General features: G+C 33.6%; 4 protein-coding genes and 1 long non-coding RNA gene across 8 annotated transcripts; 2 read left to right on the plus strand and 3 right to left on the minus strand.

Moving 5' to 3' along the window:
- Positions 1-11,863: 11,863 nt before the first annotated feature.
- Positions 11,864-15,390, plus strand: LOC114747033 (uncharacterized). Of its 2 annotated transcripts, none has more exons than XR_003740337.1 (3): positions 11,864-12,081; positions 12,169-12,310; positions 15,309-15,390. It is a non-coding gene; the product is annotated as an uncharacterized LOC114747033 (long non-coding RNA). The 2 variants fall into 2 exon arrangements; XR_003740339.1 differs by having other exon boundaries at positions 12,169-12,306; positions 15,309-15,372.
- On the minus strand, positions 15,164-15,905 carry LOC114747024 (putative receptor-like protein kinase At4g00960). The gene is made up of 2 exons (XM_028935313.1): positions 15,675-15,905; positions 15,164-15,515 (listed from the first exon to the last, which is right to left on the minus strand). The coding sequence occupies exons 1-2, from the start codon at positions 15,816-15,818 to the stop codon at positions 15,216-15,218; spliced, it is 444 nt and encodes a 147-aa protein (XP_028791146.1). The 5' UTR covers positions 15,819-15,905; the 3' UTR covers positions 15,164-15,215.
- A 4-nt stretch (positions 15,906-15,909) lies between these two features.
- Positions 15,910-19,456, minus strand: LOC114747010 (G-type lectin S-receptor-like serine/threonine-protein kinase RKS1). 2 transcript variants are annotated; one of them, XM_028935296.1, is made up of 5 exons: positions 18,099-19,456; positions 17,873-18,004; positions 16,775-16,953; positions 16,350-16,560; positions 15,910-16,153 (listed from the first exon to the last, which is right to left on the minus strand). In XM_028935296.1, exons 1-5 carry the CDS (start codon positions 19,423-19,425, stop codon positions 15,915-15,917), a joined length of 2,088 nt encoding a protein of 695 aa, XP_028791129.1. In that variant the 5' UTR covers positions 19,426-19,456; the 3' UTR covers positions 15,910-15,914. The 2 variants fall into 2 exon arrangements, with proteins under 2 accessions (XP_028791129.1, XP_028791137.1); XM_028935304.1 differs by lacking the exon at positions 17,873-18,004.
- Positions 19,457-31,460: 12,004 nt separating this feature from the next.
- LOC114746923 (G-type lectin S-receptor-like serine/threonine-protein kinase At1g11410) lies at positions 31,461-36,117 on the minus strand. The gene is made up of 7 exons (XM_028935201.1): positions 34,656-36,117; positions 34,440-34,568; positions 33,214-33,386; positions 32,893-33,103; positions 32,178-32,415; positions 31,943-32,093; positions 31,461-31,780 (listed from the first exon to the last, which is right to left on the minus strand). The coding sequence occupies exons 1-7, from the start codon at positions 35,944-35,946 to the stop codon at positions 31,481-31,483; spliced, it is 2,493 nt and encodes an 830-aa protein (XP_028791034.1). The 5' UTR covers positions 35,947-36,117; the 3' UTR covers positions 31,461-31,480.
- A 6,293-nt stretch (positions 36,118-42,410) lies between these two features.
- LOC114746899 (G-type lectin S-receptor-like serine/threonine-protein kinase At4g27290) lies at positions 42,411-46,518 on the plus strand. Of its 2 annotated transcripts, XM_028935183.1 has the most exons (7): positions 42,462-44,130; positions 44,251-44,370; positions 44,494-44,630; positions 45,048-45,258; positions 45,360-45,597; positions 45,694-45,844; positions 45,991-46,518. In XM_028935183.1, exons 1-7 carry the CDS (start codon positions 42,774-42,776, stop codon positions 46,297-46,299), a joined length of 2,523 nt encoding a protein of 840 aa, XP_028791016.1. In that variant the 5' UTR covers positions 42,462-42,773; the 3' UTR covers positions 46,300-46,518. The 2 variants fall into 2 exon arrangements, with proteins under 2 accessions (XP_028791012.1, XP_028791016.1); XM_028935179.1 differs by having other exon boundaries at positions 42,411-44,370.
- The last annotated feature ends 8,521 nt before the right edge of the window (positions 46,519-55,039 follow it).

Raw genomic sequence — 55,039 nt, forward strand, 5'->3', positions numbered from 1 at the left:
ATATGGTTGAAAGAGTAATACACGAAGTGGTATTGTACTTTACTGATGTTCTAATATTACTGTGTGGATCAACTTCTAATAATCTTTGAAGTTTCGACTAGGCTTAATCAATTTCATCAGCAACCTATTATAAGCTAAACGTGCATTCAATCATCTTATTTTTCAGGTACATTCAACACCCCGATCTTTTTTTTCTTGTGCATTTAACATCATGATATTATTTTTTTAGTTATATCTAGCATCTCAATCTTTAGGGTGTTAGATGGACCAAAAATGAGATTAGGATGCTGGGTGCACTAAAAAAAAAAAGATCAGAGTGCTAGATACACCATACAAAAGATTAAGATACTGAATGTATTTGGAAAATAAAATCAGGTTACTGAATGTCCCTTTGGCCCATAGAGAATCAAATAAAACGTAAAAAAAAGATGAACTTTTATTCAGGATTAAGGCGTAAAAGTTAAAGATCCATTAAGTATACCTTTTTTTTTTTTGGGTGCCAAAATCCATGAACTATGCCTTTGATTTCTCACTTGATAACAGGGTTTTTCTTGTCTAAATCCATTTCATTTGTCTTCCAAAAAGAAGACAGGACGCTGAAGTTTTACCTAGTCAAACCGTAGACTTTCTTTGACATCGATCTTAACAAGTCTATTAAAATTTATGGAGTCTTTATACCCAAACAAAAAAAAAAAAATTAACGGAGTCTTTCACCGCAGCATTTAGAACAGAAACAGTAAAATGATGAGCTTTTCCATTTAAGAAGCAAAATGAAGGGTTCAAAATTTTCATGCAGGAAATAAAGTTCCCCTTCACCATCATTCTCGCCAAGTATTTCTCTTTGATATCTTTGTAGTTTCCTACAGTTTTGAAAGCAAAGGATTCCATATGACTTTAACATAATCCACCATTAATAGCCGCGCATGCTAGTTTACTCAAGCCAGGCAATTCCAGTTTCAAATATCTGGTAATATGATTACTTCTCCCCCTATAAGATGTAAGAACAGGATTTGCATTAATCCTAAGTATAAAATCTTAATTTATTTTTGTCTTCCCAATTTATAACTTCTCTCCTAAACTCTTTCTAGTGATTTCACTTATTAAGGGGAATTTCATCTAGAGAGTAGTTTTCAATGTAAATAATTAAAATGGGTACCTTAGAAAAATCAACGCACATTTTTTTTGCAAATAACTAATTTAATTAATTTTTTTCATATCTGCAAATTAGTTATCTAACTTTCATATCATAGAGTATATATCCTGCAAATTCTCAGCCATATCAGAAATTAGATCCCAGATGATTAATTTTCTAGATACTTTGTCCATAATAATATTCGAAATTAAATGTATAATATAATAGTCCTCTATATTTTTTTTATTAATAATATATTTGTATTCATTTTGCTCCGTTCTTAGTGCTTCTTTTTTCCTTCAGCAAACAATGACATTGTCTCGTGTTGTTTTCCAATTTGAACTTGAGAGACCAGACGAGGCAGAAAAATTGAGCCTAATGGTGGGAGAATGTCGCTGAAATTTGGGCTATGAGCTGGGGGTGTTGTTGATTTGTATGAGATTTTGTAGTTAATTTAATTAGAAAGTCAGACTTTAGGTAAAATTTTATTGGACCCTAAATTATATTAACATATATTAATACAAGGAGCACATTTTATTAGATGAGATCTTTAATCTGTTTAAGAAATTCAAGGGAAAAAATTAATATTAAAGATTTTCTGACCAACTTAGTCCAAAATCAAGTTTGTTTTTGTTACTAGACAGAGGTCTCCTTCTATTGGAAGTGAAAGAGAATGGTAAGCAAAGAGAGAGACAATGAAAGAAAGAGAAGAAAGAGAAAGTGATATGTGTGGTTGAAGGATTCAGTTTATTAATGATGCTAGGTGCAATATTTATAAAATATACATGACAGCTAAGCGCTCTTTAACTTAAGACTTAGTTACGTACAACTGGCCAACTACTTTGACTATTCAACTAATACTCTAACATCCCCTTTCGATTTAACGTACATCTCCCACACAAATATTTCTTAAACATAAGAAAATCTCGACTAGATATAGCCTTAGTCAAACCATTAGCAATCTGACTAGATGAAGGCACTATAAAAAAATTGACTTTCAGCAGCGACAAAAAGTCACCGCTGAAAGTATAAAAGTCGCCGCTAAAAGTCTTCAAGTCACCACTAAAAAGTTGTTGTCGTGACGGCCGTGGCTGAAAACTTTCAGTGGCGACTAAAAAGGTCGCCGCTGAAAGTTACTTTCAGTGGCGACTTTTAGAAGCTCGTCGCTGAAATACACTTTCGGTGACGACATTCTTGCCGCCGCTAAAAGACTTTTCAACGGCAACAATTTGTCGCCGTCGAAAATGTCTTTCAGCGGGGACATTCTTGTCACCGCTGAAAGTAATGCCTAAGAAGAATTGGCTTTAGCAACGCCACATCATCACCGCCGGCTGCCACGTCATTGTCGCTGGCAGCCCCATCATCACCGTCAGCCGCTACATCATCACTAGCCACCTCCACGTCATTGCCACATCACTCCTCCCTGCCACGTCATCGTCTAAATATTTTCACCTTAAATGTGTCTTCTTCAAGGTTTGAACTCATGACCACCTCCTTTCATGTCCAATCTTCTCACCGTTGAACCAGATTGAATTTGTTTATTAATATTGTAAAATAAAATATATATTATTATATTACACTTTTAGCGGCGACATTATAAAGTCGCCACTGAAAGTCAGACCTTTAGCAGCGACACTGATAGTCGCCGCTGAAAGTCTACAGAATATTACCGCTGAAAGTCTACTTTTAGCGGCAACCACAGAATATTGCCGCTGAAAGTGAACCCAATAATTTTTAAAGGTATACTTTCAGTGGTGACAAAGAACTTTCAGCGGCGACAAAAAAAATTGCCGCTGAAAGTCCTCTTTCAGCGGCGACTTTTTTTGTCGCCGTCAAAATTCGTCGCCTAAAGTCTTTTTTTTTTTTGTAGTGAGGGATATGTAGAACTTTAATTTCTCCTCGAATTTCATGTGCACAAACAAAATGAAGATCAAGCTCTAAGTGTTTTGTCCGTGCATGAAGAATCAAATTAGCTATCATCATTACTGCACTCAGGTTATCACAGAAAATTTTAGGAACTTGAACAAGCTTAACTCGTAACTCCTTTGACAGTGACTTGATCCATAAAATCTCTACAACAATGCATGCCATGCTCCTATATTCAACTTCAATACTTGACCTTGACACTGTAGTCTGTTTTTTTAAAGACCAAGGGATAAGATTCTGACCAAAATAAAAACAATATCCAGAGGTGCTTTTCCTATCATCTCGATTAATGACCTAGTCTGCATCACAAAAAGCAACCAAGGAATGATGAGTAGAAGGACAAATGTTTAACCCATGTGTTATAATTCCTGCTAGATACCTTAGTATCCTTTTAATTGCCACCTAATGCTCTTGAAATGGTTCTTGCATGTACTGACATACTCAATTAACCGCAAAACTTATCTCAGGGCGAGTTGTTGGAATGGTTGAACACCCAAGAGGGGGGTGAATTGGGTGTTGATTAAAATTAAAAATCTTTTCGCAATGTAATGAAATTCATAAGAAATTCTGAGTATAAAAAACAATGAATCGAGATAAGCATAATCACAGTAGTAAAATGGTTTAGCTGGAAATATAAAGAGGTAAGGGAAGAGAAGATGCAAACAGTGATTTATCCTGGTTCGGTCCTCACTGACCTACGTCCAGTCCCCAGGCTCCCCCTGAGATTTTCAATCGACTATCTCCCTCAAGTTTAACACGGGTACTTGAGAACCACTACAATCACAAGTTTGATCCGGGCACTTGTGACGCCACTTACAATTCTTAGACTAATCAGTTTGTTCAGCAGCAACCTCACACCGAGGTAAATATCCCCCTGACTCACCGTAAGGATACAATCTAATAATGATAATGAAGATTGAATATTTCTTCTCTCAAAGAAGTGATAGACGACTCTTAAGCACGTTTGGGAAACTCTCCTCTCTATCTTACGAATACATAAGTTTTAATCTATGAAGTACAGAGACAGGGAGTTTTCTTTCGGAGCTCTAAATGAGAATACGTTGCTTCGGCATTTTAGCACTTGATGTTGTAAGCTCAGACTCTTCTCCTTTCTTGTTTTGAATGCTCTTCTATTTATAGATGATGTTGGGTAGTTGACCGTTGAGCTTTTTCTTCCCGTTTGGCTTGAAGAATATGACCGTTGAAACTAGCCGTTGGAAGCTTCTGACAAACGTCGATTCTTCACATCATAAATTCGTTTAGCTCTTTATCTGAAATAATCTTCCTCAGATCAAGTGATAAGTATATGATAATCATAGAAACAATAAGTTGGAAAACATGGAATCAATCATCAGATATTCAGAAAGTAAGATGAACTTACTTGATCGATGTCTTGATCGATAAAGCTTTGATCGATTACATTGTCGATTAATTACATGAAGAAAAGATATAGCAGATAGATGCAATTATCGAATAGATTATGGATCATATGATGATCGAATAAATGATCGATAAATGATGAAGCATGAATACAGTGACCCAAAAATGATTTATGCAAGAATAAACCTTTTCAAGTTACGTTTGCCTTCGTATACTTTTAATAGAGAGTTATGTGTAAAAGGAAGGCTGAGAAAAGCTTAAAGATAAAAAGATAAAAGATTTTGAAATCACCGTGAAATGCTGTTATGAAATAAACTTGTACAATGATCGAGCAAGTGATCGAAAACTTTTTGATCGATCATGCTATCGATAATCAAGGTGTTACAGAAACAGATATTAAAGCAAATAATGATCGAACACATTATCGATAAATGGATGATGGATAAAGTTATCGATAAACAATGAGTAACAATATATTCAGCGAAAAACACAGACTATGTGGATTAATCGAACAGGTGATCGATCAATGAATATTCGATCAAGTGATCGATAAAATGAAAAACAGAGATTTAATCATGTAAGGTAAAGAAACTGATTATCGATCACGTTATGTGAAAACAAGGTAAACATGAAGTGCGGTGATCGATCATATTATCGATAATAAGATTATCGATCCAGTGATCGAAGAATCATGGTTTAAAAGCGATGTGCTAATTATCGATCATGTGATCGATCAGGTGATCGATAAGCTACTAAAATAATTATCTGCATGCAGAGCTATGAAGCAATGTTCGATCATATTATCGATAAATGACTGATCAATAAGGTGATCGATAAATGGAGATTAAAGTAAAACATAGAATGAGTAGAACGTATTACCATTTATCTGTCTTCTCATCGATAATCTATTTATCGATCATGCTATCGATAAATGCCTATTTATCCATAACGTTAACTTTGTTTATCGATCAAGTGATCGATAAATACATCTATCCATAATGTTATCCGAAAACCATTTATCCAATAGGTTATAAAACCTCAATAATGCATATGAAGATAAGAGAGAAGAATTAAAGAGATAGTACCAGGAACTCGATAAAATGATCGAATATGTAGTTGCTTGATCAGGCTCGAGTAACATCTGATAATGGCTTTTCATTTCCTCATTTCTTCTAGTGCTTTTACTCAATAACATGTTTGAGTAGTATGTTGTTTGAGAGCTTAATCAATCAATGTAGAATTTCTGGTCTTTGCCTCAATAAATTCGAAGTCTGATTCAAGCAGAACGAAGGTCAACTTTGAGTGATCATAACTCTTCCAATTCAACTCCAAATTTTGCAAATGACCTATCCCCAGAAATCTATTTGAGTCTACTTTCTAGTGCAACAAGAATCACCCCAAAATTCATTGTGGTTGCAAAGTTATCTTCATCACAATGACTAAAGGTCGGAATAAAGGCGTTAATCCTTACTGCAATCTTTCGAGCAACATATCTCCCTCATATGAAACTCTTTGAAGGTGAATTTGGTGTCCATGAACCGTGTTCTGAGTCTAGTTTCATAGGAATCAAGTTTCACCTCAAACGGATTTGTGGTTTGAGAGATATTGAAGAAATACCGAACCTATGTCAGAGCTGAACGAAGAACAGAGCATAACAGAGGATGTATTTTATCGATAACTTGATCGATAAATGGATGATCGATCAAGTGATCGATAATTGCCCATGAAAATCACCTCTGAAGCTTATTTTTCATGTTTATATGAAGGGTGACTCAATATATGATGGTATAACTTCCCGGTTGTATATTTTAGCTTCCGACTGAGCCATCCAAACTTCTGATTGAGTATAGCAACGTTTAACATCAAATCTATGAACTTGAATCTTGATATTTTCATTTGATCTTGCAAGTTCTTCTTTTCTCAATCTCTCTTCTTCTTCTTCCTCTTGATCATTCTCCATAACTCAAAGTGTAACATAATATCTCCTTTCTTTTCTTGAGGAAACTACATAAGATAGTAAGTATGATAGTTAGTCAAAATATGAGATAAATAATTTATGTAAACTTTTTGCTCTATTATTTGACATCATCAAAACTAATCATATCTAACACGAGTGATAGTGGCATATTGTAAAGACCCTACAATCATCCTATAGCGAGAAGCATTATCCATAGGTACTGTACCTTGTTTAGTCATTATCAGACTTGAAGTCATTAATGTCTTTTCTCCACGTGCTGAGGAAAAACCAGCTTTCTTCAACACACTTTTGACTTACTTTGCTTGTGAAAGGAATCAAGAACCATTTGGGAGTCAATTCACCTTTATACTCAGAAAATAATTCAGCTTTCCCAGATCCTTGAGAGCAAACTTGGGATTAAGAGCAAAAACAAGCTCAGAAATTACAGTCTGAGATGTGCCTGTTAAAATAATATCATCCACATACACTAACACATATGTAACTTCATCTTGTCTTATACGAATAAAAAGAGATTGGTCAGATTTACTATTAATAAAGCCAAATAGATTTAGCACTGAGCCAAGCTTTTCAAACCATGCTCGAGGAGCCTGCTTAAGACCATAAAGAGCTTTGTTTAAGCAGCAAACCAAGGATTTGTTCTGATTCTCATAGCCTTGAGGCTGCACCATATAAACTTCCTCCTCAAGATTGCCATTGAGGAAAGCATTATTAACATCAATTTGACATAAGAGCCACCCTTTTGTTATAGAAATATACAGAGAGTATAACTCGAATGGTCATAGGTTTAACAACAGGACTAAAAGTCTCTTTGAAATCAAGACCTTCTCTTTGGTGAAAGCCTTTGGCCACTAGTTTGGCCTTATATTTCCAAGAGCTATCAGGCTATGTTTTCTCTTTGAATACCCACTTACAACCAATAGCTTGTTGATTAGGTAGGAGCTGAACTAAATGCCAAGTCTTATTTTGCATCAATGCCTCGTATTCATCATCCATAGCCTTCTTCCACTCAGGAAATTGAAGGGCAACAGTAATAGACTTAGGTTCATCATTTGAAGTGTCAACAATATAAGCTATAGGCTTGAAAATTTCATTCATACTTCGTGTGACCATTCTAGCAGAAGGAACAACCGGTGCTAATGGAGCTTTAGAAGATAAAGAAAAAGCTGATGAGATAGGACTCTCAGCAACAGAAGGTGTTGTTGAGATAGAACTCATAGTTGTAATTGGTATACTATCACCTGTAGAATTGATAGGAGTTGTAAAAGAAGACATATTAGTAGTATTGCACTGGTTAGGTGAGGTGGGTATGATAATAGATGGGTTAGCTGAAGGAAGAGAAATAGAAGAGGGAGGTGTTGTATTGATAGTGGTTGTATGATTGAGGAGCCTGACATGTGGGAATTCACTTTCATTAAACAACACATCATGTGAAACATAAGTCCTGTCATGAGGATCCCAGCACTTGTATTCTTTGTGAGAAGAACTTTAGCCAATAAAGACACATTCAACAAACTTGTATTCCATTTTGTTTTTATTGTAAGGTTTCGTATAGGGAAAACAAGAATGACCAAAAGTCCTTAAGTGCTGATAACTAGGTACATTCCCATATAACTTTTGAAAAGAAGAAATTCCATCAATTGATTTATTTGGCCATCGATTACTTAGATAAACAATGGTATGAAACACTTCAACGCACAGTGTAAAAGGCAATGAAGCATTGCGCAATAATGTAAGGCCCATCTTAGTAATTTTGCGATGCTTCCTCTCTACAACACCATTCTGCTCATGAGTATAAGGAAAGCTCAACCTATGTTCAATTCCATGCTCCTTGAGATATTTACCAATCTTGAGAAATTCAACGCCAGAATCAGATTGAACAGCTAGGATTTTAGAATTTAACTGCAGCTCAACCATGGCTTTAAAGCTCAAAAACACATAATAAGCTTCTAACTTTGCATGGAGTGGATAAAACCATGTGTACCGAGTACAAGCATCAGTGAAATGAATGTAGTACCGAAAACCATCGAGAGAGGTATGTGGTGATGGCCCCCATATGTCAGTGTGAATAAGTTGTTTAGTATATTATGTGTGTGAATAAGCAAAAGGCAATTTATGAGATTTTCCAAGACAATAAGAATTGCAAAAATCAAAAATAGATTTCTTATTATTTGAGACATTACAAAGTTGCATTATTTGAGAAATAACAGGTGAAGATGGATGATCTAGCTTGTTGTGCCAAATCCTAAAAGAGGAAACAACGAAAGAATTCACAAAAGCACATGAATTACAATGAATTTGAACAATGGAATCAGAAATAGAAGTAGACTTATCTTTATCGAGAGAGATAGTGATAAGAGCAGCTTGACATGATTTGTTTTGTCTAATGTTGTGGAGTGGTTGAAGGATTCCTTTGAGAGGATAGAGACCGGTTTAGGTGTAGGCTCGAAACATTTCATGATTAGTCTGGAGATCCTTGATAAGATAGACATTAGAAAGGAAAGTAATTAGAATGTTGTTATCAATACAGAGACGATAGATACTCAAAAGATTCTTCGTCATAGAAGGAACATGTAAAATATCTTTAAGGTGTAAAGTGGATTTGTGTTGTGAGCAATTAACAGTGGTGTGACCAGTGTAATGTACCAATAAGTCATATCTATCACCAACAAAAATAGAATTGTGTCTCTTTATACCTGATTTATCATGACTGGTTGCTCTTGAGTCTAGATACTAGTTTGGATCCACAATGGAATCAGTAGTTGCAATATTCGCACTCTGTGATTTCTTATTATTTTGCTCAAAGAGATTCAGGCATTAAAAATCTTCATCAAATCAGTACCAATAGTCAGAGGCAGTATGACCTCTTTTCTCACAAATCTGACAAAAAATAGAAGAAGAGGAAGCTTTGGAGAAGTTTGTTTGGTTAGCACGACCTCCATGAGAGCCACCATTATTCCTACCATGGCCACGACCACATCATCATCCACAAGAACGATCATTATGACCACGACCACTCTGAGCTTGAGCAATATTGGCACTTGGCACTTCAGCAGCTTTATGAGCTTTCTCAATTCGGGCCTCTTGAGACAGAATGAGAGCCTCAATTTGATCAACAGTATAGGGATCGGTATGAGTCGTAACAACAGTGACAAAAGAGTCATACTCTTTAGGTAGTCCTTTAAAGATTTGCTCAATATGATCCGCTTCAGAGAGCGGATGTCCAACAACAGCTAGAGCATCAACACCTCCTTTGAGTTTCAGGAGGTAAGCATTGGCCGATAGACCTTGTTTCTTGGTAGTCTTGAGTTGTGTTTTTAGTTGTCGAACCTTCGCCTTGGTTTGAGAAGCAAGTGTGTCTGAAGTTCCTCCTAGATCTGGAGAGAAGTCTCACATCCAACTATTCTTGTAAGGACACCTTCAGACATGAAGCACGACATCCATGACATTAGCAATTGATCTTGACGCTGCCAGTGAAGAAATTTAGGACTCATTTTGAATCATTCTCCATCATTGCCTGTGGCGAGATATTTGTTTGGTGGCTTAGCTTCCTTGTCAATGAATTTTTGAAGATCATGTCCTTGGATAGCAATGATGATTTTTTTTTCCAGAGGAGATAGTTATGCTCCTCTAGCTTCACCAAAACAAGATGAGTGAAGGTTACAATATCCTTCCTCTAAACAATAGTGGAATCACCAGATCTAGAAGTGTGCGAGGTCTTCTCCATGGATTCAGAATCATGATGCTTTGATGCCATGAAAGAGAATGGTAAGCAGACAGAGAAACAATGAGAGAAAGAGAAGAAAGAGAGAGTGATATGTGTGGCTGAATGATTCAGTTCATTAATGATGCTCTGGGTACAATATTTATAAAATATACATGACAGCTAAGCACTCTTTAACTTAATAGACTTAGTTACATACAGCTGGCTAACTACTTTGACTATTCAACTAATACTCTAACAAGAAGCACTGTTGAGAACACTTCTTCTAATAAGAACTCAAACATTGCGAGGAATTAAATCCTTCTGCTAAACTTAATTCCTGTTAGTAGTCCAAAATGAGGGTCTTTTTTAGTTGATAGGGAAGTGTATCTTTCTATGAGAGGTAATTCTATTTAAGGTATTGTCAGGTAATAAATGTGGCTATATAGAAGATTTGTTCACTCACATGGAAACTGTTCAACCTCAGGGCTTGAATATGTGGAGTCACGCTATTGGGCCTAAGTCAGCCCAATAACTTCTACGATGGCCAGATAGATTGGGCTTCACGTGTGGGCTGACATTTATGAGTCCCAGCCTCCCTCTTGTTCTTTGATGGACACTGCCTTTCCTGGTTCAGCCCATCCCCAATTCCCCATCTTGAAACTTTCCGGTTGCATTGAAGCAGAGAAGAATGGTTAATGATGAGGCCATTCATGAGGGGAAGATATTTAAATCTAATCGCTTATCTAACAATAGATTAATAGCATTCTTGCTCTCTCTTTATTACTGTCGAACTGATAATTTATTCATCATAAATCCTATGGCTTTGAGATAGTTTGAGGGGTCACATATAAGAGATTAGATCCTAGATGATCAATTTTCTACATACTTTGTCTATAATAATGCGTGGCCAAAACATAGCCATTGTCTTGTATTAATTCTTCTTCCTCTCGAAACGACAGCGCGAGATTATGAAGTGTTTCTCTGGATGTTTGTTCTTGTTTTGCAGTTGGTTAATTTCTCAGGGTGTTAAGACTTATTCAGGGGAGTGTTTGGCATTCTTACAAAACAATTAAAAAAAGTACTTTCACTTAAAACCGACATGATTATACATTTATTTTACATATTTATTTCGTATATTATAAAATTATTTTTTAAAAAAATCTAATCTTAACATCCTCGTATATTTGTTTGCATTTTTCTTTTGGCGTTGGACTTCTCTTTGCTTCCGCTCTCCATGTTCTTAGAAGTGGCTCACTTTGTGATGTTGCTGAACTACAAACTAATCTTATTTAGGAGGGGAGGTCGTATTATTTTACTTTCTTTTAATAAAATTTGTTTTGTACCAAAAAAAAAGAAGCTAGCCTGCAGTGTAAAGGCCCGTTTTTTTTTCAAATAATAATAATAATAATAAGAGGGAAAAAATTGAGAGAGAAAGCATAAATTCATTTGAGTTTTTTTTCAGGATCTTAGGACTTTTCTTTCTTCCCACTTCTATTCACTTTTTATCTCAACTATTAAGATTAAAATTTTAACAATTCAAATTTCATATTTCAAAAAATAATTTTATGAAATATTTTTTATTATTATTTTGAATTATCCCGACTAAAATTTAGTTATTTTATTTTTATTTTATTTATTTTTTAAAAAAAATTTAGTATTTTATTTATAATTTTATAAATATGAAATCTGTTAAAATTTTAATCTTGTGATTAGGACGTGAAGTGGATGAAAATGGTGGTGGAGGGGCAACTGGAGACACCCTTTCCCATTTTTTCCGTCGTGCCAGCGAGACCAGAGTTAAGAAGCTTCAGTCGTCGCTCGCCGTCCTTGTCGGTCCGTCGCAGGTGAGCATGTCGAGGCCTCTGCATGTTGCTGATGTATGCGGCCGAACCTGAGTTCCGTTCTGCGTCGTCAGCTTGTCTTCTTCTTCCTCTGATTCGATCGACGCTTCTGGGCGTATAGGTGTGTACTGAGCTTCGGTCTTTCTTCCTTTTCGTTTTTTGTCAATATAATCAAAGGGCGCGGGCCTGAATTCCTTCTTCTTTGCAGTTGCGACTTCATCTTCTTCTTCCTCTGCCTCTTACGCCGCTGCTGTGCCGAGGTCGTTGGAGTTTTCTTTTTCTTCTTTTCTGCGGCTGCGTTTGTCATCTTCTTCCTCCTTCCTGGCTACCGCAAGACGTTGTATGTGTGGGTAATATCGAACCGTTCTCCTGCATTGCTGTCACGTTGATTGGATTTATCTGTATATTCAAAACCTCTCATTCTGATTGTTTGCGGCGATTCTTGCGCGAGGGGCTAAGGTAATTTTCTTTCCCTTACAGCTGCGCATCTGGAATAAGATTGAAATTTGGGGTTTTATTTGGCTTTAGTATTGGGCAAGAAAGCTTGCTTGAATGGGCATTTTGCTGAAATCTTACATTGTTGCAAAAGAAGAGGACATGGGTTCTGTTTATTTATAAGTTAAATATTGTTAAAAGATTTAATTAAGGAGACTTTGTGATCTATATTAGACGTTTGAAGTTGTTTGGATAGTAATATGAGACAATATATTGATTGTTTTATGACTTGATTTAGAATGCACATAAGGTGTTTGTTAAAAAGTTTGGAAGGAAATTATAAACAAATGAGTAGTTAATTGTGAGTAGAGTTATATGGGTTAATTATAGTGTGTAAATTTATTTGATTTTCATGTTATAGCAAGCGGATTTCTTTCTTCACACCTCTAGACATTTATGGATTAAGATTCGTGGGTGGAGGTTAGTTGCATATGTTAGAAGAGAGTTGGACATATAAATTGGATTTTATTTTGTGTCGGTAAGAAAGTATTAATTTGAGGTAGTAAATGAAATAGCAGTAGAAGTTATGATTCTGTGCTTAGATGATTGCTTAACTCATTAATTAAAATCTTGTGATGAGATATTATGAATATCTCATAGAAAATTATAATGGAATAATAATGACTTTGTGTTGGTCATTAAGTTATGTACTGGGGGCTTAGTAGGCAAGTGAATAGCATCTCATAATAATTTTTACAAATGATATTTTTACTACTTGCTATACTTTTAATTAAACTACCAAATTTCTAAAACAATGCTTCATCAAGGCAAATTTGTTTGGAATTACATCATTTTTTCATTGATATTTAAATATATAATTAATAAGAATTTTATTTAATGTTATTTGTTCTTCATTTTATTTATATTGAACACTCGTGCATGGAAATTGGAGGAAACTTCTGAGATATGATTTGTAAGCTTTCATGCCGAAGTCTTGTAAAATGTTCTTTCATGAGCTTTTATTATGTGAAGTCCCCCCCCCCCCCCCGGGGCTGTGGTAATTTAATTCTACACATGCTTGAAAACGTTTTTTTTGAGAACTAAGTACAGAGCACTGGTTGCTAATATTAGTACTATTAGTCATTGACGTGCCATGATTAAAACATAGCTAGCTTGATAATCTTAGGCGCATCATTGATGCTTGATATTTGTGGGCACGTCATTTGTGCTTGTTATTTGTGGGCATTGTTCTTATGCTTGTTTTCATTGCTTCAAGTCATGCTTTAATTGGTTATATACCATGTGCTTGTCCAAGCTTGTTGTTTTGTTTTGTTTAAGTCCTTTTAAATAATGAGATTTTATATTATTCGTGAATTGAACTTTTATAGATAAGTTGTTTTATTATATATTTAATTTTGTTCATTTAATAGTCTTATATATAATTTCATTTTTGCTTATGATTGCATACTTTAGAAGTTGAAAATAATTGTTATGTTTTTATGTTATACGGAGGCATATATATTTAATCTATTTCTTTCAATATTTTTTTAATTTCTATAATAGGGATGTTAATCATTAGAAAATATTTATGGCCTTAAATAGTGTAGGTGACCTTATTCCTCCAACAGATTGGTGGGGCGATTCCTTGCTCATTTTGAACTAACATATAGTTAATGTAAGGTTAAACTTATGTACTCCTTCGGTCCTAAATATAAGACCCTTATACTAGTGTGTATAAGGGTAAGTATTTAGGACCGGAAGAGTATTTACTTTGGTAATTTAGGTGCTCCATATAGGTCATAGACTGGATCATCGCCTTATTTATGTGTTGGATGGTTGTTGATCTGGGGTGGAGCTCTTTTGAACTGAATTGTACTATCAAAACCTCTACAGGAAGGTTGCTAATTTTGTTCTGCATATATAATTGAGAGATTTATATATTACAGGCTTAAGGGATATGGGCTTCTTATATTTCAGGCTAGTCACTCCTAAATTTTCAAGACGTGGCATAGCAAGTTTCATTTACTTGTGGATTTTCCATAGAAAAACAATTGAACTTACAAATTTAAGTGAACATGCAAAGCCTAGTGGTTAATTGGGTTTGAGAGGACTTAACTCCTCTAAAGTTCACGAAGTTTGAGCAAATATGAGCCATTGATGAAATGAAGTTACATGATCATGCCATGCAATAAATATGGTCATGCTTTGCTTTAATGAGTCCAACGCTGTAAATTGTGGTGCCAAAGGCTTCCAATTTTCCCTCCAATTTATGTGCTGTATTATATGTTGTTCTCTAAAGCTGAGAGACTAACAGCAAACACTGCTTTAGCAAAATCTTCAACACAGAAAATGATTCAGCCGGATCAAAACCTTCTAGCTGATGTTAGGATGGTTAAGATCAATTCCATAACAAGAGAGTAGTATCACATTCACACATTAGGACTCAAATTTCCTTATCACCCATTAGTACGCAACCTGCTAGTGATGCCCATTTTCTTATCACCCACTAGGACTCAGTTCAATTCCTTAGAATATACTCTTTTTGATACTACATGTAGGAGCTAGTTAGGATATTTACTTAAAATATACAGAACACTTAGTCGCCACCATCGGCATAACTGGCAAACTCGAGAACCTACTGATTGCTGCCCATGACGGATAGTCGGAGATAAAGGAGGCATATTGACATTCTAATATGATTTCCTTTTTTGGGAATTAGAAGTGTTGTGGCTAATATGTAAACATTTGTAAACTACACATAAGGATAATAAGTATAGCAAGACCTAGGATCATAAAATGCTTCCCTGTCACATGCCATGTTTATCTAGCACTGATTGTCGTACCAGTAATTTCGTTTACAGAAGGATCTTTAGATGTTGAAGATTCTGAAAGCTCTGCATTAGAATTGAATAGGAATGCAGGTCTTCGAGGTGAGGGGAGGGACACTTCATTGCCAAGCATGTAGATTACTTCTGACATGGAAGGCCTATAGGAGGCATTTTCTTGCACACACAACAGCCCAATATGTATACATCTTCGGGCTAAGTCAATTGGATATGCTTCACCAAGTATTGGATCCACTATGTCCAAGGATTTTTCTTCTCTCCACATCTCCCACACCTACCAAAAAAATTGGAATATCATTTCATTATTTGGAGGAACAAAAAATACCCGTCAAAATTTTGAAGCCAATATTTCTAGGGCTTTCAAATTAAATGAGAGGAAATGAAACAGATCAATGATTAGTTGAATTTCATCCTCTTGTATCTTTAGTCTTACATGTCCAATCAAATTTACAGATGATCTTTCTTTATCGTGATCTGTATTTCTTTTTCCACAAATAATCTCTATCAACAAAATCCCAAAACTGAAAACATCAGATTTTGTTGAATATTGTCCTTCCATTGCATATTCTGGAGACATATAGCCGCTGCAATAAGAAACATAGTTGTAACATGAGATTGTTATTGAACTGAGTTCGTGATTTTATTAAAAGTATGAGTAAGATTTTTGTTCTTACTATGTCCCAACAATTCGTTTTGTATTTGCTTGGATTTGATCCTCTCCAAATATTCTAGCCATTCCAAAATCTGAAATTTTGGGATTCATTGCGAGGTCTAAAAGGACATTGCTAGCTTTAAGATCTCTATGGATTATTTTCAACCTTGAATCTTGATGAAGATAGAGGATGCCTCGAGCAATTCCAATGATGATGTGAAAACGTGTATCCCAATCTAGTGATGATCTTCTATCCCTATCTGCAATGAACCTTAATAGCTTCTTAACATTGAAAATGTTGGAAACCTTATCTTGATATATCAAACACATACAAATTAAATAGGGAAAATTTCATTTTATAGGACCAAATGAGAGACATATTTTGTATTATGGGTCAATGGAAAATCCTTAAAAGCAATATTAGTCTAAAGAAAAGAGAAGGAGAAGAACACGCACCAAAGAGAAAGAAGTCCAAGCTTTTGTTGGGTAGGTATTCATATATCAGCATCCTTTCTTTCTTATGAATGCAATAACCAAGCAACTTTACAAGATTCCTGTGTTGTAATCTTCCAATCACCTTAATTTCATTCTTGAACTCTTGAGTTCCTTGTCTAGAACTTTGAGACAATCTTTTCACTGCTATCTCTTGTCCATTAAATAATAAGCCCTGAAATTAAAAGGTTGTCACAATCCAGATAAGCAATTAATCATTAAAAAAGTCTTGCAATAAATGAGCAGCAAGGCGAATTGGAAATGACAAGATGCGATGCAAAAACTAAGAACAGGTCATGGCATATTAACAACTCAATAAATTTTTTGGTGATTAGATTGTGTGTACAAGAGTGCACAGGAATATTTTCATTTTTAAATATTTAACTTACCTTGTACACAGAACCAAATCCACCTCGCCCCAATCGGTTCTCATTGGACAATTTATTTGTTGCAACCATTATGGTTTTAATGCTGAAACATGGTAAGCTTGGTTGTGCTCTATTTTCATCATGGTACTGCTCTTCTATTGGAGAATCTATTTTCATTTGTTCTTCAGTTATTTCACCACCTAAACATGGCAAAAATGAGAGGTTGGAATAACACTAAGAAAATTTGAATAATATTAACAGCCGAACAAAAAGATCCCCAAAAACCAATGCCTTCGATATCAGCTTAAAAAAAAAAATAGCCACAGGAAAAAAAAAACATTTGATTATCCGACGTCAGCATACATTCATACATCCATGTATCTTAATTAGTTTCGTGGGGTCAAAGGAAAAAGGGATGAGTTGCAAAAGATTAAATTAATGATAGGTAGATCCAAAAAAAGAAAAAAGAAAAAAGAAAAAGAAATCTTAAAAATGAGTTACAAGTATCGATTCAAAACCATTGCAGAAAGGAACCCAGTTGCAAATATAAAGAGTTATATTTGAAAATTAAATGCTTTATTTACAATTTAAACTCATGAATTTACAGTTTGAATCAATATTTACCGGAAAAAAAGTATCAGAAGTAATTGTCAATAATTTGCTCTTTTTTTGGATCCATCAGGTCCATATGTTATGGGTTTGTAATGACAAGTTTTATAGTAGAAAATAACAACTACTCACTTGTTATTAAGATTTATTGGTAATTATTTTGTTTCTTCAGCTTTATTGTAATTCTCCTATATATTGTTTGTTCTCTAGCCATTTTTCCTTCCATCTTTTCCCTAAATTCACTTAAGGATAATTATTTTATTGAAACATAACTTGTCCCAGAGAAAGTATATAAATGAAGAGCGAATTAAAGTATATAAATAAAGAGCAAATTACAATGAAATCTTAAAGAAGAAAAATAATTACTAAAAAGTTTTAGTAACTAGCTAAGCAGCCTATAATGACAAATTTTAAAACAAAAAATGATAATATTTAGAATTTGTTTTGTAATTATTATTATTTTTCTTGAGACGCCGTTGTAATTCTCCCATAAATGAAAAAAGTAGTCACCTCTTATTTTCCTTATCCGAAAGCAATAAGCACACATGGCAATTAGAAGAACAATCACGGCGAAAGTAGCTACTGGAATTCCCACCATCCCAGACTTTGGAAGCGGTCCTTTTGATTTCTTGGCATAATTTGCTGAGAAAATTAAATGGAAACAAAGTGGTCTTTGAGACAAAGGAAAAAGAAATTAAAACCAGTAAAAGAAATATAAACACAAACATATGCATACCAAGTTCAACAGCATCAACACGAACATATAAATCATGGCCTTCTTCACTTAGTACCATGGTGTCCAGCAAATCTCCATGCCAAGTCAAGCACCCACTTCCTCCATTTCTCACATCTGAAGCCGCATAGCCATTACAAGAACAATTTCTCAAGCACTCTTGTTCACAATCCTCCACTCTCAAACCTTTCTGAAAATTGGCTATGGAAGTATCTGGAATCTTCACACCGTCTACTTTAATGAAGCCTTCTCCATTATTCCCACACAAAGATGGTCCTTTCTTCCTCACACAACCAGCTGATTCATCGTTCATGTACCACTCATTAGGGTTACTAGGTTCAAACCCCGGTAGGCAAAAACACTTGTTGTAAGCATAGTTGAAAGAATCACACTTGCTATTGGCTCCACAAGTTCCATAGGTTTCACAATTGATTTCTGGGTATGATCCATATAGCTTCCAATCATTTATATCATGATCCCATTTATGTGTTTGCATGTATCCCGTCGGAACAACTGAGATCCGGAAGATGGCGGTGGGATCGACGGCGTGATATGTGAATCCGGCAGAATTATCATCGTCTGTGATAGTAAGGTTGAAAGCATATGACATTTCTCTTCTCATAGATGGCAAACCCACAAGTATTTCGCCATTGAAGAACCCACCTCGCCACAATGGAACTTTTTTATTATATAGAAAAACTTGATCTTTCCCAGATGTGTTGAACCTCAGCGAGATACTTCCTGTTCCTGGATCATCTTGTGTCTTCCATGACTGCAACAACCAGTTCTGACCAGTTCTTTTGTTGAAACCCAGTTTGGCATATGGAAGAAGGGTGTCAGTGAGATGATCAAAGCTTTGCCACAACGCATTTTTGGAGTCATTATTTTGAATCAGAACGAGATTACCTAAATCAGTGAGCTGAGCCATAACTGTATTACTTGGAACAGGGACAGAAACGTTCGAGGACCAAATGGGCAAGTTGGTGGAGTTCTGGCGGAGGACGAGATTTCCATTGTTTGGGTTGAGGAAGAGAACTCCAGAAGAGTCATTTATGGGTTTATCTCTATTGGCAACCCAAACAAAAGTTTGCTTTGGCAAGTTATAGTACCAGATTCCAACAAAGCGAAAGGTAGATTTGCCTGGAGAGAAGAAGCCAAGAGCAAATTTTCCTCCTTTAGAAATGAGAAGCTCTCCATTATCGCTAATGGGTTTGCCAATGGTTATGGCGTCAGAAGAAGAAGCTGCACAAAACAAGAAGCAGTAATTGAAGAATAAGATTATATATATGAAAATCAGCCTCATAGCTATCTTCGTTCTCAGAACTTCCATTACTAATGGTATACAAATTGTAGCTGATGATACTTCTTGTATAAAAGGTGAGGAGTAGTTTTCTTAGTTTTCTCCTGCATTACATGATTTTTAGATCTATATAATTGAAAAAATGGAAAGTAAAACTCGTCAATACATGAAGGTCAATCACTAATTATTTTTTTAGTAAGAGAAAGTTCAGAGGAGTTGGGTTCAAGTGCTTACCAGAGTCGGGATATACTTATAGGTTTAAAAAATGCTTATAAAGATATTCACAGATTGCCCACTAATAAAATCCTTATACAAGTAGTTAGATTAGAATCCACAACTTTTTGGGTTATGAGGCGACTCTTTACTAACTAGACCAGTTCTTATTGGCATAAGTTATAAATAATGTTAATTTTTTCAAAAAAAGACAAATTATTCATTGACGTTGAAGTTTACGCATGGGAGGCCATGTAATGTTAGCCATTTACGATTTCACATCCAATCATCAATGTACACACCCAAGACTATACTATTTGCTTCTTCAAGAAAAAATATAAGGCATCTCATTCGTAATATAGGAGTTAGTTAAAAAATAGATTTACTCATAAATATAAGATTTTAAATAATTTTGTCTCTCATTTAATTCTTTGGTCATAAATGTAGGAAATAGCTTATGAGTTAGTCTTAATTTCAAATGCAAGACCTTAATCTATTTTATCTATCATATTGATCAAATTTTTTCAAATTAATTTATTTTATTTATTTATAAGTTGATATATAATATAATGTTACATAGGAGTATTTTAGAGAAATCAAGTTATATTTGTTATAATTAATTAATTTATCTAAGTTTTAATGTATTTAAATTTAATAAATAGATAGCAGGAGGTTTTAGAAACATCTACTTGCTTGTGCGAATTTATAATAGTATAAAACATCTGCCTGCATAGGCAACCCTCAGAGATATCGCTGTCCGAGTCAATTACGAGTTATTACGAGCCACTGAAACGTTTCGTGATCGTTACGAGTCAACTCTTTAGAGGCATCATTGTCCGTCCGAGTCAACAGAAGGCCGAGTCAAAGAAACCATATCAGTCTTTTAGTGTCACAATTCAAACATTGCGATAAAGTGGAGGAAGTTTTTTCCAACTTTGCATGCACATTCCTTGAATTAAAAGCCGTCTCATTCAGACGACTTCTTCATCGGTGACTGTCCAAGTAAACACACCGAATTACAAATAAGGAAACTGTCATGAAGTCTCGAGAAGGAAATATAATTGTTAAAAGTCTTAGTGATACAGAACAGCTAGCATACAATGACAAGTCTTAATATAAAAAATAGTAATTATTCACTTGTCATTAAGGCATTTCGGTAATTTTGTTCTTTCTATAAGAATTCATAATAATTCTCCCTTGAATTATTTGTATTAATCCCAAGGGGAAAAAAAATTGTTAAGGGCAGATATCTTATCACCCTTATGTGGACCTGCTTAATTCCAATTAATTGGAATAATCTAATAGGTTTGATAGAACCTGAAATAGCCCTGGTGAGGGCGATAAATTAATGTTTTATGTAGGGGTATATTGTGTTGATTAAACCTGAAATAATCTGTCCCATGCCCACCATTTACTACTTGGAGGGTATGGGGCATCCCCTGAAAAATTTATTTTTTGTTTTAGGATAAAATTTATCTTATATATTCGATATTTTAAGGGTTAATGTCTTTGCTCTTTCAAGTTTATACGAATTTTGGTCTTAGTTCCTTAAGTTTTAAATTATAGGTTTTGATTTCTCAAGGAGTAAGATGATGTAAATCTTTATTAAATTATGGGGGACCACTGTTTTAATGGTGTATTTGGCTTAAAAGAAGAAAGAAGAGGAAAGGGATTTTAATAGAAGGAAAAGGAACAAGAAAGAGGAGAGGATTTTTTTAATATTATTTTGTTTGGATTGATGAGGGGAAAGAGAAGGGGAGGTTTTTATGATTTGATATATGATCTATTAAAAGTACAACAGACACCATCCTTTTTCTGCCTGAGATAAGATCAAAAGGTTAATATAGGGATATTGAAAACTAATTCCCCCTAATTTGGGAGGGGAGATTCTAAAAAATTTCAGCAATCCAAATAAGGGGAGGGGAGTAAAGTCGCCTCCCCCTCGTACCAAACAAGTCCTAAATGAAATGAAATTTGAAGGAGCAAAACTAAAAAAGATAATTAATCTCTGAGTCTTTATAGTTTGATTTGATTTTTAATCAAGTCCCTATAAAATTTTTTCTTTTTATCTTATATTTTTACGTTCACATGTTTTTAATTAGGCTCTCTATTTTTTTTCTTTTTTATCATATCCTTATAGTTTCACTTATTTTTTAATTAGATGCTTTGTACTTTTAAAAAAATAATTTATTAACTTTATTCTTTAAAATTAATTTATTTTTAAATTAATAATTATATAACTGGACAAAATAATTAATATAATCATTTAGTAATTAATAATTAATCAGAATAATCAATTATACTTAACTATAAATTATTTATAATTATATTCTAATTTTATAAAATTTTATTATTATAATTTGAATTTATAATTACAAAAATTAGAATTAAAAAATAAATAATGTATATGTTGAACTAAAAATTTAAAAGAATATTAACTGAAGATTGTTATAATAATTTATCATCTATAGCATATTATTATTTATAGAATAAAGAATAAAAACAACAAGGACCTAATTAAAAATAAGGTAAAACAATAAGGACCAAATAAAAAAAATTATAAGTATTTGATTAAAAACATGTGAAATTATAAGGATTTGATAAAAAGAAAAAAATTATAGGGACCTGATAAAAAATTAGTTGAAACTAAAAGGACCTGCATATTAATCATCCCAAACTAAAATGAAGACAAATTTAACGGACAAAAAATTATATTAATATATAAAATTATTTAAGATAAATTAAACTGAATACACAAATCATTAGCAGACAAGACATCAAATTCTGCATATTAATGTACCGCTCTGTTTCTATATATATATTATTTGTAAGGAAAAATTCTGTTCTAGATATAAGTTATTTGTAGGGTAATTAATGACATTTTCCAATTTTACTCTTATTGAATAAGATAAAAAAAATATGTGAGAGAAAACGTACACCATTTTTCCAATACGCTTTCTTTAATTAATGGAGGCAAATGTGGAAACTTTTGTTAATTTATTGTATACTCTGGTATGCGGAAGCGAAGTATAAGTGACTTTTGTGTGTGTGTGTGTGACTTATATTTATACACACACACATATATAGAAAAAAAAAAGTAATAGTTATATGTGCAAAAAGTTCCATTTTAGTTTGACTTTTGAGGCACCAACCACTCCCAGCCCCCATTAAACACCACAAGCATAATGGTGTAATAAATAAATAAAAACCGCGTTGAATTTAAATTGGGTGGGTCGGTTAGATCTATAGAATAATTGTAATTTACTTATTTTTCAAACTTCTCGGAAGGTCTGGTTCTCTGAAGATGTTCCTGTGCCTCGCAAATCCTACAATCTTGAACAAGTCGTCCAAAAGCTTTAGAGATAGCAAATCCTATCAGATCTTATTTATAAACTGGAAAAGAAATTTTCTTAACATAAATTACATTATTGAAATTCATTATATGAATGTAAAATTTGATCGCTAATTTATTGAATTTCTGTTAAAGTGTATTTATCTGATTTTATTTATAAGTCATTTCTAAACAAAATTTAAATTTGTTAATTCTGCCTTAAATTTAATAGCTTTTTCACTTTATCCCTAATTAATATATATAATTTTCACAATAGTAAATGAAGAATAAAACAGTGCTACCTGTAGCCCTTAATATAAAAACTAACTGTGAGTTGAATATAGTCTATGACTATAAGATCTCAATCTATTTGGTTTTCCAAATTCATAATTTTTTTCTCTAAAATATTTTTATTAATTATAAGGGGTTCCTACTATAGTTAAATAAGACAATTTATGAAAATCAACATATATTTGTAATAATTACCCAACATAACTAATTTTTTTAACTTTCTTATATTAGTTATCTAACTCTTATATTATAAATCAGAGATAATGCATTATTTATATTAAAAATTTAATGAAGTAGCTTATAAATAAGATGAAAAAATTCTCTCTCTGTCTTATGAATAAGATCCAAAAATAATATATTAGATAGAGATAAAGTTATAAAGTTAATAAATTTAAAAAAAAAAGTTAATTAGATTTAAGATTTTTCTTTATTGGGATAAAACATGTTGAACATGCCGTAATCAAAAAAGTATTCTCCAACCCATGAGATTCACAATTGATGAATCTGGTTTGGAGGTTTGTCCATTAAGCTTTTAGCTTCTAATTTTGATTACTTCATCCTTTAGGTCAAGCTGTAAAACCCCTAACCTCAATACATTATAATCTCATCATAACACCACTACTATGGTAGAAAAGGAAGATTGTTAAAACAAGCTACCATAGTAGAAGGAAAATTTCATATTTTTAGAAATTAACTTTCAAACTCGGGTCAACCCGTAAAACGTTGCACGCAACTAAAATAATCCATTCATATTCACTGGGCCTCCGAGCCTCTGGCCCGGGTAACAACATACACCCAAAAATCAGCCCATTCAATTGGTTTTCCACCAAGTAAAACAATTCCATAAAACAATAGCAATGGCCTCCGGCCAACCAAAATAGGGAGATACATTCTATTCAATTTACAACAAGGCCGGGAAATCAAAGATACCAAAAAGCGGTCCTAAATGTGGCAATATAACTACTACTCATACATATACAAATGCTAGAGGCCTAAAGCTAACCCAGCTCAAGCCTCTGCGTCTCTTCCCGAAGGTGCACGCCTAGAACCTTCACCTGAAAGTATTGTAAACCACGGGGTGAGACAAAGTCCTAGTAACCAGCCTTTCCAATACTAGGTACTACTAAATAGGTGCTCGTGAGGTGTCAAGTGGGGCAGTTCACAAATAATACATAATGATAGCCACAACAATTTATGCAAGTGCAATGATGCAATCCCATCAACCAAATCCCTCACTTTGGGGGATTTTCAGGAGCCGAACCCGGCCTATCCCTCACTATGGGGGACGTAAGGAGCCATAAAGGCCTATCCCTCACTCTGGGGGACGTAATGAGCCCGAAGGCCTATCCCTCACTATGGGGGACGTACAGAGCCAACCATCATGCATTAATGGAGGCCTTACCACGTGGTAGTAACTATCAAACTCTCACCAAATTTCCCAATTAATGCATCATGCTCAAATCATAATCAAGAGTAATAATCATTTCACAATTAATCTCATTCAGTGGCATATCTTTCACAATTCCACAAATTCATTCATCATAAATCCAAACCCCACAAGACGGTTTTCCATTTTTATATACAACATATAGTTCGAACACAATTACTATTTGGAGCACAAAACACAGATCTACTCACAATACCACAAAAGCAAGTACTAAGGATTGGAAAGTGGTTACCTCTCGCCTGAGCAAGGAATAACAATCAACAAAGTGGCCCCGCGCACCACCAAGACTCACAACCGGTCTACACAAGCACACAAACACACAACCAACATATATTAGCATTCAAACTAATAATGTGGCCAAAACAACACTTGGGGACACAAAATTCCTATCTCCCATCAAAACTCTACCCAACTCAAGGGGGTATAACTATCAAAACAACACTCCAAAGTCCTCAAAGTCTATTAAAACATTAAGTCTCCTTCCAAGCATCAATTATAGTTCAAACCTCAAGGGCCCACTATAGGAATTCAACCTCCAACAACCCATTTGAGCAATTAAGGTCCCAACAACAAATCTAAACCGATTAAACATCCAATTAACCCTCCTTAACATAACCCAATTCACAAAACTCAAAAATCAATCTCTACATTATCATCCTCAATCCCAAATCATCCAATTCCATAAACTCTAACTCCAAAATTCAAGATTCTTTAAATCTAAGAAAACTACACCGATTAAATACTTAAACTAACCCAATGCAATCAATTAAACTCAAAACAATCGGTCAAAAACCTCAATTCCATCACAACCTAGAAAATCCTAGGGTTCCACCAAAAATCCTCATAAATTCCATGGAATTTCGAGAAAGAAAGAAGATTAGAGGTTAAAATCACTTACTTGAGGTAATGGATCCTTAGAAATGCCTTTCTCAAGCCTCCTCCACGAAACCCTAGCAGAGCTTCTCTCTCCTCCTTCAGATTTTCCAATTTTCGCACATCTGAACCCTCCAGCGATTATATAGAATCGCGACCTTTCGCCGCGGCGAACTCCATCTTCGCCGCGGCGAACTAATCCCGAGAGGGATTACTCGCCTGAAAAACCGACTTCGCCGCGGCGAACTTCAATCTTCGCCGCGGCGAAAGCTTCCCGAGAGGAAACTCTCGCTCGCCCAGACAACCTTCGCCGCGGCATACCCTACCTTCGCCGCGGCGAAACCTTCCCGAGAGGGAAGCCTCGCTCACCAGAACAACTTCGCCGCGGCGTCCCTAAGACTTCGCCGCGGCCAAACCTTCCCGAGAAGACACTCCCCTCTGAAACCCCCGGTTCGCCGCGGCGAACATACCCTGAGAGGGGTACGTTCACCTATTCCTCCAACCAACCTCAAATCCAACCTAAACACCAAGATCAAGATTAAATCACTAATCTATCCTCAAAATCAACCCAAAAGAGGCTATCAAAACCCGATTAAACTTAGGATGTTACACAAGCAAACACTAATTCAGCTTTGCAAAGATAATCGCCTACACATAGCTCATGGGATCATATGCCTTCTTAATATTATTTGGAGGAATAGAAATTTGGTTCTACATCAACGGGTGAAAATTTCTCCAACCTCAGTTATTCAAGAATTTAAGTGAGTTAGTTTTTTTACGGAATTTTCTTTTAAGCTTTGCCTCAGTGCTAGACCAACTAACAAATTTGCTCAACTTTATAAGGATCATCTAATCCTTAGTCCTATTGGATGGGATGTTCTGTTGTTCAAATACAAGAGGAATCGAATTCATTACTGCCAGGGAGTGATTTGTTCTTCTAGTCAATGCATTAAAGAATTTTTTTTGGAGAAATACGACTACAGCTGGTACTGAATTTCATTCAAAATGTCTTCGTGCTGCTCTCTATTGGATCAACAACTCTAGTGTAAAACCCTTATCCTCAAAACATTATAAACTCGTCATAAAATCACTACTATGGTAGAAAAGGAAAGCTGTTACAACAAACTACCATAGTAGAAAGAAATTGCGCAATTTTTGAAATTAACATTCAAACTCGAGACAAACCCAAACTCTGTTGCATGCAACTAGAAATCATTTATTAACATCCATTGGGCCTCCGAGCCTCCGACTCGGGTAACAAAAGACATCAACAACAGCCCATCCAAATGGTTTCCAACAAAACAAAACAAAGTTTCACAAGACACTAGAAATGGCCTCCGGCCAACCCAAAATAAGGAGATAACATTCCCTCCAGTTTACAATAAGGCCGGGCAATCAAAATATTTCAAAAGGGATCCTAAATGTGGCAATATATACTAGCCATACATATACAAGGGCTAAAGGCCTAAAGCTAACCAAGCTCAAGCCTCTGCGTCTCTTCTCGATGGCATACGCCTAGAATCTTCACCTGAAAACATTGTAAACCACGGGGTGAGACAAACGTCCCAATAACCAACCTTTCCAATTCAAAGTACTACTATATAGGTGCTCGTGAGGTGTCAAGTGAGGCAGTTCACAAGTAATATTATAAATGATAGCCACACAAGTCATGCAAGTGCAATGATGCAATCCCATTAACCATATCCCTCACTTTGGGGGATTTTCAAGAGCCGAACCTGGCCTATCCCTCACTCTGGGGGACGTAGGGAGCCAAAAGGCCTATCCCTCACTATGGAGGACGTAAAGAGCCAACCATCATGCATTAATGGAGGCCTTACCACATGGTAGTAACAATCAAAATTCTCACCAATTCCCAATTAATGCATCATGCTCAAACCGTAATCAAAGAGTAAATGATCATTTCACAATTAACTTCTTTCAGTGGCCTATCTTTCACAAGTTCCAGATTCAATCAATATCAATTTAAATCCCACAAGACGGTTTTCCTTTTCAATATACAACATACACTTTGAACACAGTTGTTACGCGGAGCACAAAACATAAATCCACTCACAATACCACAAAAGCATGTAAAAGGATTGGAAAGTAGTTACCTCTCGCCTAAGGAAGGAATAACAAACCAATAACACGACCCCGTGCACCAACAAGGCTTACAACCGGTCTACACAAGCACACAACCATCATGTATTAGCTTTCAACTAATAATGTGGCCAAAACAATATTTGGGGACACAAAATTCCTAACTCCAACCAAACTCTACCTAACTCAAAAGGGTATAACCACCAAGGCAACATTCCAAGGTTATAAAAATCCATTAAAACCTTAATTCCTTTCTAAACATCAATTAAAACTCATCACCTCAAGGACCCACTATAGGAATTCAACACCCAAACATCACATTTGAACAATAGAAGTCTTAACAACATTCTAAACCGATTAAACATCCAATTTAACCCTCCTTAACATAACCCAAATCACAAAACTCAAAATCAATCTCCACATTATCATCCTCAATCACAAACCTCCCATTTCCATAAACTCTAATTTCAAAAACTCAAAGTTCTTCAAATCCAAGAAAACTACACCGATTAAATACTTAGACTAACTCAAAACAATCAATTAAACTCAAAACAATCGGTCAAAAACCTCAATTCCACAACAACCTAGAAAACTCTAGGGTTTCACCATAAATCCTCAGAAATTCCAAGAAAGAAAGTAGATTAGAGGTTAAAATCACTTACTTGAGGTAATGGATCCTTAGAAACACCTTTCCCAAGCCATAACACCGAAACCCTAGTAGAGCCTCTCTCTCTTCCTTTAGATTTTCTAATTTTCGCAGAACCAGACCCCTCCCGCGACTATATAGATTCGACCCCCTTCGCCGTAGCGAACCCAGAACTTCGCCGCGGCGAACTAATCCCAAGAGGGATTACTCTCCTGAAAACCTGACTTCGCCGCGGCGAAAGCTTCCCGAGAGGAAACTCTCGCTCGCCCAGAAAACCTTCACCCAGAAAACCTTCGCCGCGGCGTCTCTATGACTTCGCCGTGACCAAACCTTCCTGAAAAGACACCCCCCTCTGGAACTCTCTGTTCGCCGCGGCGAACATACCCTGAGAGGGGTTTGTTCACCTATTCCTCCAACATACCTCAATTCCAACCCAAACACCATGATCAACGTTAAATCACAAATCTATCCTCAAAATCAACCAAAAGAGGCTATTAAAACCCGATAAAACTCAGGATGTTACATCTAGTGTCATGACCCTTCACTTGAAGCCTCCTTTTCACATCCACTATGCTGATAAATACTTCTTACATTTTCCATCTCTGTCTTCCCACATCTCATCTATCACTTGGCAAGAAGTTCATTCTCTTATTTATAACTTTTGTTCTTACTATATTGATTTAATTCCTAAAAGTAGTTTTCTTTCTTTTAATATAGCTAATATAAGTTATTTGACTGTCTACAATATTTAAACTCTCCTTTTTAATATCATTTTGTCATGGTTCAAAAAAAAACTTCAATGAAATTTTACAAGTTAATAACTCCATCCGTTACTTTTTATAAGAAATAATTTTCAGTATAACTTGCTTTTATCTGTAAGAGATACTAAGAGATTTCTACAATTTTGCCCTATTTAATCACTCATAGTAATATCATTGCATTCATCATCGAAGTAAATTGTTTAAATTGTAAATTGTCTCTCTTATGCTGCAAAAAATAAAACTTCAAGTGAGGGCTAAAAATGTCTTTCAATGACAACTTTAGAAAGTCACAACTAAAAATAAACTTTTCAATGGCGACAATTGTCTTTCAACAGCAATAAATGTCACCACCAAAACTTATGAAAGTTGTTATTTTTGTTACCGCTAAAACTTTTTAGCCACAATTGTTGTGCCAACAACCTTTGAGCGATAACTTTATGTTATTGTTGAAAGTTATTTTCTTTTGGTAGAGTTGCGCTCTTTCCTACATCTTCCCTATAAATAAGTGGATATTTTTTAACAAAAAAATTTTGCATTTTTATTGTCCAATTAATTTTAACCAACTTTTTAATCAACATAGTTGAATTAATAATCTTTTATTGAAAAAATAGAGGAAATAATATTTACAACATTATGTACAATATTGTGCTGAACCATTTACTACTCAGTTTATATTTTTAATACTCTTACGATTTTTTCAATGTCAAGTTCTAAATCAAAATATGCAGTTCCAATCATACTCATGGTTCCATCATAAGAAAAAGAGGTAGAACATACATAATTAATTTTGATTATGTCAAATATTATTACATTATATATCTTATATCATGCTTAAGTATGACCAACTACTAGAATTAATATGAATACTTGTGTAGTTAATTATTAAAAGAATATAAAGATAAATAATGGAGCAAGATTGATCAAGAAGAAAGTGGCTGGAAAAAAAAAAGCTGAGTCCATTTAAATTCGAGCTTGTTGGTGGGGTTGGGCTCTCAAAAAGCATGATTTCAAGGGCCTAACTCTATTAAGCCTGAGGTTGTCAAGGACTAGCCTATTTAAGCTCACTTTTTTTTTTATCATTTGATGTTTTAACTATTTTTATAATTGTTTGTACACTTTTTATTTAGCTACTATTTGCTTAAAATTATCTTAAATCTATCTTGATCTTCAACATCTTCTCTATGTTATCAACTAATTGCTTTGCCAAATTTCTTGACAATTTCCAATTTCTGTGGACAATCGTGTTGCGTTTTGTTCTATTCGGTATAATAACAAACTCGTGGGTTATCAACAACTTGTTTCTATTCCAAGGGATTATTGACAAATTGTTGTATTTGTCAACAAAATCATTTATGCAAAAAAGTTGTTGACTGTCCTTCATCTTTGTCAACAAACACGGTGGTCTATTATGCTTTGTGTTCCATTCCCATTTCAGAGCAGGTACTTTTCAACAATTCATTGGGTTTAGCAAGGGTTGATCCAGTTTGTGAAATAGAGAATCATCAATAATGTTGAGAAAAAAAAGAGTTTTAACATTGCGAAACTGTTATAATTCTTCAAATGTTTTAACTTTCAGTCATATACTCTCACCTATATATACTTAGAAATTCAAAATGTCTGTATCAACTCATCTATAAGGAAAATCTTTGTCTGATGATCATTATTTTTATCTTATTTGAGTTGACTCAAGATTTGTGAGAATATTGAGTTTCTTGATTGTCAAGAGGTTATTGGAAAATGCATGTAAGTGATGTGAATTGAATCCATCCTTGTTCCAGACACATTTCTCAGCTCATTTGGGTGTGTGCGCTTGAAGTGAAAATTTTTGCATTACCCAATTTACTATCTGACAATTTATCTCAAAACTTTGTCTTCCAAAACATAAAACAAAAAAAAAATAACAATCTGAGAGTTGCATATGGCTAGGTCAGAAATTATTTGGAGAAAACCTCTGGGTTTTAATGGCGAGAATTACACTTTTCTTAAGTTCAAGTTCAAGTTCTTCAACGCTATTGATCTGGATTCGTGAGATGTGATAAACATTAGGTTGTAGATATGCCAAAGAAGAAGATAGAAGAGAAGATACAACTTTAATTGTGTTAGCAATTTACATATTGTTAATGGTTAAAAAACTTCAATTTTGACGTGCTAGATTTATGTGAACATGCAATGCGTTTGACCATTACAAATTGTAGTGAGATGATAATTTTCTCACTACTATGTTACTTTTTACAATACATACACACTTACAAAATTTATGCGCCAAAGCAAACAAGTAGGATTCTCGACTCTGTTTTTGGCATTGGCAATAGCTTTGCATTTTAATTACAAACTTTCATTATTTGTTCTTCTCAAATACAATCAATCTAGGTAACACAACACAGCCAATAGGATATATTTCTTTTATATCTATCAATTCATGTTCATCGAGCACTGATTGTAGTAGTTGTGACATTGTTTATTGAAGGATCTCCAGATGTTGAAGATTCTGAATGCTCTACGTTAGAATTGAACAAGAAAGCAGGTTTTCGAGGTGAAGGAAGGGTTACTTCATTGCCAAGCATGAAAATGACTTCCAACACGGATGGCCTATAGAAGGCACTTTCTTGCACACACAATAGCCCAATTTGTATACACCTTAGGGCTACATCAAGAGGATAAGATTCACCAAGTGTTGAATCCATTATTTCCAAGGCTTTTCCTTCTCTCCACAAGTCCCAAACCTACAGATTAATACAACCGTTGTGATTATAAAGGAAAATGGCATTAAGGCGCCGACGCAGTTTTCAATACTTTGAAGGTCAGATACCAGAGGAGATGGAAACAAAGCCACTGAAAATGTTTAAATGTCATGCTTCTAGTTTTTTTTTTTTTTAAAGTCTTACCTGTCCAATCAAATTTGCGGATGCTTGTTCTTTGAGACAATATGTATTTCTCTTTCCACTAATAATCTCTAACAATAGAATACCGAAACTGAAAACATCGGACTTTGTTGAATATTGCCCTACCATTGCATATTCTGGAGACATATAACCACTGCAATAAAAAAAATATTATAAGATTTTGTGAAACTCAATGAATGGTGTTGTTTTAGATCATGTACAAGAGTCTTGTTCTTACTATGTTCCAACGATTCGTCTAGTTCTTGCTTGAATTTGATCCTCTTCAAATATTCTAGCCATACCAAAATCAGAAATTTTTGGATTCATTGTAACATCTAGAAGGACATTGCTAGCTTTAAGGTCTCTATGGATTATTTTTAACCTTGAATCTTGATGAAGATAAAGCAAACCTCGAGCAATTCCAAATATAATATGAAAACGTGTGTCCCAATTTAATATCGTTCCTTGATTCCTATCTGCAGAGAACCATAAGTCCTTCTTAACTTTGAAAATGAAGCTAATCTAGTTATATCAATAAGACATAAATATAAGTATGAGAATAGGAACTAAAGACTATGAATGAAATGATATTTTTATGCATCTAATCTTACCTAGCTTCCAAGAACCACACCGTAGTTACATACAACTCTTATATATCATTGTGAAAATAGTTAGTATAAAAGGTGGCTCGATACTTTGCCACGCATGAAAGCTAATTATGTCTTCGATGCATGCTGAAGACAAATACTCTGAACCATTTAATTGTTCTGGCTCTAGGAATTTGCTTAGATTGAGAAAAATATGCTGTGAAAAAACATGTGTATACTCCTAATTTGATGAAATGATTAGTTAAGGGTATAATTTTTTTTTTCAGTTCTCTAATTTATTTAGCTATGCAAATATTAAAAAGCAACATCAGTTTAGAGAAAGAGGAGGAGAATAATAAATCATACCAAAGAGGAAAAAGTTCAAGCTTTTGTTGGGCAAGTACTCATAGATCAACATCCTTTCTTCCTTATGAATGCAATAACCAAGCAGTTTCACAAGATTCCTGTGTTGTAGTTTTGCAATTAGTCTAATTTCATTCTTGAACTCTTGCGTGCCTTGTCCAGAACCTTGAGACAATCTTTTGACTGCTATCTCTTGTCCATTAACTAATATGCCCTGAAATATCAAAGCATTTGTATTATACTAATTTGTGCAAGAAAATCTGCCACAGACTTACTTCACATTACCAATTGCTTGGCAAGAGAATTTTTAAATATTTTGCATACCTTGTATACAGAACCAAATCCACCTTGCCCTAATTGATTCTCTTCTGAGAAATTGTTTGTTGCAGTCATCATGGTTTTGATGTTGAAAAATGGTAAGCTTGGTTGTGCTCTATTTTCTCCATCCTCCTCTTCTGTAGGGGAATTTAATTTTAATTCTTGTTCGGCTATTTCATCTGGAATTAGCAAAAATAAAGAGGGTGAAATAGCTTAAGACATTTAAACAAGTCATATTAAGAGAAGAGAAAAATAAACGGGGGAAAAAACAAGTTCAATGTTTTAAGAATTGGATTAGGTCACTGAGCCAGGATAAGCTTGTTTATGCTCTGCTTTCACCATGCTCCTCTAGCGATTTTGTTATTTTAGCTAATGAATGACATTAAACTTTTGGGTTTTGAGCGCACAGAAATTTCCATGTATCCTTAACAAATGCAACTTTACTTTTGTAGAACCACAGCTAACAGTAAATAAAGAAGGAAGAAGAAGACAGAAATAGAAATAAAAGCAGAATTCTATAGTGTATCATATAGCTCGAACCTAACTCTATCATGGAATAAAGCCGGGGAAAATCTCCATGAGATTTAAATAATACTACCTCTGGTCCTAATTATAAGACCCAGTTGAGTAATTTGAGGAAATTAAGGAAAAAAGTTAAGTTAATTATTTGTAATAAATAAGTGTTGTCTTTCCTAAAATATCCTTACTAATCAACTATATTGGTTAGAACTATAATTATTAGAAAGACTATTTTGAAAAAAAAAAAACATAAATATGAGAGACAAAGTGGACTGGGGTCTTATATTTAGGACCAAAATAAAAGTCAAACAGGATCTTATATTAAGGATCGAAGGTAGTACTTTCATCCATCCCCAAAGGCATTACGTACATCCACATATAATATCTGCATTAGTACTCTGAAACAACTAATCACATAGAAAACCAACATCTCACACCTAAACATAAGACAGCTAGACATCTAACATCAACGAGGCTCCCACCGAGTGCGATCCAGGAGGGAGAGATGCACGTAGCCTTATCCCCTCAAAACTGGCAAAAAAAATGATGTTTCGTTCTAGTGTTGTTTTGGCTCATTTCATCGTCATGGTTTCAAAGATTTCTCTCTCTCTGTTTTTTTCTTTTTTTAATAGAAGACAATGATATTGAGTGAAAGAACAACCAAAGTACAGACTATTAAGGAAGCAAGAAATGAAGCGAAATGAAATACGCACCTTTTCTTTTTCTGTTCCAAAAGCAGTAGACAAACAAGGCAATAAGAGTAATCAACGTGACACAAGCTGTTGCAATACCCACTATCGCCGACTTGGCAAGTGCTCTTTTTGACTTCCTAGCATATTTTGCTGATAAAAGTAGGAAGAAAGAAGTCTTAAAGACAAAGAAAAAGAAAATGTTCCTTGAAGAAAAATAAAGAAAAGGATTGCAATTACCGAGTTCAACAGCATCAACACGAACAAATAAACCATGGCCTTCTTGACTTAAGATCTGCGTGTCCATCAAAGTACCATACCATGTCAAGCATCCACTTCCACCATTTCTCACATCAGCAGCTGCGTAGGCATTACAAGAACAGTTCCTCAAGCACTCTTGTTCACATTCTTCCAAACTCATCTCCATATTAGCATTTGCCACAGATGTGTCAGGAATTTTAACGCTTTCTACTCTAACAAAGCCCTCTCCATTCCCACATAAGGATGGCCCTTTCTTCCTCACACAACCCTCTGTTGCATCGCCATGTTGATACCAATTTGTTGTATTTCCAGGTTCAAACCCAGGTAGGCAAGAACACTTGAAATTTGCATAGTTAAGAGGGTCACAGTTGCTGTTGGTACCGCATGATCCATAGTTGTCACAATCTACTTCTGGAGCAGACCAAAATCGATTCCATTGTTGCTTATCATAATCCCATAGCAATGTTTGAAAGAATCCAGACTGAAGAGCAACCACCCTTATGATGGTTTTCTTGTCAAAAGCGTAAAATAGAAATCCAACCTCATTATCATTGTCAGTGACATTAATGCCATAATCAGTGGCTGTAGCCCGTTTGATAAATGGGATACCCACAAATATTTCGCCATTGTAGGATCCTGCTCGCCACACTGGGTTATTCCTCTTGTATGCAAACATCTGAGCTTTCCCACTAGTATTGAACCTAACAGAGAAGCTTCCAGTTCCAGGGTCATCATCTGTCTTCCACGCCTGCAAGAACCAGTTCTGACCAGTTTTTTTGTTGACTCCCAATTTGGCATACGGAAGTAAGGTATCAGTGTGATGATCAAAGCTCTGCCAGATAACAGTTTTGGAGTGATTTTGAATCAAAACAAGATTACCTAAATCTGTGAGCTGAGCCATAATTGTTGCATGTGGAACAGTGATAGAAACATTCGCAGACCAAATGGGGAAGTCAGAGTAGTTGTGATGGAGAATTAGATTTCCATTTGAGTTGATGGACAGAACTCCAGAGGTGTCATGCAAGGGATCATCTCTGTTAGCCACCCAAACAACAGTTTTCTCTGGCAAATTGTAGTACCAAATTCCTATATATCGATAGTTTGATTTGCCAGGAGTGAAGAACCCAAGAGCAAACTTGTTTTCTTTAGAAATCAGAAGCTCACCATCGCTTACGGGATTGTCACTGGTTATGATGTCAGAAGCAGCACAAAACAAGACACAGTGATGGATTATAACAGAAAAAATAACCATCCCATTTGCTATCTTCATTATCTAATGACTTGTCCCATGCTAGATTTCGGTTCAGCGAGGTAATCGCAGGCTCTGCCTCTTGCCCACCCACTACTACACCCAGAACTACCAGTGCAGCCACAAAAATCGATTCTGCAACCAGTGATGATTAAAAAGTTGGCTTTTTATTAAGATATGAAAGCAAGAAAGGAAACAATTGTTACACTCAGTATTTTGCGTGTCTGTCTACATATAATATGAATAAGTGGATAAGTTTGTACAATCTATCATTCAGCAGAAACGGCTTTGCGAGGGCTGCTAGATGTTTCTTGCCGGGGTATGAAAACTTCAAGGCAATTGACTATTGAGGTGTCATGTCACAGGCTCACAGTCCCCGGAAGACTAACTAGAAATTGGGATCTCTTGAAAGGATTTTTCATCTTTTAAGTCCAATACCAAAGGGGAAGGTTTAGTTTTTTTATTACAAAGTCTAACAAAACCGCTTTGAATTCAACATGGGTGGATCAGATTAGAGGCAGAGCAAACTTATTCTTTTACACTTCATCTCCATATTCGTTGAATATCATCTTCTCAAACGTTCTGCCCTTATTTTATCTTGTAAATCTTGAGCAAGGGATCCTGAAACTTACAGATGTCAAGTTCTCACACACTTGCGTTTCACTCTTCTTTTTTTTTTTCCCCCAACACATTTGCGTTTCACAATAAACCAATGCCAGACCAATTACACAATTTTGAGTTTTACATACTTTTCTGAATGCTAATTGAATCAAATTTAGATGGGGTGCCCCTGAATGAAAATAGGTCCAATAATTCCAATATGGATCCTTCGTGTCGGGCCCGAATTCTGGTCATCCCGTAAAAAGAAAAGAAAGAGGAGTCACCATTAAAATTTTAAAAGGTTAATTTTGAAAACCTAAAAAACATGATCTATGAAAACCAGATAAGATTCGAGAGTCAATTGTGTATAGAGAAGGTGTTAGGTACCCCGCAACACCCATTCGAGAGAATGGTTATCCTAAGTCAACTACTCAAAATTAATATGGCTTTTTTATTATATTTTAATTACCCTAAAAAAAAGATAGAAACAAAGAAATTTTTTTTATTTAACAAAAGGAAAAAAATAAATTATTTATGAAGCTAGACTTAACCTAGAATAAAAACTTAAGGCCTACATACCCTTTAGAAAAATCAAAGCCCACATAGTGTAGAGATAAAAATGCATCTTACTTGGTTGGTATCTTTTAGAAAATATTTATTTAATTAAAAAAAATTTTGTGCGTTGGTATTTCTTAACATGTGAAAAACAATTTTTGTGTTTTTATTTAGAAAATATTTTTTCAAAAGCAATTTTGGATTACCCTCCCTGTAAAGATTCTTATAACCTCACACGGGAGAATAATTGTTCGAGCTTGCAGAGGCTCTTTAAAAAAGACTTTTTATTTTATTATTTATTTATAAACATGGGGTCAAAATTATTTTCTTTCTTTTTATTTCAAGAAGAAAAATTTGCACAACCATATTAGTATTCCTGCAGAGACTCCCATAGTCTTACACAGTTTACCCATAAATCTAGATACCTACGGAGGTTCTGAAAACCTTACACGGTATAGATCTTAAACAAAAAGAAAGAACAGCCAAAAGTAATTCACCATAAAACTCAAGTTAAACATAATAGAGAGGAATGAAAATTCATACTTGATGCTCCACTTATTAATAATAATAGAAAAAGGAATGCATTATATAATAAGCCAATAATAGAAAAAACTATATACATATATTAGCAAAATGACATGGACAAAAATAAAATAAATAAAAATAAAGAAAGAAGAAAGTAGATATCAAAATGAGTGCATATGGAGGATAATAGATAAGAGCATACTTCAAATAAATCCAAGAGAAAGGGAGTAGTGAGATTCAACTGAAATCATACTTGATTCAACCCTCTAGCCATCATTGTTCAAGCACACAAATGTGATAATAATCACAAGAGTATAAGTGTAACATACTGATTTTTTAAAAAAAAATCAATCAATTAAAATAATATAATATTATTATATTATATATAAAAAATACCTAGCTTTCCACCATATTCGATGGAAAGGCTAGGCAATTCATAAAGAACAAAGAAAAATGGGGGCAAGCATAATTGAAGCAGAAAAAAAAAAAAAAGAGCGATAGGGTAGTTGGAAGTTGAGAGGAAATAGAATAAAAGAGGGGGAGGCGAGACGGAAAAGGAAGAGAGAGTGAGAAGCAGAGAGGAGAGAGAGAGAGAGAGCTAAGTTGTAGAATACCTGATAATTTTAGGAATCATTTACGTACACAAAACTACTTTTTTGGGTCAAATTTTTCTTTATAAATATTTTCTATATATTTATAGCTTTATATTATTAGTATCATTATAATATTTAGAGAAAATTTTACTGTTTCAGTATAGAATAAATATGGAATTTTAACAATGTGTGACTGTAAAAATTTAAAGATACATTATTAATAAATTTTAATCAGTTTATATTTACTCAATGACCGTTTTGAGAATTTTAAATTGAGATTTTAGTTAAAAAATTTGTTATTTAGACATATAATATGTTTTTACCGATTAAATTTAAGTTAAATAATTTATTTGAGTTATTTAATATATTATTGAAGATTTAATTGGCTTAAATATTGAATAAGTTAAAGATATATCTTTAAAATAATTTTTGAAGGTTTAAAAAAATTGTAGATTGAGAATTTTGTGAAATTAGATAAGTTCTAGTTTGTTTATAATTTAAAGAAGTTGTTTGGTTTGAAAAAAAATTGTTAAATGAGATTATAATAAATAATTGAGAATTTTAATATAAAATATTTATATATTGGGTAATAAAGATATATTTAATTAAGTTATTAAATTTAAAGTTTTATATGAAAATTTTATTGTCAAAATAATATTATATCATTATAAATAGCAAATTTTGGGAGAGCTAATATATTTATGTAATTTTAGTTTAGACGGTAATCTTAAAATTTTAGAGTAGTTTTGCAGTAGCTTTAAATTTTATATTAATAAATATTTATGTGTAATTTTGGAGGCTCTTGAGAATTTTGGAGTAATCTTTGTGTGAATATTTATAAGCTAAAGAGTACCAAGTAACTCTAAAAATTCTTTCTTGTACATGTGAATTGTGTATGATTATATTATGGATTTACTAATTTTTATATTACTGAAATATAATATTATGATTTTTCAAATAAATGTTTTAATATGTCACTTGATTTTGTTAAGACTTATTGCTATTAATTATGATCAATATTTAAATATGTTGATATCCATGGGATTAGCAGGAGTTGCTGTTCAATAGTACAAAAATTTTATTATTTTCTTATTTCTAATAATATAGTTGAGGACGTATTTATGATGTAATATTATTTGCATCTGACATATGCATTGTTGGGTTAAGGATAGAAGGAGAATTTTATGGATATAAATTACCACGTGGTATGCCATCACTCGGTGCATAGTGGATGGCACTTGTTAGGGCTCCTTCGTCCATGTTTTCTTTTGGCCGGGAATTCATTGGAGCTGTGAGACATGTGACATCTCCTTATGTTTATTTCCAAAGGAGGGAGCTATAGTCCGGGCTTGAGCTCTATATCTTTGGCCGAATATATCTCTAGTATCAGTGAGCTTAGAATAATTCAGTAAAATGGATTAGCTCTTATCGGACTATGTGTTAGCCTATAGCTCCAATCAGTGGTATAAGAGTGGACAATGATATAAGGGAGGCAGCATATTGCATTATTTTTTGATATATTAGAAAAATGATATTTGTATATTGCTGAATCAAAAATGAAATTGAGTTAAATGTACCAAATCTGTGATTTTCATATGTATATGCACATATAAACGGATTTTTTTTGTTTATCATATATGGCCTGCTTGTATAGGTTAGAATTTTAGTAGTTACTGACGTTTGATCTCAACCCCTATCTTAACATTTTTTTTTTAGGCGAAGGATCTAGTAAGAATCAAGGAAAGGCACCAATAGAGTGAGCCATAAAGGCTTTTGTGTTCCTCGAGCACATGCTATATTATATTTTTAATTGCCATGACTATAAGACTTTAATAGTTTATTTTGTTATTATGTCAGAAATATTCTGAAATTATGACTTGTTTAGAGTATTAGCAACGTATAAATTTTTAAATGAAGTATTTTATCAGATATATGGATATAATTGTATGAGATGTTACAATAAGCTTTTCTTAGGTAGAAGAAAGAAAAAGATAAACAACAGACTTTACTCTAGTTAGGCCTCATCTTGCTTTCCCTGTCCCAACACATTGTCATGAAAAAAGCTTTCTCCCTTGCCTTTTTGAGTGTCTTCTTCCTCTAACCTTTACTCTCTTATTTATAGGTTCCACCTAAGGTTTTCCAATTTTTCTTTAATTTTCTTTTTTAATTTTGTTCCATTATGACTCATAATATAACTTCCTATTTAAGTACCAAATTATCATTAAATTGTGATTTTTTTTATTTTTATTTTTGTTTTTTTACTATTATGACTCCAAAATATGTTTCTAAATTGAGAAGCCAATCAACTTAAGTGAGAAATTTTTATTTTTATTTTTATTTTCTGATTTTTTTTATTTCACTCTTTGATGTGTTCACCTCATATTTTCTAAATTAGAGACCAATCAGCATTTAATTTTACCTTTTGCTTTATTACTATTTATTGTGAGAAAAATATTCTTGTTTGATTTTTCTTTTTTGGATAGATTTTTAAACTTGGCCCCTAAAAAAGAATCAAGAAAGATATTTCTTTTATTATTAGGATTTCTTATTTATTAGATTTATTATTGTTTCTGTAGGTCCGGACAAAATAGGGTGTTTACACTTCGTTCACAAACCTGTCTTTCATTGTAATCAGCGTTCCAATCATAAAAAGTTATCACATCAAATCTTTTCTTTTTAGTTAATAGTTCTTCTACCATATAGACCTTGGTTCATAGAACATTTGGACAGAGTACACTGCTCCGTTTTTTTTTTAACCCTCATCCAACATCTTTTCTTAGGCTAGATTTATTTCATTTGGCAGTGGCATTGGTGATAAGAAACTTTTCAATAGATTTCAGAGTATTCCTGTCCAAATAGTGTGAGTTGGTAAGTTATTGGATATGCATTTCCTCACTCAACAAAGACAAACGAGAATTCCCATTTGAAATGCTCTGATATGTCTTTGAAGGGCTAATATGAACTGATTTTATTTCTATGTTACTCCGGTGATTTCGGACAAGCAATAGGTTCATGGTTTTCTACCAAACTTCAAGAAAGAGAAGAAAAGAGAAAAATGCTCAATATGGGATACAACCATGCATATGGATCTCACCCTTGTTCATGCAGGAATGATAGTTCGTGAAAATTTATGTAAACGGTTATTCTCAATGTACTTGGTGATTTCTGGGCCGAAAGAAAAGTTAAAAAAAAAAAAAAAGGTACTGTGAGCAGTAGAGTAAAAGCGAATCTTCTCTAACACAGTGATATATTCATGTGAGCAGAGCGATCGAAAGGAATACTCTGATTTCATTGATCAGTGCAGGGTACAATTTATTCACTAAAGTCCACTAAGTCTTGACGGCATCATATCAATATCATCACTCAAGATATAACAAGACATACTATTCATAAACCTTTGTAATTCGTTTCTTAAATTTCTGAAATAAAAAATAAAATTGTCTAGTTAACAATAGAAATAATGGCAACAAAAAAAAACAAACAAAAAGAATGGTTTGAGATCGGTGAGTAGCTGTGCCAACATAATCACCCCCCCCGGAAGAGTATTTTTCTTTGGTTAGCCAAACAGTGTTGTGCCTATTAAAGATCAGAAGAGCCAAGATATTTTGTGTCGGCACTACTCAGATGATTGGTAATCAAATATGAGAATTTGAAATTTGATATCGAGTCTCAAAACATTTGAATTTGAGCAGAGCAATAGGTTCAAGTTTTCGTTAGGTAAAAGCCTTATGGTGCAATCAACATCTTCCAGCATAGCACTGATTAACGAGTGGTCATCCGCTGTTGAAATCTTCACGTGATGAAAGACATTAAAATATCATATCACCAGAAAAAAAAAAGACATTAAAATATCATGATATTTACAGTTGTGTAGAATGATTAAACAACTGTAAAGCATGAAATAAAAAAATGGTAGTGGTAAGAAATTTCAAAGTTTGATTCATTTTTTGCTCCTTCTGTGCGTGTGAGCGCTTTCGATTTCCTAGTCTTTCTCACCAACATCTTGTCAACAGAAAAGAAGGGTTTTATTGGTCTTGATGGCCTATAGGCCTAACTTACGCGTTAGATGCGGATATGACAGTAGTTTTAAGGTTATTCTGCACTGAAGTAACTGTAAATTACTAATGTTTCAAGTGCATTAAATGGGCTAAGAAAAAGAACATATTTTATTTCCTTGAATTACGGGCAAATTGCCAAATTATAATATTTACCGGTTCTTGTAACCTAGAAGTCTTAAACTATGTCCAAGATGCATGCAAGAGTGCATAAATGCATCAACGGAGTCCAATTTAATTTAACAGAACTAATCACAACTTTATTACCATGTTATGCTAAAGTTTCATATTTATTGTGACTCACATATTCCTTTGATTTTTCCCTCTCGTAACATTGGTGTTTTAGTCCATTCCATGTGTCTATCAAAAAGTAGACAGGGCCCTCGAGTTATACCTGCTCCAACTGAAGACCTTTTTTCTCCTCGATCTTAACGAGTCCATTAAAATGCATGGAGCCGTCCAATAAAGCTTTTTGAAAAGAAACAGTAGAAAAGATGAGTTTTTCCTTTTAAGAAGCAGAATGAAGGTTCAAGATTCACATGGAGGAGACGAAGTCCCTTTTCACCCTCTTCTTTCTCGCCACTTTCTCATGGAAGAAACAAAGTTCTCCTTCACCCTCTTCTTTCTTGCCACTTGTTTCTCTCTGATATCCTTGTTTCCAACAGTTTTGAAAGCAAAGGATTCCATAACTTCAGCGCAATCCATCACTGATAGCCAGACACTAGTTTCTCCTGATGAAAAATTTGAACTTGGATTCTTCAGTCCTGGCAATTCCAGTTTGAAATATCTGGGAATATGGTACAAGTATATCCCAAAGCCTACTGTTATTTGGGTTGCAAACAGGGACAGTCCACTTGTGAATTCTAGTGGCACTTTAACATTCAGCAATGATGGTAAGCTTGTCATTCTCAGTCATACAGGAAGTATCATATGGTCTGCAAACTCATCCAGATCGCCAAGGAAACCATTAGCTCAGCTTCTAGATTCTGGAAATTTAGTCTTGAGAGACCTTGAGGATGAAAGCTCTGTGAGTTACAGATGGCAGAGTTTTGATTATCCATCTGATACATTCATTCCAGGAATGAGACTTGGTTGGAACTTCAAAACCGGCTTCAGCAGACACTTAACCTCTTGGAAAAGCCATGATGATCCTTCTTCTGGAGAGTATAGTTATAGTGTGGACCCACGCGGCCTTCCTCAGCTTTTTCTTCTTAAAGGAAAGAAGAAGGTCTTTAGAAGTGGACCATGGTTTGCACAACAACTCAAAGGTGACCCAGCTCTTATGGACAACCCAGTTTTCAAACCTGTTTTTGTTTTTAATTCTGATGAAGTGATTTTCACGTATGAAACTAAGGACAGTGTCACTTCAAGATTTGTACTTACTCAATCTGGTTTGATTCAGCACTTCTCATGGAGTGATCCTCGTTCCAGTTGGATCCCAGAATTTTCAGTTCAAGGAGATCGTTGTGATGATTATGGCATTTGCGGTGCCTATGGAAGTTGCACCATAAGAGAATCGCCAATTTGCAAGTGTATGGATGGATTTGAGCCTAGGTTACCTCAAGACTGGCAAAAAAATGAATGGTCAGATGGATGTGTTATGAAGAATTCTCATACTTGCAGAAATGGAGAGGGATTTAAGAAGCTTACAGGAGTAAAACTGCCAGATTCTGCTGTGTTTCACACAAACTCAAGCTTGAGTTTTGAGGAGTGTGAGACAGAGTGCTTGAAGAACTGTTCTTGTGTTGCTTATGCTACACTAGATATCAATACAACCGGCAAAGGATGCATTTCTTGGTTTGGGGTTTTATTTGATATCAGAGAGGTTGCATATTATGGACAAGATCTCTACATCAGAGTTCCAGCTTCAGAACTAGGTAAGAAATTTGATGATATAGTCCTGAGTAGGGTTACAGATTCTCTAGTTCTGCAATTTTCTTGGGCCAGGCTTTTCGGCGTTAGATGTTCGTGTTCTAATGTATGTATATTGCTGTCAGGTTCAAATGCTGCTGTCCCGAAAAGAAATAAACATATAATAATTATTGTAGCTGTATCAGTAAGCTCAGCAATTGTTGTCTTGGTATCATGGTTCATAATTAAGAGATGGAGAATTCGAGGTAAACTATTTGTGTTTTCAGAAGGTTTTGAGCAATAATTTTGTATTTATTACATTTATTTTTACTCACTTGTCATTTTTTCCTTCTTTTTTTTTTTTTTTTTGCCCTTTTTGGGAGCTATAGAGACAGATATTCAACTGATACTTAACAGACCTAGAAGTGAACTCCCATCATTCAAGATTGACATTATTGAAGCAGCAACAAAGAAGTTCTCAGCCTGCAATAAGATTGGAGAAGGTGGATTTGGTCCCGTATACAGAGTAAATCACTACTTCTCTTGACTAATTATCTAACAATTAACACTTCTATTGATGACACGAAACTAAAGACTTATTAGCAAGGTAATGCATATTTTGTAAAATGTGAAAATCTTCCACTGAATAGATTATTTCTGGAGGTAAGCCAGACTTTCACCATATATTTTTGGTCTTGGTCTCTTATCACATCGCTTTACATAAAACTACTCTAACCTTTTACAGATTCTTCACGGGAAGTATTATGATAAAGTCCATTAATAACTGACAATAGTTCAACAGTCCCTATATTCCAAGTTCCTAGTTTATCAAATACATTCAAGTGTTCCCATTTCCCTCGTTAGAAAGAGCTGTATTGTCTCTGTTTTTCTTCATGACATTGATCAATGATAATACCTTGGATTTTAATGTGGAAAATATTAGGGTAAACTTGCATCAGGGCAAGAAATAGCTGTGAAAAGACTCTCTGAAAGTTCAGGACAAGGCTTGCAAGAGTTCAAGAATGAGGTTGCTATGATATCCCTACTTCAGCATCGAAATCTTGTCAAACTTCTAGGTTGCTGTATTCATAAAGATGAAAGAATGTTGATCTATGAGTACATGCCAAATCGAAGCTTAGACTCTTTACTATTTGGTTAGCCTCTTAAAATATTCAACACTCACATCTACATATCAATGTACATGTTTTACTGAATCACCAAGATACTGCCTAACATGCGTAATATGTTGAAACAGATGAAACAAAGCGTTCAACACTCACTTGGCAAAAGAGACTGGATATTATTGTTGGAGTTGCGAGAGGAATCCTTTATCTTCATAGGGATTCAAGACTCAAAATAATTCATAGAGATTTGAAAGCCAGCAATGTTCTTTTAGATAGTGAAATGAATCCCAAAATTTCTGACTTTGGAATGGCAAGAATATTTGGTGGAGACCAAACTGAAGCAAAGACTAATAGAGTAGTTGGAACCTAGTATGCACAGAGAAAATTAACATAAATATTCAAAACAAATTCTTCCCCTTAATACGATAATTGCTAAAATCAGATTACCTTTTGCAATCAATGCAGTGGATATATGCCACCTGAGTATGCGATAGATGGACACTTCTCATTCAAATCAGACGTCTTCAGCTTTGGTGTTTTGCTGTTAGAGCTGTTGAGCGGCAAGAAAAATAAAGGATTTTTCCATCCAGATCACAAGCTGAATCTCCTTGGCCATGTGAGTAGAATATTAAACCAATATAGTACTTCAAAACAACCATTTTACCAGAAAAAATGATTTATTTCCAACTGTATATAATATTTGATCTTGGCAAGATTTCGTAGTATCATTGCAGCACCTGAAACTGTGATGAAATATGTCAGGCATGGAAGCTTTGGACTGAAGAGAAGGCAATGGAGCTGATGGATCCATTACTTGAGAATCAGTTTCCGGCATCAGAAGGTCTACGGTGTATCCAAGTGGGACTTTGTTGCGTTCAACAGAAGCCGGAGGACCGACCAACAATGTCACAAGTGATTTTGATGTTAGACAGTGAAAGTGTCTTTCTGCCACAACCTGGACGACCAGGAATGTATTCAGAGAGATGTTTCTCTGAGACAGATTCATCATCACTCGCAGGAATCAATTCTTGTTCCAATAACACAAGCATCACCTTACAGGAGGGGCGTTAGGCTTCTGTCTCTGAAAATGGCTTGTGAGACAAATATGCATTAGAATTGGCTTGCTGAAATAAAATTAAGCTTAAGCTGAGAATCAGGCATTGTTGGAGGAAAATGTTTTGTACAATCAATGAGTGTTTGATCAATCAAACCAGAATCAGTTTTCATTGATAATTCTCTACCTTGTCAGAATGATACAAGAGCTCTGTACCAAGATCCAGAGATTAGAAAGTGTTTGAGTAAAATAGTGCAAGTAAAAGAGGTCCCCCCCCCCCCCCCCAGCACAAAACTGAACGGAATGGATCCCTTCCATTCAGCTTATGAATGCAATCAAAGGCCTTTAAAATCGCTTCCTACTTTCTATAACGAAGGAACTAAAAGGTTATTTCTATTTGGGAAATAAAGAATGACAGAAAAAGTGGTGGAGTTGTATAATACAGAAACGGACAATTAGTGCAATGGAAAGCAAAATTTGATAGCCTTAATCAAGAATACTTTTTCAGAAAGCCAGAATCAACTGGATTTTCTACACCATCAAATGTAGCTTCACGCAAAACATTTAGAATATTACTAACATAGACAACCTCACTGTTGGACCAACAGTTAAGAACTGATGTTTCGGTACTCTTAACTTTTTATCGTTATTAAATGAAACCGAAATTACAGAACGAAGAGAGAAAACCCCTCAATTGAAGGAAACATGCCGAAGAATCAATCAAAGATGTAATAGAAGAGCCTTCTTATCCGATATTTCTTCATGATCCCTCATGGTTTAGAGAAGAACTTTACTACTCAATAGCAGCGGTCCACGACGGTGGCCTCTCCATTAGTTGATTTCCTCTGCATTAAACGGGCGTTAAAATCCCATAAAAAATCACAGAACAGAGAAGATGGACGACGGATAGCTTGGAAATGCAAAAAATCAGTATTACAATGATTATAGGCCACCCGAAAATCTATTTAGGCAGGTCGAGTCTGTGAGGGAGGAAGCGTTAAATTATCCCTCCTATGTTACATTGTTATGGGATGAAACTTTGAAGCTTGTTTCTTTTTTACTGAAATTTTCCAATCTTTTGACTTTCAATGATATTATCAGAGTTTATTTGATTTTTATTTTGATTCTAAATATAATATCTCTGTTTCTCATATTTATTTATCTTTTTTTAAAATAATCCTTTTAATAATAGTAGTTTTAACGAATGAACTTAATTAGTAAAGATATTTTAAGAAAAATAACACATATTTGTTACAAATAATTAACTTAATTTATTTTCTTAATCTATTCAAATTAGTTAACTAACTTTTATATTTAGGACCTGAGGTAGTATATTGTTATGGGATGAAACTTGCTCAAAGGCTAAACGCAGCTACGTTTGGGGCAAGACGCAGCTAATTATTGAGAGCAATGAAACGCATGTTTGATACATAAAAACTAAATTGTTTGGAAGAGCAGAAAGATCTTTCAAAACACTGATCCTAATTTACTGAATGTGAGAAAACTATGTCAGAAAAGTTTGATCTTGATGTGAATAAGTGTTTTTGAAAAATCTAATATATTAGAATTCAAATTTTTGTACTGAAAAAAAAAATCAAGGAGGGGTCTACATTTTACCCCAAAGTCCATCCAAAAATAAAAGCCAAATGATTAATTAAATTAAGAGAGTGTTTGGTTATCGCCAAAAGCATTTTTTCGTAAATTGAAAAAATTAAAAATATTTTTTATAAATCGGGATAAACTTCTCTACATATTTACTTTATATACTGTAAAATTGTTTTTAAAAATATAATTTGGTTTTCATCCAAACATTCCCTAAAATAAACAACTAAACAGGTTTCTTCAAGTCTTTAGTAAACTTGAGGTTTCAAATTCAACTCTTCTTGTGCCTCAAAAACCCAGATTTCCTGTTACGTACAGAAGTTGTGGGAATTCTACAAGGTCTACGGGTATGCTGGGATAACAAGGATACAAAAGCATGCCTCCCTTCTATTGAAGTCTTCTGCATTTCCCGTGACGAGGTTATATAAATAATGGGCTGAAATATATAGTAAGAATAACTAAATTTGGGCCGAAGCGTTGTGTTCACACACGACATCAACATGTTGACTAACTTGGGCCATTCATTTGGTGTAACTCTCTTGGGCCGTGTAGCCGCTTTTAGCTTTGCCAAAATTAAGTATAGAGGTAAAAAAAAAAAATTCCGCGCAACACATTAAACTACGAGAAGTGTCTTCATTTAATATTCAACAATGTTTCAGGAAAGATTGTTACTATTAGGAGGATATTTGTGCTTATAAGAAAATTGTTATAAATATTGTATATATGTGGATGTCCATAACCCCAACTCTTAGGATTCTTCATAAGATTCTTGATCTTTGAATATCTTAAACCCATAACCCCCCAATGAATGACTTTAGAGGAGTTTTCCATGTTTATTGTCATTATTCCTTTATTCATTTCTTTGTAACTCTTGGATTAGACTTTTATGGTTGGGGCCTATAAATAGAAGCCACATACAAGGCATTTGTACCCATATATGTATATGAGAAATACTCCTTGTTTTCTCTCTCAATTCTTCTCTTGCTATCCTCTTTCTACTCTCTAACTCTCTCATTTTTATAACACGTTATCAGCACGAGTTTGCTTTGAAGATTTGAGATATGAGCCTTTTGTAAATTAATATATTCTTATAGCATATGATAATATTTTCTACTAACTTCTCCTTACCCAATTATTCTTTTTATCTTATTATCACATCTAATTTTAATTTTTTATATATTTGCTATATATTATGTTGTTCTTTTATGTTATTTATTAATTTATTCTTTTTATACATTTTAATTTTATTATCTCCCCATTGTGATATTGTGTTATTTATTTTATTTATTTTTCCATACTTCTTGTTCTATTGTTTGTTTACGTATATCTGTTTGGTTTATATTATGTCATTTTATATCTATCGCAGTATTATATATATGTGATTATATAATGTTATTTATATTTGATTATGAATTTTAATTTATTTAATTTATTTCATTACAATATTATTTAATTTCATTTTCTTAAATGGCTAGAAGCCATATGTGATTAGATGACCAAAAGTCATATCACTTTTGCAATTGTTCTTTTGTGAAACAACAATATGGATGCTTTTAAATGGAATGACAAGAAAAATCTATAACACTTTGACGATTTGATAGTGACAAATATCAAAGCCCTGAAACTTACATGGTGACAAGTATTGAAGCCCTAAAGGCTACATTGTGACAAGTATCAAAGCCCTGAAGGCTAATAGTTCAAACATCAAATGGCATAAAAGAGCTTTATTTGAAAGATTTTTACTATAGTCCTAAAGACTAATATTTGAATAAATTGATTATGTGCTACTGAAAGTAAGGAACATGTCTATGAGAGTGATAAAGAGCATGCCCACATTGTACCGTTGGAATTAATAATTAAAGGGCAATAATATTTGGTTTTAGCTATTAAACCATAATTGAAGAGATATTGATATCTCTATAGTCAAAAACAATTATGAGTAAATATCATAATATGACCAGAAGTCATATAGACAAATATATGTACCAATTTATTGAAAGTAAATGTTAAAATTGGTTATAAAATCAAAAGATCAAGAGATATTATGAAAAGTATGAAAATGTAGTTATAATACCCAAGGTAATGTCTTATAGAGAAATATGTTCAAAGTTGAAAAATATAATCATTAGCCCAGGAGGCTATATCCAAAAGGTTATATAATATTATTTTAAATTTCTTGTGATTGATTGGTAGAAATATATTATTATAAGTATTTGATATTAAGATATTGATAAACATTAAGAGTAGTTATTGGTCACTTTGAAATGTTAATTTATTGTGCCAATTTACTTGCATATTTATGAATATGAATTGTGAATATAATTTATTTTTCATATCAACAGAATAGCCACACAAAAAAAATGGCCATATTATGATATTGGTACTTTATTGTGCTATTTGTGTGCAAATTAAAGAGATGATATATTATTCATATTTTGTTTATTTATATGCTATTTGTATGATCTTAGTTTGAATGATTTATTGTGATTTATTGACAATAAATTTTATTGTGAGCATTTGAAATTGTTTTGAATTTAACTAAACAAGAAATTAGTTGAGAAAGAAAAGCTAAGTATTCATACAATGTGTAAGTAATCTTTCAAAAGATATATTTTGAGTATTACAAATTAAATAAATAATATATATTAATGTTAATAAGTTTTGACAATAAGTTCAATTTTACACTTTATTTTCAGAAAGTTTATTTTAAAAGATATTCTATATTTGTGTTCTTTTTAATTATATGAGTTTGTTTATGAGAATAAATTAAGTATGTGCAAATGATAATTATAGTTTAAAAAAATTATGATTATTGGATTAATTCAAACATTATCTAATTCTTTAAGTTCATACATTTTGAAAAAGTATAAAAGAAAATTGTATATCTACAATTAAATCGGTTTTTACTGTGATATTTGAGAGAAAAAATCATATATTTATGTCACATTTGAATTGAGAAAATGGAAATTTATTTAACTTTATGAGAAAATTTATAGTTGATATTAATTTCGATTGGTTAGACAAAATCATCTTTGCAGTATGTGTAAATTCTATATATATTACAAGTTAAACTTATGATACTTATAACTATTTATTATTATGTATTACGATATTATTAAGATGAATTTGTCTCCTTATTCTTCTTAAATTACTTAGTTCCTGAAGAATTATGTGTAAAAATATGAATATAGTTCCTGAAGAACTAATACATATTTTTCTTTATGGGCAGATAAAGAATTAATGGTAAAAACAAAAATGATCCATTGATCTACATTAGAACTTCGGTTTCGAAAGAGTCGGAAGAGTAATAGCCTAATCGAATTAAAATCCATAATTATATATGAACTAGAAAGTACTTGGACTTCCAAATGATAGAAGTTATTAGCCTATTATATGCTAGTCACTGTTTTTGAAATACATGAATAAGGAAAACATGTTTTTATGACTCACTTGAGGGGGAGACTGTTGAAATACAAGTGTGAGTTGATGTTAGATAGAGTTCTACTTGAAACTTGTTACAGTAAACCAGAAGTTTACTCACCCAATTAATGTATAGTTGGGGTGGCTTGTTTGATTATCATAAGTAATATATATGATGTAACAAATTATTGATGATTATGTATTGACATTCATTGAAGAACCAGAAGATTCTTCATGAATAGCCAACATATTATATGATCCAAGAATTCATATGTTGCTTATTCTCAATGAGAAATTGATTGCATTGATATCACTAGTTATGATGTAAAATGGATCTCTACATTTCTAGAAATATATCAAATTCAAATATATGGGCCCATACCAATAGCATGTAAACCATACAAGTATTTAATAAATTTGATAGATGCATCTATAAGATGGTTATATGTATTATTATTAATTTGCAACCTGAAGTTTGCAAAATTATATGAGTAATCATTACGTTGAGTGCACAAGTTCCAGACTATGAGATCCAGAAAATTTCTATTGAAAAAGATTGTGAATTTATATCCCAAAATTTCAGTGATCAACATGCATTTGTTAGAAAAATAATTGAAAAGTCTACTTAACAGAACGATCTGGTAGAATTATTAGCCTCCATGAATGGCTAGATCAACACTTTTGAGAACAAGATCTTCATCTTAGGGTTGGCTTGTTTAGTTTGATATGTTGCAACATTTATGCAAATCAAGCCAATAAAATTCTCCCAATAAAATTGGCTTTTGGTCAGGAGCCAAATACTTTTCACCTCAAAAGTTTGAATATGCAATGCTTATGTCTATTGATCCACCACAATATACATATAGATGGATATAAAAAATTGGAATGAATGTTGGGTAAGAACCTCCTTCTTCTTGTTTGTATATAAAAGAAACAAAAGGGATGTTTCTAAAAGAAGCAAATGAATTGAGGAGACTCATACTGCATGATTAATTGATTGTCATTCGACAAAATTTTTCCAACATGAGGGAGAGAAATTGAGTAGCTGGAAAAGATAACATATAGAATGCATTATTATTATCAAGTATAGATCCTCAGATATATGATAGTGTGAACCAAAAGTTTATCAAAGAATGCATTCATAAGATATTACAAAATATGTGCCAGATGCTATTACTGACCTAAGTGAGTATTACTAAATATCATATTCCAGCTGAAAATGCTCCAATTAGTATAAATAAAAGTGAGACATGCCTGAAGCATGAGAGATGAATTGGTTCCAATATAATTATATTGAACAAAAAGGAGCATAAAATTTAAAAGTTATATTAAGGAGGCATGTGCTCTAGAAGAGTACTGAGACATAACTAGTTGAAAAAAAAAAAAGCCCCAGAAGAGGTTCAGGTACTTGAAAAGTAATGAAGAGATCTCAATAAGTTATGTCACAAGGGAAAAAATGGAACCAAAAAGATAAAATTGTCGACAACGTTTTTGATAATAATATCACGTGATTTTAAAGAGGATCTTATATGAAAATAGAAATTTGGCCAAAAGCAAAAGGAAAAGAGAAAAGATGCAATGGAAATATAATTATTATTTTAATATGTGAAAATTATGGACCTGCAGTCTAAACACATCAAATACAAAGTTATTATGTGACATATGAATATTTTTGGGAAAATAAAGAATTTCATAAAGGTCTAGTGATTATGATTAGGCATAGTATTTTATGGTGGATGCAATAATTTTTGCATATATTACTAGTCTAGCAGTATATCAAAAACGAAATATGCATCTGTTAGATATCATTATAGCCTATGCATGTGGCTCACTAAATAATGAGGTTTACATGAGAATTCTTGAGGGATTTAAAATGCCAGAAGCATTTATATAGAAGAAAATCATCCAATATTTAAAATATTATGTTGAATAAGATAATCTGAGTATACATATCTGGCTTAAAAAATGTATTAGAAAATAAATAATTTTGTATCTTACTTGACCCATAAATCAAGTTATTGAATGCATCAATGATTGCAAAATGATTGATTTTGTTATGATAATTTTGTCTGCAAAATATATTCAACTAAATAGACTAGAAGTCCCATATATTTATTCTATAATAATATTTACATATATTGTCAATATTACGTGTTATAATTTTATTGGTAAAAATAAGTTTCTGCAGATATACATGTAAATAACGAAATTAAGATTGGATATATAATTCTATAAAACTATTATATGGTATCATTTTGTTCAAATTAAATTAATCATGCTGATACAAGATATATTATGGTGCTTTTTTAGAATAACCTTTCTTTGCAGTTTTCTTAGTGCAAGTGAAGAATATATTGATAATTTCACATATCTAGAAGATATGTTAGAGGAATGCATTTCAATATAAGCTGATGATGATATACTATGCATAGTTCGACTAAAAATAAGATATGCTTGAAAAAGCATTGGACGACTTGAGAAACTAGTATATTTTATTATGATAAAATGATATAGAGTTATGCTGTTGACAGGGGGAGCAAAGATCATGTTGTACTCTTTTCCTTAACCAAGGTTTTGTCCCACGGGGTTTTCCTGGTTGAGATTTTTAATGAGGCAGCCTTCATATATATTGTGTACTCTTTTTCCTTCACTAGGTTTTTGTCCCACTGGGTTTTTCCTAGTAAGGTTTTAATGAGGCACAATATTTGTTATGGACATCCAAGGGGAAGTGTTATAAATATTGTATATATGTGGATGTCCATAACCCCCAACTCTTAGGATTCTTCATAAGATTCTTGATCTTTGAATATCTTAAACCCATAACCCCCCAATGAATGACTTTAGAGGAGTTTTCCATGTTTATTGTCATTATTCCTTTATTCATTTCTTTGTAACTCTTGGATTAGACTTTTATGGTTGGGGCCTATAAATAGAAGCCACATACAAAGCATTTGTACCCATATATGTATATGAGAAATACTCCTTGTTTTCTCTCTCAATTCTTCTCATTCAAAAACTCAATGAATTTAATCTGATCCAAGCCAAAGTGGTCCAACGTAATCCAATCCAACTAAATTCTATAACGAAATCGGACCAGAGAGGACCGAGATCGTTGGTCAACGTGGACTGGGTTCAACTAAAGGTTTCGTCTAATATAGGATGGGTGAATTTCTTTTATATTTTGTAACTTGGATGTTGTCTTTTATTGTTATTAAATGTTGTTAGAAATTCCTATAGTTTTATAATTAAATTTTAATATCTTGAAATGAGTTTTATATGATTATAAGTATTTTTTTCATTACCTTAATTTTGTTTATCAGGTTGAAATTTTGCCTCTCATAAAGGGAGAAGGCCAAAAAAAAAAAATGGTGCATTCATATCTATCAACTGGAGAATTTTTTTTACTCATGGGGTGTTTGGATTATCCAAGAAATGTTTTTAAAATTTTTTTTTTTTAACAAATCGAGATAAACTCTTCCATATATACACCGTAAAAACACTTTTAAAATAATTATTTTGCTTCTATCCAAACAGCCCCTCAATTGCTCATACTCATACAAGTCACTTCCAAGTTCTAAGAAAACATCAAAATTTTATTAACTCTATCTTGAAATTTAATACATTCACTTTTCAAGAAAATAACAATGGACAAAATGATAAATAAAATATAAAATAGTATATCTATTTATTTATATTAAAAAGTTGATAAAGTGATTTGAAAATAAGACCCAAAAA

This window comes from Neltuma alba, unplaced genomic scaffold, assembly GCF_004799145.2.
Source record: "Neltuma alba isolate B1F8T4 unplaced genomic scaffold, ASM479914v2 tig00000857_pilon, whole genome shotgun sequence".
NCBI classification, from domain to species: Eukaryota; Viridiplantae; Streptophyta; class Magnoliopsida; order Fabales; family Fabaceae; genus Neltuma; species Neltuma alba.

Bases quoted from the DNA above. Each gene is read 5' to 3' on its own strand.
- LOC114747024 (XM_028935313.1), bottom strand. From the start codon at position 15,818: ATGTCTCCAGAATATGCAATGGAAGGACAATATTCAACAAAATCTGAT. The intron at 15,516-15,674 runs GTAAGACTAAAG...TTTTTTTGGTAG, and splicing joins CTGTAAATTTGATTGGACAT to GTGTGGGAGATGTGGAGAGA.
- LOC114746923 (XM_028935201.1), bottom strand. From the start codon at position 35,946: ATGAAGATAGCAAATGGGATGGTTATTTTTTCTGTTATAATCCATCAC. The intron at 34,569-34,655 runs GTAATTGCAATC...TACTTTTATCAG, and splicing joins TGTTGATGCTGTTGAACTCG to CAAAATATGCTAGGAAGTCA. The intron at 33,104-33,213 runs GTATGCAAAATA...TTGATATTTCAG, and splicing joins GATTTGGTTCTGTATACAAG to GGCATATTAGTTAATGGACA.
- LOC114747010 (XM_028935296.1), bottom strand. From the start codon at position 19,425: ATGGAAGTTCTGAGAACGAAGATAGCTATGAGGCTGATTTTCATATAT. The intron at 16,954-17,872 runs GTGACTACTTTT...TGCCATGTTTAG, and splicing joins TCGGATAAGGAAAATAAGAG to GTGGTGAAATAACTGAAGAA. The intron at 16,154-16,349 runs GTGCGTGTTCTT...GGTTCATTGCAG, and splicing joins CTTGGACTTCTTTCTCTTTG to ATAGGGATAGAAGATCATCA.
- LOC114746899 (XM_028935179.1), top strand. From the start codon at position 42,774: ATGAAGGTTCAAGATTCACATGGAGGAGACGAAGTCCCTTTTCACCCT. The intron at 44,371-44,493 runs GTAAACTATTTG...TGGGAGCTATAG, and splicing joins TAAGAGATGGAGAATTCGAG to AGACAGATATTCAACTGATA. The intron at 45,598-45,693 runs GTATGCACAGAG...CAATCAATGCAG, and splicing joins AATAGAGTAGTTGGAACCTA to TGGATATATGCCACCTGAGT.